Source organism: Erpetoichthys calabaricus, chromosome 2 (genome assembly GCF_900747795.2).
Source record: "Erpetoichthys calabaricus chromosome 2, fErpCal1.3, whole genome shotgun sequence".
Taxonomy (NCBI): Eukaryota; Metazoa; Chordata; class Cladistia; order Polypteriformes; family Polypteridae; genus Erpetoichthys; species Erpetoichthys calabaricus.
The window spans coordinates 255,830,009-255,902,097 of record NC_041395.2 but is presented as its reverse complement, the minus strand read 5'-3'; the positions used below and the strand labels follow the sequence as shown (position 1 = coordinate 255,902,097).

General features: G+C 37.2%; 2 protein-coding genes across 2 annotated transcripts; one reads left to right on the top strand and one right to left on the bottom strand.

Annotated features, from left to right (window-relative positions):
• Positions 1-27,405: 27,405 nt before the first annotated feature.
• cisd1 (CDGSH iron sulfur domain 1) lies at positions 27,406-34,500 on the bottom strand. Its single transcript, XM_028795409.2, has 3 exons — positions 34,341-34,500; positions 32,341-32,543; positions 27,406-28,066 (listed from the first exon to the last, which is right to left on the bottom strand). Exons 1-3 carry the CDS (start codon positions 34,363-34,365, stop codon positions 27,977-27,979), a joined length of 318 nt encoding a protein of 105 aa, XP_028651242.1. The 5' UTR covers positions 34,366-34,500; the 3' UTR covers positions 27,406-27,976.
• Positions 34,501-38,679: 4,179 nt separating this feature from the next.
• Positions 38,680-60,845, top strand: ube2d1b (ubiquitin-conjugating enzyme E2D 1b). The gene is made up of 7 exons (XM_028795408.2): positions 38,680-38,884; positions 40,984-41,047; positions 41,175-41,206; positions 52,948-53,025; positions 53,113-53,218; positions 53,503-53,596; positions 60,011-60,845. The coding sequence occupies exons 1-7, from the start codon at positions 38,861-38,863 to the stop codon at positions 60,054-60,056; spliced, it is 444 nt and encodes a 147-aa protein (XP_028651241.1). The 5' UTR covers positions 38,680-38,860; the 3' UTR covers positions 60,057-60,845.
• The last annotated feature ends 11,244 nt before the right edge of the window (positions 60,846-72,089 follow it).

Genomic DNA, 72,089 nt, shown 5'->3' with positions numbered 1-72,089 from the left:
CTTATCAATAATTCAGAGGGGTCTTGACCCCATTATGGCTGGACATGTGGGAATTACTGCAGAAATTTTATAGAGCATACAAGAAAAGTCAGCCCAATATAAACAAACATATGTTCAAATGGAGAAAGAGAGGTTTCAGAAGTGTGCAGCAAATTATAGGTTATGTATATTTTACCTTCTGCTTTGTTGTGGCTACTTCCTGTTCAAGCTATGGCATTGCATTTTACCAGATTCCATTACAGACTAGCCAGTTTCAAATGATTACACTACTGTATAATGTTAATGATTAAGTGGCATATATTGAACCTTTAAAGTAATTACTTTAAGTCTATGGTTAGATTAAACTGTTTACTCTGAATGTTTTTTGCCTTGTTGAACCAGTACCACAATGGTTAGTAAATGACTTATGGCACAGGTTGCAGGTCAGAAAATTGCATAACATTGTATCTTGCTGGTTCCAGTTAATTCTACATTCCTTCTGTCAAAAACCAATGCTCACAGGTGAGGTGACTCCTTGTCCTGCTTGCCTAGGCCTGTTGCTGAAGTAGACCTTCAGTCCACCTTACCTACAGTAGCTATTGCTGTGGATTTGCTAGGGGCTTCATGTTTGACCATAGTCTTGGTAATTCTTGTTTGTCTTTTTATATTGTGGACCACCAGGAGGCCACCGCTCCCCAAACCCATTATTTCTTTTGTTCCCCACTATAAAACAAAGTACAAAACACCAAATAACATAGTCCTTTTTTCTTTCTCTCTATTTCTCTCTCTTCCTCTGTCGTATCTATTCCTCCTAGCAAGCTTTGTCCTCCACCTCCCGACTCTGACTCCTTGACTGATGATAAGGCAGCTCCTTTTATAATACACCCAAAGGTGCTCGAAGTGTTTCTCACCCTTCTTCTGGCTGCATTTCCGGGTGTTGCAGAAGTGGTTTCTCCAATGACTCAGCTGCACCTACAGCACCCACAGAGCCCAACATGACTGCTCCCAACTATAACTCCCGACATGCCCTGCGGGGATCCGTGGGGCTGCCCTCTAGTGTCTTGGGGAAGACAGTGACTCCAGTGTAGTCTCTCCCTCAGTCCTTCCACCCAGCCAGCGTCCCGGTAATGGCTCTGGCCATCCATCACAGTATGTATTATTTTAACTTAGTGTTTTTATTAGTAAATGTAGTTTTGTTACTTTCATTGTTTTTATTTTTTTTATTAAGTATTTATCTATAGTTAAATTTTTTTGTGAATATTTATTTCTCCTGCAATATCTGTTATGTTCTATGCATATCAGAATCAGAATCAGATTTATTGGCCAAGTATGAACGCATTCAAAGAATTTGACTGGTTTTGGTGACTCTCCAATTGCAAGTTACATAATCGACATACACACAACAGTTAATCACACACCTGAGACAAAAAAAGACAGAGAATGTAAAAATATATTTATATGCATACAAAGTTTAGAGTGCAACACAGTACAAGAAATGCTGAAATAAACACTGGGGAAAAAACAAGTATTAACAATATGTGAAAAGTATTAGTGTTTACAAGACCCTGGGAGGCCAAGGGGGATGAAACTAACAATTTGTGAGGATGATGGCATGTGGGAAAAAAACTGTTCTTATATCTTTTTGTTTAGACATATATTAATCTATAACGCCTGGCCTTTGGGAGAAGTTCAAAAAGGTTGTGGTCTGGGTGTGATGGGTCGGTAATGATTTTTTTAGTCTGTTTCATGACTCTGGAATAATACAGGTCCTGTAAAGTGGGCAGACTGGTACCAATGATATTTTCAGCAGACCTGCTTATTCAATGTTTTTGTCATGTTCAGTTACTGATCCAAACCACACTGTTATGTATGAGCTGAGAACAGACTCAATGACTACTGTGTAAAACTGAATCAGCAGCTCCTGTCGAAGGTTGAACTTCCTCAGCTGTTGCAGGAAGTACATTTGCTGTTGCGCCCTTTTAATGATGGATACTACATTGGTCTCCCATTTCAGGTCTTGGGAGATTATAGATTCCAGAATCATGAAGGTTTCCACAACTTTCACAGCAGTATTAAGTATGGAGAGAGGGGATAGTATTGTGGGACCTCTCCTAAAATCCACTGTCATCTCCTATGAAACCTAAGGAGGCAGGGCCCCCTTATGCTGCAGCTATGGAATAGCCCTATTTAAGAGCTAGGAAATTTCAACATGATCACTGAGACATTAGCTTCCCACATATGTTGTTTGGCTCATTTTGTATTTTACCGTTTAGGTTTGCTACGTTTACTATTTGATTTTCTATTTTCTTCTGCTTGGATCTAGTTTATGTATGATTTAGCCATTGGATTTTAGATTAATGTACCTGGTGTTGCCTTGTTGAGGTAACATTTTTATAATTCCTTTTCTCCTTTTTCCAACTTACTTTTTGGGCTTTTTTGGAATCTTCTTTTTTTCTGAATAAACATTATTATTATAGGAAGAAGTGTTTCATCCTTTTGTCCCAGAGGTTTTAAGGTTTCTGGATTTTTTTGGGATTTATAAGTTTTAGCTCTCTTTGGGGTGTATGGCTCACAAATCTTGCTTCTCGAGTATTGAGGGCCAGTCTTATTTTGAACTTTTGAGGCCAGTATTATGAAAAGCATTCTGTATAATTTTTTACAAGTTTTTGGAACCTATTTTGTTGATCTTAATATACAACTATAGTTTTTTTGTTTGCCAAATAATTTGTTTCTGAAATTGTTTACTTTCTAAAATTTTGTTTTCAGAGAGTTATTCTTATTTTTATCTTCTTTCAATGCCATCATAGTTTTCATGCACGTCACCATTTTACTAGTCCTGTTGTTAGGATACACACCTGGTGGCCTTGGAGGTTGCAACACCTAATGCCATTGATGCACCAAGTTAAAAGATCACCTGTGATGATCTTTCCTCAGCAGTCTGCAGATAATTCATTTATTAATATTATTAGACTCCATTTTGTCTTCAACTTTGATTTTTGATTTTCAATTAGTCTTTAACAACATATAAGATTGATTCTTGGTTACCATCATTTTGCTTGTATTGTTTTATGTTTCTTTTCCCAGTCTCTTCTACTATTCAGTAAAAGAGGAGTTTTCCTCCTTTTACAGCCAGATGTTATTTTTTTAATTTGAGTTTTCTTTTTGAATTTTGTCCGCAACACAACAGGCATCTCTATTCTAGCCTTAAGGTATTAAGAACTAAGATTACACTGGTCTACAAAAAATATTTTTTGTTTGCTTCTGGGAACTTCAGAGCAGCTCTTTATTAAGTTGTTTACACTGATTTCATATATGAAATCAGAATTAAGCTTGCACATCAGGTTTTTGAAATACACATCATTGACGTTTTGACACTTTTGAATATCAATATAATACATCAACACGATATCTGGAGTTTGGACTATGTCCCACCAAAATTGTTTTGATGTGTTTATTCTGAAAACAAACCAGAAGACAATACCAGAGACACGTTAAAGCATATTTATGTCAATTTACCTCAATATAAAAGTGAGGCCAGTGTGCCCAAAAATGTTGGATGCAATCACTTTTGCGCTTGTACTGCACATCCATCTCTCTTTGCAAGAACCAACAGTAGTCACCCATCATGCTCGGAGTGAATTTTTCCCGATATCAGTTTTCCATCACCTTTATATCTTGATGAAATGTTTTCCCATGCTCATTGCTGACATCGCCCAGATTTGGTGGAAAAATGCAAAAAATGCATCTTCAGTAACATTCTGGCTCCCATAAGCTAACATACTTTCAGCATATTCTCCACAAGCTCAGCATAATTCTCTGCTCTGTGACTGTCAAGAAAATTCTGGACAACCTGCACGAATGAGGGTGCTGATTCAGCTGGCTTCAGTTTCCTTTTGAACTCATCATCAAGCATCAGTTCACGGATTACAGGGCCAACAAAAACACCGTCCTTAATTTGGTCTTCACTTTTCTCAAGCCTAAACTTATTTCTTAAATGCTGAAATGCATTGCCTTTACTGTCCAGTCACCCTAGTTGTCCATGACCTGGAACATCATAACTAAAAAATGAGATGTGCTAGACGAAAACGGTTTTCAGATTTGGAGTCAGCAAGTGAAATTTGTTAAGGTACAGATGAAAGAATCCCAGTAGCAAAATGCTTGTTGACCAGTGATATCATTATCCACATTATTATTGTGGGATAAATCATATAAGATGGGTTTGCTGAATCCTAAAGTTACCATGTTTCTCCATGATTATGTCCCAGAGTCCTTCCTTTGTCAGTGAGACTACTTTTTACTAAATGATGTTCTCCCCTTCTAGGTGTCTTGCTGCACCTCTACCTATGAACACTACTTATCAATTTCCTGCACCACACAGTTTAAAAAAGTTGCTGTACAACATGCATTTTCTATTACCAATGGCAAAAAAGGCTTTGTAAAGTCAGTCAGTGACATTTAAAATATTTATATTCCATACAACATTCATTGTTTGATGCGAACTGTGAGATTAATAATACAACAAAGTTTAGTATGTCATACTCCCAGTAAACATTCTAATGCTGACAAATTAAAAAAAAACTTTTGACATAAGTTTTAAAGCTAGAGCACATATATTGTGAAAGATTGTCATCTGTGCAGTCAGCATGCTGTCAAACTCTGTTTCCATTATCATGTTTATAGATGGCAGGAAAAGAAAACAACTCTGGGAATTTAACTGCAATGTAAGAGTCCAGGAGTTATCCTCTACTCTTTTGTCAACTTGACTTTATTCTGTCTAATGAAGTGAACACATTTCTTAATGAATTGAATGCTCTGTCTATAAAACATTCATTTAGGTAATTAAAGCAAACTGTACCCTTTAGTAGATGAATACTGTAGGCGTAACTTGACTGCTTTGAAATATTGGCAACTTCATAACTGAACATGCCTACTGTCTTTGTGGGATTCTTACAGTTTTCCTGCAGGGACTCATGTGCTTCTTTAAAAGTAAACACAAATGGACTCCCATAATGGTCCAAACAAAACATGATATTGGCTCATGGAGCCCATGGTCTAAGAGTTAAGTGAGCCATGTAAAAGAGCAGAAAACACCTGGCTCCTGGAACATGGAATGTGACTTCACAAAAATGGGAGAAGTGAAGCTTGTGCAGGATATTAAGCAGTGGCTGAATATTGTTTGACTCTTGTCTCCTCACAGCAGAGGGGGGAACTGTCTCATACTACAAAACTGAGGGAAGCGGCACAATAACTGAGGAGAATATACCATATCATACTATTTTCTATGCCCACCTAATCCTGAGTAGGGTCAAGGAGGGCTGGAGTCTTTCCCAGCAAGCATATGGCACAAAGCAGGAAAAATCTCCTGGACAGGGTAGCAGTCTAATGCAGGGTCAACACACTCACACATGTGCACACATCACACACACACACGCACTAGGGCCAATTTAGTGTTGCCAACCCACCTAACCTGCATGTCTTTGGACTATGGGTGGAAACCGGAGCATCTGGAGGAAACCCGAGTGGTGGCTCTGAGGCTAAGGATCTGCGCTGGTATCCCGAAGGTTGCCAGTTCGAATCCCCGTCACTGCCAAAGGAGATCCTATTCTGCTGGGCCCTTGAGCAAGGCCCTTAACCTTCAATTGCTCCAGGGGCACTGTACAATGGCTGACCCTGCGCTCTGACCCCATGGGGTATGCGAAAACTAACAAATTCCTAATAGAAGAAATTGTATAAGGCGAAATAAAGAAAAAAAAAAAAAACTCACGCAGACATTGGGAGAACATGAAAACAAGACACAGGGAGGACTTGAGACATGAACTATGAGGTAGCTGTGGTATCACTGCGAAGAGGAAGATATTCATACCAAAATTAATAGGAGGCACTTTAGATGTTTCAGTGACAGAGGTCATTATACTAATGGAAATGTACCATGCTGGTGAAGTGGCAATGCTGAGGGAGAGCTAGCTGGAAATATAGAAGGTGCTGGATACTCTAGGTTGTCTTGTCTAATGTACTTTTTCACTTCTGCAAGAAACATGGGGGCAACAGCTTTAGACAGGCAGATTAGTGTGGAAATCCCTTTTCCAAAAGGGAAACCAGAGAATATGTTCTATTAGAGAGAACTAAAGGCTGTTTCTAGAGAAACAGAAGTCTGTGCTGCACTCCTCTAGAGCAAAGGTACAGGTAGGCCCAGGCTGACAGGGCAATCAGATCATGAAGGATTATATTGCATATGTTAATATTTTGATTCACTGTGGAAATTTTGAACTCCCATAGGCAAATCATTCTGAACACTGTAATTAAAGTGGGACAGTGAGTAGCACTAACCTTTCACATACTGTAACTATTCTGTGTATGAATCCCATTGAGTCATTGTCCATGTGGGGTTTGTAAGTTCTCCCTATGTCTCTGGGGTTTTCCTCCACGTACTCCAGTTTTCCTCAAAAGAAAGGTTAACTGTCAATTCCAAATAGGCCCTGTGTGAGTGTGCATGTGTGCATAACTGGGCCTTGAAATGGACAGGCATCATGTTTACTTCCTACCATGCACCAAGGGCTTCCAGGAAGTTCTCTGGCCTCCCATAACCCTGAACTGTTACTGTTCCAACATATCTGTTGGAATATTGGCAGGCCACAGGTGCAAAAGGGAAAAAGAACCAGAAGATGAATCTTTACTCAAATACTAATGAGATTTGTTACCAGAAAGTCAAACTTCCATGGAAGAAGCCCAATACAAGATCAAAGAATCAAAGTCTAAGAATCTAAGTAGACAGATCTAAACACCAGTTACGAAACAATAAGCATTTGTGAAAGACATTTTAGACAACTGTTTGATTCCAACTTTGTGGTAACAGTTTGGGGAGGGCCCTGTTCTTTTCCAGTATGATTGTGGCCCTGTGCACAAAGCCAGCTCCATAAAGACGCAGTTTGAAGGGTTTGGTCTAGAGTAACTGAAGTGGCCTGTGGAGTCCGCTGACTTCAAACCTATTGAACACCTTTGGAATGAACTGGAACGACAATTATGAGGCAGTTCTTCTCATCCAACATCAGTATGTGACCTCACAAAAGGGCACAAATTCTCACAGACACTCTCCAAAATTTTGTGGAAAGCCTTCCCAAAAGTGTGGAAGCTAATTTAGCCATAAAGGGAGGCCAATTCCTTGGTTTTTAATGGGATCTCCAACAAGCTCATATAGGTGAGATGGTCAGGTATCCCCAAAGTTGTGGCTATGTGGTATATCTGATATATTGTTTTGGGAATATGAGAGGTCAAGGAATATAATGGTTACATTTATTTTTTGGATTTGAAGTGTGAAGTGAAGTGAAATGAATTGATTCCTTCCTCAGGGCCATTTTGTATTTATTATGAGGGCTGACATTTTGTGTTCCATGTTGTCTGGGCAAGGTCTACAGGAAAGGTGAGATGGGTGATATCACAGGATCGTAAGTATAAAGGTCAGCATTAAACACTTCCTAGTTTGTCCATGTTTGTGGATACAATCTAAAAAGTGTAGCACTATTTCTTTTTAATCTTAGTTTGAATTCTTGTTATGAACTTTTTTCTCTTTGTCCACGATCTTCAACTTATGTTTTGGCTCAGTTTACATGTAAATATTTGATTTGGACTTTTCTCAAATATCAACTATAATTTTTGTCTCACGTTCTGGGCACTCGTGGTCATGGTACTCCATTCTTGCTCTCCCAATTTTGACCTTTCCTAGTTTACTTTACCATAACCATTTCCTGATTCCATTTCTCTCTCCAAACTGCTGCTGCCCAGTGCAGTCAGTATGCCCACAAATAATCAAAAATATTAACTATAAGTCCCAGAACAAGATGAAACTACCAAATGAAAGTGAAATTAGCATAGTTTAAAGTCTTGAAAGTAAAATACTGAACCAAGGAAAAAATAACAAAGATAATTATATTATGTAATTAAAGTGAACAAACTGGTTGTTTTTATGTCCTTTCCTAAACTAATGTTGTTCATGCACAGTTGGCCAGCTGTTCTTTGGCATAGATTAACTCATCATCTTGTCCAGGAAACAATCCTGGGCAGGAGGCCAGTCTGTTAAAGGGAACACACATTCTCACAAGGCAATTTAGAATTACCAGTTAACCCAACATTCAGGAAAACGTACACAGAAACAGGAAGAATGTACAGGCTCCACAGAGATAACTGGGGACAGGATTCAAGGCCCGGATGCTGGATCCAGAAAGCTTGAAGCAGCAGTGCTAATCCCAGTGTGTTCACTGTACCCTCTAAATAAATGAATAAAAAACACTACCTTAATGTTGTGATACTGCAACATGAAAAACAGGTAAGCAGGCCCCAAAATACACAAAGGCCAGATGAAAACTCCACTAGGTCTGAATCCAGAGGCAAACCCCACCTGAGGCAGCCTAGCCCTGACCTCAAATGGCAAGCTTTCTGGCCTGCATGGGCTTAAAATGGAACTTAGGCTTTAAAAGCTCAGCAAAACTCAAAATGCTCAAAAATGTCCTTTGGGAGAAAGACAAATCAGAAACCTCTGGCCTTCCTGACAAAAACAAAACAATGTTCATTATATTTCCATAAATGTGTTAAACAAAGAAAACAAACAAAAACAGACAATAATTGAAAAAGACAGTACAGAAATAATCAAAAAGTGTATACCTAAAAAGGCAACTAAGGCAAACAAGTCCAATCTGAAGACAGAATCAAAGAATATAACAAATAATCGAAAACTAGAAATCCAAACAAAACATAAGACAAGACTTGATCTCAAGTTTACAATTCACAGTGACTCTCTGCAGATGTGATTGCTATGAGGAGATGTGCTATGTGGTTGTTGTGTGGTTGTTAGTTGTGGCATCAGAGTCAGTCATTATCCAACTCGCTATATCCTAACACAAGGTCACGGGGGTCTGCTGGAGCCAATCCCAGCCAACAAAGGCGAAACCCTTGGACTTCCTGGTTTGTCCACATTTGTGGATTCAACCTAAAACTCTGTTGTTATTACTGTTTGGTAAAAGGCTCTCTGGGTCCTTATTCTTTTTTGGTTCTGATAACAATTTTAGTCTTCTGCCCTAGCTCTGGTTATGTGATGTTATGCGTCTCTGGTTAGTGTTCTTCTCACTATGTTTCTTGGCCAAAATTATTGTTTCACATACTGGACCTTGGATTCTTTGACTCATGATTATGACCTGCGATGAGCGAACCTCTTTGCATTCAGTTCAGCAAAAATCAAGAAATGTTCAAGAATTTCAGTGATCTCCGTGAAATGCATTAAAAAAGAGAGACTGAACTAGTTTTAAATGGGTTATGATAGTTCAATAGTGTCCCTGAGGGCTAGGGCTGGTGGCTGCCAAATATGCTGGACCAATTATTGTGGCCACAAATGTGACTTGAGCTGTGAGGCAGCAGTGCCAATCACTGGGACTCTGTACCTCCCTGAGATAAAAATTATACTCTGTGTTCACAATACTCAGAGTCCTTTATCTTTCTCTCTCTCTCTGCATCTCCCAAACTCCAATTACTGCATGTAAATAACATCCACAGAGCCTGTGATGCAAGGAGTCAACATTAAATACTTGGAGGCTGTCCCTGTCACTACCCAATCTGTGTTGCACAACAAGGAGCATAACATGCTTCCTCCAACAGTGAAAACACAACATACAAGGAATCTATGCAAAACAACAAAGTATTTACATAATATTCTGATTATGGTTGATACGTATTGTGTTTGTATTTTTTTTTCTAATTTATTGTTTTTCATATTCTTACATATTTTCAGTGATGTGTGTAATTATCAACCATTTCTTTAAATGTCTTGAAATCCTTTGTGTTTGTGGGTGGAGCCTCATACATCTGAGCCACTCCCACATCACAACTCCTGAGCCTTCCATTGGGCTATTTAGCAAGAGCAGAGCAGGTGGGAGAACACTATTTGTGAAAGAAGTCTTGTAAGTATTGCAATTTTTATTGGATTTCCTGTTTTTTTTTATTTATTTTGATTCCATCTCTGCTTTCTTTTTTGGATTGTGCATTTGGACTTGATTGTTTTTTATGCAATTTATTTTTGACAGTTTTACTTCTTTGAGCATTTCTTACATTTTTCTATTTTTTTAATGAACCCTTTATTTTTAAAGATTCTTTGTTTGCCTTGTTCATACACTCCAAGGTTACTTTGGGACTTTTCTAGTTATTTAGTTCAGCTACCCATTTTTGAGGTCTGTTAGGTCTGGAAGCCTGCATTTATAGTTATTTTAGGAAGTCTCACACTCATTTTGCAAAGTTTGTGACTCCTAATCTTAACAATGGTCAGCTAATATACCTGTGAAATAATTTTTATTTTTTTGAAAGAATATAGTTTCCTGTAAAACTGTGTTTTGCAATGACCATTAGCAATATCCAAAGTCAGTCACTAGGAAAAGCAAGAATTGATCTGTGGCGGGAATGTTTTACTCATCTGCAATTGTATGTAGCATGTTCAAGAGTAAGGAGCTCCTGTGAACGTAAGAATATTAGCTCCTAGAGGGAAAAAACAACAAATTTTGCTTACAAAAAAGTACTTACTTAATTACACTGATACATCTGATTAACCCTTTGCACTATAACCGAGGCCCACTGTCTTAAGAAATTATCCTGGCGAAGCCAAGTAATACACCTAATTTCAAATAAAACAAAAACAATCCAAAAACAACATGAAAAATAACTACCAAACAACAAAAATAAAGTTAAACATACATGAATTAAGGACCACACCTATGTTGACATATTATATTTAACATGCCTTGCAGAGCAGCACAGTGATTAGTGCTGCCACATCATAATACCTGGAGAGTGAGTTTGAATAGTCGCCTGGTCACTGAGTGGATTCTATACATTATTACTACGTCTGAGTGGGGATTGCCCTGAGTATGCCATTTGTCTCCCACATCTCAAAATCTTGCAGTTTAGGTTAACTGACGGCTCCGAACTGGCCTCATGTGAGTAGTTTTATGCGAGGGGGCCATGATAGACTGGCGCCCTGTCCAGCATTTGGTTTGTGCCTTGCACTTGATGTTGACAAAATAGGTTCCAGCTTTTTGTGGGTTCAGTAAATAAATGGAGTATATCTTGAAAACATTTGCTTGGAAAATAAATTTAGATGAGCAGGATGCCGGAAACATCTGTTTTTAAGACCAAATGTTAAAGCACTTACTATTAATACACCATCTTTGTGTATCTGTATGTAATTGGACCCATTTGCTCTCTTTGCATTTGTTAGTGCTGTGTGTCTGTGTTTCATTTACCAAGGCTGACAGGTCTGGTAAACCATCCTCTGTAAACAGCATCTATCTTATAGAGCCTGTTTTGCAGAAAGTAGATTAAACCTGCCATTCTCTTGTGCAGCATGCTAGAGCTGAGTCTCCTGCCAACACAGATTACTGAGATTCAGTGATGAAGTTGCCACGGTATACATGTACCTCAGTTTAATTCCTAGGTGGACTGTGTATGTTTACATGTCTTGGCTCTGGGGACCTGCCATTAGGTTGGTTGTCTAGGTGGAGTTATTAATGGGGCCCTGTAATAGACTGCCATCATGTGCAGTGCTAAAATAGGAGCTTTTTTGCATAGTGACCTGCCTCCCAGTCATGGAAACTAAAATGCAATGAGTTTTTATGTGGTGCTAAAGGCCATTTACAGTGTCCTGTTATTTACTTTAAGTAATACACATTATTCTTAAACCATCTTAATCTAATTTAGGGTCATGCTGGGGGGCTATCCTAGGCATAACACAGAAATTAACCCTGAATACAAGGAGAAAGCCAGTCAATTGCAAGGTTACTCTTGTACACACATTTGCACGTCAATCTTTAGAAATGTGGGAGGAAAACTGATACCTGAAGAAAAATTCGCACCAACATGGAGAAACTGTGTAAACTAGTTACAGATAATATGCTGTATATAAGAATTATTTTTAATCCTTTGGTAAAAAATGAATGTCATAGTTTATGTTTTCTAAAAAAGCATTGCAATGCAATAAGTAAATTGAATTCCTCTTGATACACAGAATGAAAATGCAGGGGATATTGTATTAATAAATTGTTAAGATTTTTACATTTTAATGGCCAAATAAACTTCTATCGATCCATCTGTCTAATCTTTGTCATGCTATTCTTTTCCTGACTAGATAGCAGCAGGTACAAGGTGTACGGCAGCCCAGGACAAGCTATGAGCTCATCTCAATGTACACCTGAGCCGTGAACATCCACTTAAATGGAGTTAGTCAAAATACCAGCGAGCCACGGAGCCTATGTTCAAGTTAAATAAAGCAGGAAGGCAGCAATTTCACCAAGGAAGCATTTAGTTCTGACTGCATGATTGAATTAGGTGGGTTTGAGAATGTTATCCTTTCAATCTCGTCGTGAGTCACAGGACAAAAATACAGAATATGTGTCCTAAAACTGAGCAATTGCAAACAAAATACCACCTTTGTTTTTAAGTATTCTTTCAATAGTAATTACCACCTTAAGGCACCTTACAAGTATAGATCCTTAAATGTCTTTTTTTTTAAGGCACACCCAAGGTAAAATGGATGCATTTCTTGAAGTTAGTGTAATTAGAGGGTATAGCCATGCACATGCACAGAGCCCAGTTTGTGTTGCAATTATTATTTTTTCTCCAGTATTTGTTAATTAATTAAATCCAGGTGCTTTGTACTATGCACTTTGCACGAAGCAGCCACCAGTTAAATTCGGTCGGTCAGTCAGTCATTATCCAACCCGCTATGTCCTAACACAGGGTCACGGGGTCAATCCCAGCCAAAACAGGGTGCAAAGCAGGAAACAAATCCCCGGGCAGGGAGCCAGCCCACTGCAGGGCACACACACACACACACACACACCAAGCACATACTAGGGACAATTTAGGATCACCAGTGCACCTAACCTGCATGTCTTTGGACTGTAGGAGGAAACCCACACAGACAAGGGAAGAACATGCAAATTCCATGCAAGGAGGAAACGGGAAGCAAACCCAGGTCTCCTTACTGGGAGGCAGCAGCGCTACCACTGCGCCACTGTGCTACCAGTTAAATTCATGCCAGTGAAAATTGTAAAACTTTTGCAAATGAAATGCTATGTTTTTATATTAGTTTGTGGGTGCGTAAGTTTGACTTGTTACTCCAAACTAACACTGTGTGAATCCATCCAGATTTGACTTGCATCTTGTGCTGCATTCCATTTGAACTGGAAAGTTGGAATTTCTGAGTTCCTAGTCGGAATTTTCAGCTGGAACACTCCACAAGTTTTATTTCCTATTCAGAGGCTCTGGGTTGGTCTGTCAAATCTGATTATGACGTCAAAAACTTCAGATTATGAACTCAATTCAAAAAGGCGATGAACACCATGAACTTTAGTGAAAGCTGTTGTATTATACTGTTTATTAATTAGCACATATGTCTATTTGTGTCTCATTAAATCAATCATACACACTGTACTGTCCAGTCTCTACCTGTAGACATGTTGCTACAGTGTTTAGATGCACAAAATACTAAGTAATGTATTGTTTAGTAGTTGTCTGCATTTTGAAACAAGAAACACAACAAAGGTTTTCCTGGAAACATCCATATTGTTTTTCCGAATGTTTAACTGGAATTCGGTCAACTCGGGTGTGATGTTGTTCACAGTTCTGACATCTGACTTTCGAGGTAAATGGAACGCAGCATTGTGCCCAATGTTGCAGGCTTAAGCTCTGGTCCTCCACAACACTAAATTGAATTAAGCAAGTTTGAGAATGCCATTTTAGCACAGTGGCGCAGTGGTAGCGCTGCTGCCTCACAGTTAGGAGACCTGGGTTTGCTTCCCAGGACCTCCCTGCGTGGAGTTTGCATGTTCTCCCCGTGTCTGCGTGGGTTTCCTCTGGGCGCTCCGGTTTCCTCCCACAGTCCAAAGACATGCAGGTTAGGTGGATTGGCGATTCTAAATTGGCCCTAGTGTGTGCTTGGTGTGTGGGTGTGTTTGTGTGTGTCCTGCGGTGGGTTGGCACCCTGCCCGGGATTGGTTCTTGCCTTGTGCCCTGTGTTGGCTGGGATTGGCTCCAGCAGACCCCCGTGACCCTGTGTTCAGATTCAGTGGGTTGGAAAATGGATGGATGGAGAATTCCATTTTAGATTATGGCTGTCCTTCTATCTTGCCCTGGGTATGTCTGTAATATTTTTTTTTTCAATTGTCAAAAGAAAAGACACAACTTCTGTTTTCCTGACATCCTATGTATCTAACCAATTTACAGTGGAATCAGAAAGTATTCCAACCCATTCACTTTTTTCATATTCTGCTTTGTTCCAGCTTTGTGCTAAAATCTTTTAAATGAATTGTTCCCTAAATAAACACTAAATACGCCAGACATTAAGATTTTAGAAGTTTTTGCAAACTAATTGAAAGTACAAAACAAGTATCACATTGACAAAAGTATTCTACCCTTTTGTTATGACCTTTGAAATCTGGCGGTGCATTCCACTCTGTTGATCATCCTTGACATGTTTTCCCACCTGATTTGGAGTCCACTTGTGGTCAACTCAATGGAGTGAAAATGATCAGGAAAGGCACACACCTGTCTATATAAGGTCCCAGAATTGTGTATCAAAACAAAAAGCAAGTTGCCCTTAGAGGTTAGAGACAGCATTGTGATGAGGCACTTATCTGAGGAAGTCTACAAAAATCCTTCTGCATTAAGTGTTCTGAAGAGCAGAGTTGCCTCTATAATTCTTAAGTGGTAAAAGTTTAAACAACCATGAATCTTCCCAGAGCTGGCAATCCAGCCAAACAGTGCAACTGTGGAAAGCAGACCATAGTAAGAGAGGTAACCGAGAACTCGGTGGTCACTCTGGCTGAGTTTCAGAGAATCTCTGTGGAAATGGGAGAAGTTCCAGAAGGACAACCATCACTGCAATACTCCACCAATCTGGACTATATGACATAGTGACAGAAGCATCTGCTCAGTAAAAGAGAACATGCAAAAAGGCATCTAAAGGTCTCTCAGACTGTGAAAAACAAGATACTCTGGTCTGATGAAATTAATATTATATCTGGAGAGAAACAGGCACCACTCTTCATCGGTACAAAGCCATTTCAATAGTGAAACATTGTGGTGGTAGCATCATGCTATGGGGTTGGTTTTCAGCAGCAGGGACTGGGAGATTAGACAAGGTTGAGGAAAAGCTGAATGGAGCAAAGTACACAGATACACTTAATGTAAACCTCCCCCAGAGAGCTCTGGACCTCAGACTGGTCAGAAGGTCCCCATTCCAAAAGGGCAGGGACTCTAAACAGAAAGCAAAGAGAACACAGAAGTGGCCTAGGTACGACTCTGGGAATGTCCTTCAGTTGTGCAACTGCAGCCTGGACTTGAACCCAATCTCTCGAGAGACCTGCAAATAGCTTTCTTCCTCCAACTTGACAGTTCAATAGGATCTGTAGAGAATGGCAGAAAACACCCAAATCCAAGTTTGCTAAGCTTGTTGTGTCAAACCCAAGAGGACGTAATTGCTGAAAAAGATGCTTCAACAAATGTTCTGAATACTTGTGTCAATGTGATTTCAGTTTTTTATTTAAAAAAAAAATTTAAAAAAAAATTCAGAAATCCCCTTTTCACATTGTCTATCTTGGGTATTTAGTGTTAATTGTTGAGGGGAAAATTTAAATGATTTTAGCACTAGGCTTCAAAATAGCAAAATGTAAAAAGTGTCAAGAGGTCTGAATGCTTTCTGAATCCACTGTAAGCCCACCATCACCCTAACATGGTTTAGGTGGCATTAAAAATAGATGGATTTCTATCTTATTCAAACATTTTGTTCTTTTGTGCCTACATCTCTTAAGTGAGTCAAATTTAGAATTGTTTGCTTAAATCTCCAGCCTCAGGTCACTGTAGGACCCTTCATGAAGCTCTCATTGAGGGTATAAAAGGAGAAAACTTAACAGCCTTTGTTTTAGTCAGTCAGTTTTAGAAGTACACAATGTACAAGAGAGCACTTCACGGTTATAGAACAAAATTTGGATTCAAATGTAGTCAATATGTCAAACGCATAGGTGGTGCAGAGATGTGCCAACAACTATGAAAACTAAGTGTATATATACTGTATATGACTACTCAAAAAAATTAAAGGAAAAAATCATGCTGGATATCTATAATGATATGGTCTGAGTAATGTGTTAAGAACGAAAGGATGCCACATCGTTTGATGGAAACCTACAGAGGGCTGAATTCAAAGACACCTTGAAAATGAAAGTGAAAAAATGATGCGGCAGGCTAGTCCATTTTGCTGAAATTTCATTGCAGCAACTCAAAATCGTGCTCAGTAGTTTGTATGGCTCCCACATGCTTGTATGCATTCCTGACAACTTCGGGGCATGCTCCTAATGAGATGACAGATTATGTCCTGGGGGATCTCCTCCCAGATTTGGACCACAGCATCACTGAGCTTCTGGACAGTCTGAGGTGCAACCTGGCGGTATCAGATGGACCGAAAACATAATGTCACACCCAGAGGTATTCTATTGGATTTAGGTCAGGTGAGAGTGGGGGCCAGTCAATGGTATCAATTCCTTCATCCTCCAGGAACTGCCTGCATACTCTCACCACATGAGGCTGGGCATTGTCATGCACCAGGCGGAACCCAGGACTCACTGCACCAGCATAGTGTCTGACAATGGGTCCAAGGATTTCATCCTGATACCTAATGGCAGTCAAGGTGCTGTTTTCTAGCCTGTAGAGGTCTGTGCGTCCCTCCATGGATATGGCTCCACAGACCATCACTGACCCATCACCAAACTGGTCATGCTGAATGATGTTACAGGCAGCATAACATTCTCCCCGGCTTCTCCAGACCCTTTCACGTCTCTCACATGTGCTCTGCATATTCTATAGAGGCAGAAAGTTCTATAATCTATGTTGTGTTTAGTCAGTTGTGACAACTGAGTATTTTATTAATTTTTACAGAAGTGTGCGTTGGAGGAATGGCATACATTAGCACTGGATGGATTTTAAAAAGTCATTAATCACCTTTTAGTCTTTTAGATAGTGTATTACAAATATGTATCTTCCTGGGCAGTTAAAAGCACAGTTTTTAAAGGGGGCTTTTTGTAAAGTGGGTGCTCAAATGAAATCAAGAACTAGAAAAGATGTCACTCGGTTTCCACTACTGACAGCCAGCTCTTGAAAATGTGTGGACAATGTTGAGTATACCAGATGGAAATATCCTTTTGAAATAGCTCATCTTTTAACATATGTACCCTCACAGCTTAACTAAAGTATCAATTTAAATTCAATTTATCCTTTATAATGCGCACTGCCACTTATAGTCCCAGCATATTTAAGCACATGAAATTAAACAAGCATTATGTTAAAGAAATATTTAACAGACTTGTACTCGATCTTGCTGGGATAGGCTCCAGGTCCCTATGAACATGAGTTTGGATTTATTGGATATGAGGAAATGTCACACTGTATGTAGTATGTTGCGTGACTTCAGTCTATTGAGTGGAATGCATATTTTGTCATGAATTACTAAATAAAAAATAGCAGTGTGTTACTCCTTCACAGCTTTGATAGATAAAATATACCCTGCCTGAATAGCAAACTTTGGAATTCCTACAATAAACTGACCTGGCGGTTTTCTGCCTTTGCTTAAGAAAGTTGTAGTTCTCTGTGAGACATTTACATGTACTCAAGTACAGTTACAGTGTGGAACTGGTTCCTGCCTTGCACCCGATACTGGCGAGTTAGGCTCTAGCCTCCTAAAACTCTGAACTGGAGGGTCTGAAAGGGTTATGGTTACCTAAAGCTCTGATGGTTTCCACTATCCCCTGTGTCACTAAAGATTATCAGCTGTGTTAATGTTATTCTGTATTAGTTCCCATCATCTTGTTCATCCTTTTACATTTAAGAAACATGTTATTAATATACAAGACATTTTTCACACACAACAAACAACATTAGAGTCCTCTCTGAACCATAACGTACTAAGTGGCAGATTCCATTTGATTTATTAGTGTAACTTGACCTACTTGTACGTCATCAGAAATGCAATGCGTATAAAAAGTATTCACCCACTTGAACGTTTCCACATTTGATTGTTATACAACAATGAATCAGAGGATTTAACTTGGCTTTTTGACACTGATCAATAGAAAAAAAGACTCTTTAATCTCAAAGTGAGGGTGGATCTCTGCAAAGCGGTCTTCTAAATTAATCACAAACGTAAAACACAAAATAACTGATCCCATAAATATTCATCCCCTTTAATGTGACACACCCAAATTGGCACAGGTATAGCCAATTGGTTTTGGAAGTCATATATTCGTTAAATGGATTCACTAGTCAGTAATCAAGAGGTTTAATTGACTGTAGTATAAATTCACCTTATCTGAACCTGTCCATCTTATGGGGAGTCAGTATTGTGGTCTCACCTACACAATGAAAACAAATAAAAACACTTAAAAGTTTGTGAAAAGATCCAGCCTGGGGTTGGATACAAGAAAATATCCATGTCACTAAATATCCATTGGTGTCCAGTTTAAATGAATCATGAAGAAATGGAAAGAGCATGGCATTGCTGTAATACTGCCAAGAGCTAGGTGTCCACAAAAAATGAGTGATCATGCAAGTAAAACACTAGTGAAGGAGGCCACAGAGAGAACCACAATAGCTATGAAGAGGTTACAAGCGACAATGAGTAAGATTGGAGAGATTGTGCAGCTACAACTGCTGCTTTGGTGCTTCACCAGTAATGAATGCCAAAGAGAAGGCCACTGTTTACAAAAGAACAAAAAAAATGACACATGACATCTTGGCTAGACTTTGCTAGAAGGCAAATGTGAGATGAAGACTCTGAAAACTGCTGGAACAATGTTCTATGGTCTGATAAGATCAAAATTGAGGTTTTGGCCATTAAGGCTATGTGCCATGTTTGGTGTAAGCCAAACACTGCACCTTATCAAATACAAACCATCCCACTAGGAAATATAGTGGTGGTAACATCAACCTGTGGCTTTGCATCTCTGCAGCAGGCCCTGGAAGGCTTATGAGGGTAGAAGGTAAAATTAATGCAGAGAAATTCTGGGAAGTCTCGTAGCAAAGTCTGATGCTGTCCGTAAGAAACCTATGCCTTGGGAGATTTGTTTTCCAGCAAGATAATGACTCTAAGCATAAACCCAAAGCTACACAAGAATGGCTTAAAAACAACAATGTTAGTGTCCTGGGGTCTCATGTTTAACGCCGTGCATAGAATTCAAACTATAACATGGCGTACAGACAAAAGCGGAAATGTGCTTAAGCACAAAAAAATCCAGATGCATAAATCTGTGCGAACACCAACTTCCATGTTCTTCTGCTCCATAAATCCCGGTCAGCGTGAAAAGTAACACACGTGCATGCGCCTGCAGTCCCGCCCCAACTCCTCCCAGAATTAAGCCACTTTGAATATGCAAATCAATATAAACAGCCCTTAAGCTCAGCATTCTGTGAAAAGACAATGGCAAAAGCACGGGGGAAAATAGAAGAATTTCAGCAAACACCAAGTGGAGGCAAGGAAAAACTTACTATTTGTTGGTTTAAACAGTGCCATAATCAACAAAAGGAAGTTGATCAAGTGACATAGAGTGTCGGAGAAACTTGAAAGTCGCACAGTGCCCAAAATAAAAAAGAAGCAGTCAGATATCAAAGTCGCTGTGAAAAGGCGAATCGTAGCCTACCGTCTGAGTGTCATATGAAAGCTTATTAGGGAACAGAGAAAAAAAAATATGCACACAGTGGGGAAAAAAAGCATGTCAGCTTTAATCTCAAAATAAACTACGTGATTAAAGTGGAAATTTCGTGATTAAAGTAGAACATCATAAACTTCATCTTAAAACTGTTTACTAGTTTCTCAAATCCCATCGTAACTAAAGTAGCATGTTAAATGCTTTGTTTTGTATTTGATCTTCCATGTGCTCTATGTGCACTATCTGCTTCTTAAACGGGCTTTCTCTTCCTCCGACAGGACACAGAATCCATTACATTCGTAATATTACAGCTCTCTGAATAATTAAAATACTGAGATGTATATGTGATATCATTTTCATGATGATAGGAGTTAAAGCATGTTATTAAACATGGGAACACGGTGGTTCAGTGATAGTGACGAGCAGGCACCTCGTCCACAGATTGTTCCTGCCTCCCGCAAGATGCTTGATGCGTCATATGTGACCTTCGATGAAATAATTTATTGCAGCAGTACTGTCTCTTTCAAATGTACTAACCCCCAATTCCTGTCCTTCCTTTTCTTTCTCCAAGTAACCAATCACCACACAATCAGCTCTGTAATAGATGCTAAGCTATCTGTAAACTTAGAATGCCGATCCTTCAAAACTTTTAAGGAACATTGAAATATCTTTGTAGTACATGTTTAATTATTCTATCCATCTGTCTTTCCATAGTGTTGTGCTAGCCCCAGCAAGAATAGAGCAGCTCCTTGCTAGTGCTGCGACACCGTGTCCTCACATGTTTAATTAACAACAATATAGATTTAAATGACGTTAACATTTTATCTGTATAATGTAATAAACATTTTGCTGCATTTCATCTTAAAAATGATATCGTTATCATATGTAAATACACGCTTTATAAAGTGGCTCAGGTTGTGCAATATTATAACGCAAGTTTACAGTAAGGTAATTGTACTTGTAAGTACAAACAGTTCTATAAGGAGCATTTGATGGGCTGAGTACGTTTATAGTTCTTGGGATGAAACGGTTTCTGAACCGCAAGGTTCGTACAGGAAAAGGCTCTGAAGCGTTTGTCGGATGAGAGCAGTTCAAATAGCGAATGGCTGAGGCAGCGTGTGCTTGATTCTGTATACTGATAATTCTCTTTCCGATCAGCTGCTCCGAGTGGTACAGTGAGAGTAATATGGAAAAAGATCATCCGCTGTGGCAACCCCTAACGGGCGCAGCTGAAAGTAGAAGAAGGTGCAGTGATAGTAACAACGCTAAAGCAGTTATGGTATTTGGAATAGTTTGGCCATTCCATGGACCATTATATTGTTACAGATTAATTAAAATCAGAAACAAACAAACAATATGCAGTTAATTTCAGTGTATTTATAAAGCCGCGTCAGGGATGTGGATCTGAAAAAGAAAGGGAAACCACACTGGAACAGTAGCACTACTTTAACGCTGGGTGCCGCCAGTTTGCAAAACCGAGCGGAGAACTTGCGTACGCCTGGGTTTGAGCTACTGTGAAAATGTGCATGGCTTTACGCCAAGTTTAGGTTTTATACATCGCGATTTGAGTGTGGAAATGGGCTTACACAACATTTTTGTGCATATGCACCATTTATACATGAGGCCCCTGCTGTGACTGTTGGAGGGTCCAGATCTAAATCCAGGAAAAGAAAAGGATTGCAGGGGCCAGATGTGCAAAGCTGATAGAGACAATGTTCATGCAAGAGCTGAGATGGTCCACTGTGATTTTAATATTGTATAATAATAAAATGTAAAACTAGCAAAAAGTTGAATACTTTTATATAGACATTGTATATTTCCAAAAGTTGTATTGAAAGTGGCTGCTCTCACCATAAAACACTATATATAATATACACTGGACTTGACAAACAACTGTGGTATTTCACATTTATATACTGCACTTTTTAAAAAGCGAATGAATACTCATGACATATGTAGGCATTGTTTACTTTACCTTTCTTTATCTCCAATGTATGAAACACGGCATTCAATATTCAAACAAACATGCCTTACTGTGCACAGACTATGAATGATTAAACTCCATTTGCTTTTAAGCTCAATTAGATTTGTTTAGCTGTCTGCTACAAAGCCAAATGAATTAACAGTTGTGTTAAGCAAATTTGAACAAAGACTTGAAACCCCATTCTTTGTTTATTTATGGGGCATGAATTAAGATAAATAATACAATATTATTTGGGCTAAAGAGGATGAGGGTGAAAACAGAAGGTATTAAAATGTTAAGAACCAAGACATGCACTACAGGTAAGCATTATTGCTTGCCTAATATACAAAATATATACCAAATATACAAAAGAAAAATAAAACAAGACTTTAGGTGTACACTCAAGAGAAGCACTCAGATGTCTGCTGAAATAGAATGAGGCCAGACTCCAGTCACAGGTTTTAGCAGTTTGCACCCTGAGGTCATCTCTTTACCTAAAATCTCTGAATATCTTTGTTAAATGAAGCAATAATTCAGAGTGGACTTTCAAACCAAAAGGCTTTATATACAGGGCTTATATTTCTATATATCTTTGATGCAGATTTTTCATTTTATTTTGCTTTATAGACAAGTTTCTGGGTTTATTATAATTTTCACTAAAAGCATTATTTCTTAAAGACAGCACTGTCTGTAGGACTATATTTAACATTTTTACACAATGCCAATATCTTAATGCCTCTGATACAAGTTTACCTCTCAATGCCTTTTAAGAAATTATATTGTTTTTGCAACCCTACTTGGGTTTAAAATAAAAATAAGAAAGCTACAAAGACCTAGGGCTTTAGACTTTACAATTCTAAGCATAACATCATCAATTTATTTTACACATATTTTTGTCACAACCATGATATTTAGATCCACACCATACCAATCATGGTATAGTATTTAAAAAAAAAAAAAAAAAAATCACCATTTGCAAAGCAGACATTGTTTTTGTAATATACCTCAAATCCCACTTCAGTCTCCTTGATACCTATGCAGAACTCTGCAAAGGAGCAAAGTAACAATTTTATTTTGACTTACAGTAAAGGGAAACTCCCCCTTACATTCCTTCAAGCAACACAGAGAATAGAATGCTACTCTTGCAAGTCTACTCCTACACTATTATCATTAGGCATGGGTTTACATAGTTTCAAATGTTACACTTCAGTAATTTCTCCAGGTACTCACTAAAATATAATGATGATTGAACCAAGCATGTAAGAGTTGCAATTAAGCTCCATCTTCCCTGGGCCACAGGTTTTGGCTCTGCTACTGATTTACATCTTAGTTGATATTTCTAATTTTTATTTTTGTATCTAATATTTTTATTGTGACAACTCAATTCTTATTATTTTTTTATATTTTATTAATATCAAAAAACATTCCATACATGCAAGTTAAGTTTAACAAAACTGGTTTGAAACAAATCTACCCGCACCCATGAGAAAAAGAGCTAGGTCAGCAGAGTAGCACTTTAATAATAGTAAAATATGTAAATAAACAATTAAAAATAGAATAGAAAAAGAGGGGAGAGAATCAACTTCCTCAATTTAAATGCTTATTCTAAAATGTTATTTATCACATCCTGCCAGGTTTTGAAAAAGTTTTGTACAGATCCTCTAAGTGAGAATTAGATTTTTTCCAATTTTAGATAATATACAACATCAGTTACCCATTGACTTAAAAGAGGTGAGTTAGAATTCTTCCAGTTGAGCAAGATAAAAAAAGTGTAGTAAAGGCAATTACAGTCTGTTTGTCCTTCTCCACTTTAAGCCCATCTGGCAGTACACCAAACACAGCTGTTAGTGGATTAGGAGGGTTTGTGATGCCCAGGCTGTCTGAGAGGCATTTAAAAAATTTTCTCCAAAATTATGTTAATTTGTTCTTAATTTTGTCAGATAAAAATCACCTTTCTCAACCATTAAAATTGACACCTAATTTTATTTAATTATAATAAAACTACTTTCACCTTTCTGTTCAAAATGGTTTAGGAATGAGATATTGAGTACTGCTAATAATACATTTTATTTTTATTTTATTTATATAGCACCTTTCCCATGCTCAAGGCATTTACTACTTGAAATTGAAGAATTAATGTTGGCTTCTTACATTCTGAATACTGTTTTAATCTATATAATACACTATCAAACATAAGAAGATAAATTGATGGGTTACAGATATGAAAGCTTTATGCATTTTTCCTGTATGAAATTCCCTTATTTACACTGTTAGGAAATGCAATGTATTTTATGTTAGTTCACAACAAATTAACTGTGTAAGGTAAAATTGAATAATACAGGTTAAGGTTACAACATTGTTCTGTTTAAGAACCTTTACTATTTATTTAATCTTAAAAAACAGCATAAAATCTTTTCAAATTCAAGGAAAACATAGTTAGGATAAAAAAATGAAATTTAGGATTTGCAGCCTAACTTAATATAAAATATCACATAATATTCAGAAATCAGAATGCTGCATCACTATGACAAATTATAATCAAGGACATGATTTTATTGAATAACAAAATAAAATAATCACTACATTTGCCTAACGTTTAAGCAGCTTTTTCTATATAAATACAACACCGGAATGCTGGGTTATCAACAAACATATGGGCTCATTCAGTGCCCTCTCCTGGCTTGTCAGTGAATTTTACTTGTAGTACTAATACCTATTTTATCATATTTCAACATGATCTTTGGAAAATAAATTTCTAATAATGTATACTGTGATTTTTTTTATACAACAGGTTGCTGTAGTATAACACATTACTAATTTGGAAAATGTCATAAAAATAATAAAATGAATCAACAAACTAATATTACAAGGGTCCTTACAAACATTTTACAACATACCATAATGTGAAGATTTACAAATTATATATTATGCATACTCTGCCTTGACTTTAATCAATATGACTTTAAAATGTGTATCTAGCAGAGACATTACTCCTCTATACAATTATTTGCAAGACACTCTGCACCAGTCACATTAAAATGTGATTTCTTACATTTGTCAACAATGTGAAGGATGACACTTCAAAGGTAATGCATAAAATACTTATACATGACAATCTGAACACTAATAACTTTTCATGAACAAGTTCAAATGGATCTGCAGAAGAAAAAAAAAAGAACTGTAGTACATACTTCAACACATATACTTCAGAACTTAATTATTTAGAATACATATTTGTGGATCTTTTTCTTTGGGAATGTAAATATAGTTCAATATACAACAAATATGAAAAAAAACAATAATATACGATTATTATTCTTAATAGAAGATCACTATACAATTAAGTTCAGATCATCTTTTTGAAACAGTCAAGTGCAAGACTTTAAATGATGTGGTTGTAATTAGAAACATTATCAAGTGAAATTAATCAAGCTGGTGCAGAACCAAGTAAATTAATAATAATTAGTTTAAAAATCCAAGTATGCACATGTATAGTTTCAGCATCACTGTTAAAACAAAAATAAAGTTAACCTTTATCATGCTTAATCCTGGTCACAGATGAAGAGAACAACAACATATCCTGGCAGCAAAGGATGCAAGACATAAACCAAACCTCAAAAGGATGCCGTCCTTCACTGGGCACATTCTTGCTAACAATTATATGACAGACACACTAGGCTAATAATTCAATACCCTCATATTAGGCATATGGTAAGATTACTAGAGTAAAATTACACACAAACACTAGGAAAACATACAGTACAAACTCTGTTACAGGGAGTAACAGGGTCAGGATGTGTACTTACAACTCTGGAGGTGCGACACAGCAATGCTAACCACTCTTGTCAACTGTATAACAAAAGCCAATTTCCTTACTGGAAAATTAGTTACACGCTACAGAACTATACACAACATCAAAACAGAGACTATTCTCAAAACCAAACTAGTAAAACAAAATTATTCCAGCAGAAGACAACAAAAACCTACAGCATTATTATCCACCTTGAACCTCTACATTCAGATTAAATAGTTTTATCAAAAATAATTATTATGTTAATAAATTTAACATTTTCACGATAATTATGCAATGATGTCCATTATGCTCTAATTCCTGGAAATTGGTGCAGGCAAATATGAGCATAGTGCAAAAGATAATGTATTCAATTGCACTTATGTTGTACTAGCATTTTTAACATTTTGATTAATCCTGTAATCTTTTTAGCTGATTTTAATAAATACCAATTGCATTTTGATATTGTTATGTAGAATTCTTAGGGATGTTGTAGGTTTCTTTTAAATCAAATATAATTACGAATATTACATTAATTTTACTTATAATATTATTATGCATATTTCCATCTATCTGGTTAATCTCAAATGCTTCAAAGGTTCAATGTCTGCATTTCATCACTGCAGTCTTGCTCTTTTTACCTGAATTTTTTATATAAGGGCTACTTCTGAATATTTGTGTTGGATGCATTAATATAACACTGAATATGCTTCATTTTAAAAATGTAGAAAAGATGTACACCATTGGAATAGTAAAGTAAAAAAAAAAAATCAATTTTAGTTAAATTTTGCTACTTTATGAAAATAAATATATGGATATACATGACCAATGGATGAATAAATGAAGCTAAATAAAATACTGCCCTGTACTTCACTAAATGGTGCATCAAGTTCTGTTACACTCAACACCCTATCTTATACTTTCTGAATAAAAAGTATATTAACAAAAATATATACTCATGAATAGAAACCTGAGATTTCTGAATATAATTCTAATTATGTAAGAAAGTAAAATTGTATTTATTTAAATAACTGCATGGTTTATTTATCAAAAGATAGCTCCAGACTTCATAATGCCAAATTCAATTGCTATACCCCTCACATTTATCCATTAATTGATTTAAATAAAATAACTGTAAATGATGTGTATATATCAAATATATATTTGATTTCAGTAGTTAAAATAATAAAAATGGAATGAAAAATGAAAAGTATTTAATATAAAAACATTATTTGAAGAATTAAAATTTTAACTTCTGGCAGAAAGCCATTGTTTGTTCTTCCACTTCTAGTAATACTGTACTTTTTTAATACCATACTGAATTAAAAAAATAATGCAAATATGCACATAAAATAGTTTAGAGATAAGCTCACCGTACTTCTCTACTTATTCACCTGTGCCTCTCACTTCTTAAAAGTCATGTTACCAATACCTAATGGTTGTACTTAATCCTCATCTGAAACATTTTTTCATCTCCAGCCATTTCTGTCACTTGTATTTTCACCTGCCCTTATTAGGTAGTTAACAAGGGCACACTGTTAAGTTACTGTGCAGATGCTGACAGCTAAAAAAAAAAGCTTACAGTATAATAGCTAGGAAAGAAAATTTGATTTGGAACTGCATTCCTAATAACAATTTTACAAGAATAAATGTAAGATGGACTGACATGATTATTATGTAATTGCACTCTAAATCAGATGTGTTCTTGTATTCTTCTCTTAAATATAGATTTATCTTTTAAGGTTATGATCAGTGATTTCACTTTGGTGTGCAGGTAGTGTAATAATGTACTACAAGATATTTCAAAGCAATACAGTGCATAAAACTTAAAATACACAATTAGTTTCACATTTTCTATATTCTTAAAAAAAGATCTGGTTGAAACTTTGTTGTTATTAATAAGAATTTTAAAACTCACCCATTAGATACACAAACATGACAGGACAGTATTTACTATTTTCAGTAACAGTTAATGGTTCAGGATGTAGCAAGAAATATTGTTTTTCATTTTCTAGTAAAAGCACATTTACAGCATTTATTTGCTTTCAATAATATATTTATTTTCTAAATATGTTTGGTCACTGTTATAATCACAGTTTAATTGGACAAGTACTGAAACATGTTAAATACTAGATGCGTGTAGTTTTCAGCATCATGACAAGTTTATTTAAGCTGAATGTTACTTTATTATGTACTGGAGTGTTTATACTAGTACATTAATAAAATTACAAAAAAAAATTAAAAATGCATAAAAAGTCAGTGCAAATTGTCCAACAGCAGCATGGATATTAAGAATACTAAGGCAAATTACATTCCAAATAAACTAATTCTTGTGTATTACTTTAATACAGAACAAATTACAACAGTCATCAAATCACTTGTCAGTTCCTTTGTTTTTCAAAAAAGTAGTATTAGTCATTTCATCTACAGTATTTTGCAATACATATACATAAAGTGCATTTAATTTAAAATATACAACTTTCAAATACTTTTGATTGCATGTTAGTGAAAAGCAGTTACTTAAACGTCTTTTCTTGTGATTAGCAGTGGACCAACATTATCTTCATTCTCTTCATTGTGCTTTGTATGGGAGCCATCACAAAAAGGAAACTGCATTAAAAAAAGAGGTGAGGTTAAAAAAAAATACTTAACCCTATGACTATCAAATTATAAATAATTCTTATTCATAAAGATATTTAGTTTGTATTAGATACATAAATTAACATAATACTTCTGTAAAAAAAATAAATAAAGTGAATTAACATAACTAGTAAAGCAACCAAATATTTTTGTTAACAGATCAGTCTAAACCTTGTCGCAACTTCATCTTCTTGCACTCACTTTTTTCTTTAAATATACAGTTAGGTCCATAAATATTTGGAAAGAGACAACTTTTTTCTAATTTTGGTTCTGTACATTACCACAATTAATTTTAAATGAAACAACTCAGATGCAGTTGAAGTGCAGACTTTCAGCTTTAATTCAGTGGGGTGAACAAAACGATTGCATAAAAATGTGAGGCAACTAAAGCATTTTTTTAACACAATCCTTTCATTTCAGGGGCTCAAAAGTAATTGGACAAATTAAATAACTGGAAATAAAATGTTAATTTCTAATACTTGGTTGAAAACCCTTTGCTGGCAATGATAGCCTGAAGTCTTGAACTCATGGACATCACCAGATGCTGGGTTTCCTCCATTTTTTAATGCTTTGCCAGGCCTTTACTGCAGCGGCTTTCAGTTGCAGATTGTTTGTGGGCCTTTCTGTCCGAAGTTTAGTCAATAAGAAGTTAAATGCATGCTCAATTGAGTTAAAATCAGGTGACTGACTTGGCCATTGAAGAATTTTCCACTTTTTGCTTTAATAAACTCCTGGGTTGCTTTGGCTGTATGTTTTGGGTCATTGTCCATCTGTATCATGAAACGCCACCCAATCAATTTGACTGCATTGAGCTGGATTTGAGCAGACAGTATGTCTCTGAACACCTCAGAATTCATTCGGCTGCTTCTGTCCTGGGTCAATCAATAAACACTAGTGTCCCAGTGCCACTGGCAGCCATGCGCGCCCAAGCAATCACACTGCCTCCAACGTGTTTTACAGATGATGTGGTATGCTTTGGATAATGAGCTGTTCCACACCTTCTCCATACTTTTTTTTTGCTTTAGTTGCCTCACATTTTTATGCAATCATTTTGTTCACCCCACTGAATTAAAGCAGAAAGTCTGCACTTCAACTGCATCCGAGTTGTTTCATTTAAAATTCATTGTGGTAATGTACAGAACCAAAATTAGAAAAAAGTTGCCTCTGTCCAAATATTTATGGACCTAACTGTAGACAATACCACTAAACTCCAGAGGCCCTAGAAACCAACCTCTTTTTTCTCCTAAAATGCAGGAAGAGTAACTGGAAAACCAATGTATCCATTAAATTGCAGGAAAGCTCACAAGAATATTTTTGGACCACTACTGTCACACTTCAGAGGGAGAATATACAAATCCACACAACAAGATGGACTGGAGCTCTCATAGTCTCAACCTCAAGATAGGAAATCTTGCCTGAAAATTACCTCCAAGCATAATGGAGGGGAAAAGAATGATTGGTCCAGAAGGTAAAGACGGATCACAAACTCATGTGTGCTATTATAAAATACTAAAACCAAAAGCAGAATGCCTGGGGTCAAATAAATAATAAAGTGCTCCATCTCTTAGTTCCCTGAGCAACCTCTATGGGTCACATTACACAAAATTAAACAACAGTAGTTAAGCCATTTTAAAATCTGCATACATACCGGATAAAAGACTTTAAACATCTGGTGGTTCAAGGTTTCTGCGCCATAGCTAAGTTTTCTAGTTTTTTTTGTTTGTTTTTTTTAGTATTCCAAACAAGCAGTTTTGTGACTGTGCAATTTATAGTCTATGTGATTTATAGTACTACTGAGGAGTAAAATACAAGACTATTGTGTCTAATTTTCAACACTGGTTAATTTTTTTGCTATAACTTTCAGCATTATTGCAGTATTCTTAGTTACTTACTTCGGCCAAAACCAACATCTCGTTTTGTCTGCTTCTAATATTGTAGCAGCACCTTTGGCAAAAAATCTAAAGCCATTAAAGTTTTTCTGCACTGCAATGTAAATTCAAACAATTTTCACCATTTTTTTTGTTTTAAATCGATGCATATTGGTGAATATTAATTTTTAAATTATCTCACTTTTTAATTTAATGTACTTACTGGCTTTGACTAGACCACTCTAGAATGTCAATTCCTTCGTTTAAAATCATTGTCCTCCTGGATTTATTGAAATTGGTTGAACATTGCCCATGTGGAAAATGCACTTTAGACATTTCTGGTCTCTTACAGGGTGCATGGAGTCTTCTTATAAGAATCACCTGCTTTTAATTACAGTACATTTTTTTTTGTTTGTTTGTTTTTCTTTTCTTTCTTTCTTCATAAATCTTCAAAGTAGCAAATCTTCGCACAGATTATTGTTCCCATAGCATGTCACTTATACCACAATGCTTCTTAGAAAGTAAGTATGTTGTTTTTTCAGAATGGTTTACAGTATTGCATGTGCCACAAACAGATTGATTCTAGTCTATTCAGACAACTGAATATTCTTCCATTTATCTCAGACCAGCAAGCCCGCAATTCTTGAAAGAATCGCAAATCCAAGAATGGCAATCACTTTCTGTTCCCTCCGATACTTGGAGGGATGAAATATCATGGAGGGTGGGTGCATCCTGGGAAAGTTCATTTAATTAAATAAACATATTTGTACTAAAGCGGTTTCGTTTTTGGAGCCATGACTCATCTGGTTCTGGTGTTTCAGAAGCGCGTTGTAGGCGCCTTCGTTTATTGTTTTTATCCATGCAGTCTCTTTTTTGTTTTTCTATGGCTGTGTCGTCAGCAAGAAGTCGTTTGCTGATGGCGGCAGATTCGCGTGCTGAAGTGACCATGACGGCGGATCCGGGCATGGAGGGCTACATTACTGAACAAACGTGGTATATGCGGTGGTGTGGGCGGTCGCATTCGGGCAGCTGTACAACCTGGCATGCACGCTTTACCTCAGGTTTAGTTCACAGGTCGTAGCCATGGTAAAGTTTTCATGTAATTAAATAAACATATTTGTACTAAAGCAGTTTCTTTGTGTGGGCGCCTTCGTTCATTGTTTTTATCCATTCGGGCTCGTTTACAGGTCGTAGCCATACGGGCTCGTGTTTGTATTACTAATCGTTGAGCTCCTTCCATTTGGAGCCGTGACTCCTTTGCCTCTGCTGCGTCAGAAGCGCGTTGTGGGCGTGTTCGTTCATTGTGTTTATCCATACGGGCTCGTCTTGTATTTCCGTTAGTTGAGCCCTTTCATTGTGGAGCCGTGACGTCTTTGCTTCTGGTGTGTCTGAAGCACGTCGTAGGAGCCTCTGTGTATTGTTTTTATCAATGCGGTCTCGTCTTTGTTGTTCTGTGGCTGTGTCGTTAGGTAGAAGTCATTTACTGTTAGGAAGCATACTCCAACTTACACACACTGACTGCTGGCACAGTGGATTAGAGCAGGTGTAGTTTACAGGTTGTGGTGTTTGGGCGCCACGCACTGACTCTGGGAACTACGGGCGCGGTTTTGTATTACAAATCGTTGAGCTCTTTCCATTTGGAGCCGTGACTCCTTTGCCTCTGCTGACACCGACTGCTGGTACAGTGGATTAGAGCAAGTTTAGTTTACAGGTTGTGTTGTTTGGGCGCCACCTACTGACTCTGGGAAGCCGCTGGGTTTGACTCTAGGGCGCTGCGGCGCAGTGCGCATGCGCTTCGGTGCGTCCGCCGTGCATAAATTAAACTGTCGTTTAGTAATATAGATGTTCCACACACACTCTGTCAGACTCTAGTCAGGAAGCTAGCTTTTTTTCCATAGGGATGACTTTCATTTTGCCACTCTGACATGAAATGTTGAATGTGCACATATTTTTCTAAGTGGTCCACTTAACTGACGGTTCTATTGTCTAGTTTAGGGAATTTCCAAAATTGTGTACGTTTTCCCGATAACCTTCCTCTGACTGAACACTTCAATAAACGTTTAAATGCTATATAAATAAATGTTCTTCATTTCATTTTTTCGATAAATGACTAATTTACATTGATGCTCAACTGCGAAACTAGAACAAAGGTTAATACTTTTTCATCTAATTATCAATATATCTATTACATATTGCCTGCAAAAATATTAAAAGCAATACAATTATAAAATAACATATATAGCCCTACAGTGCCCCCTTATAGAACTCAGTGGGTTTGAAAACGAAAAGATAAAAAGATTGACAGAACCATAAAATACACATCACATCAAAATAAATGTTTTCATCGCAAATAAAAGTTACAAATGAACATTTTACCTTTTTCGATCTCCAGCATCGACAGTATACAGTCTTCTCTCCCAAGTCTTCAATGTCAAAAGCATGAACAATCTTTGGGATCTCCTTCTGGATGTCAAGGTTGACACATGACTTGCATCTTTTTTTGGAAAGACGGTGTTTATAGACCAAGTAGCCAACGGCAGCAGCTCCTGCAGCCAGTGAGACCGTGGCTATCCATTCAGCTATGGTGAAAAGGAACACTTTAAAATTAGCTAAATATATCAGCCTAATAAAATGCTGAAATCCTAAAAATGGCATCATGTCAGACCACCAGCATTAATGAAAAATATACATTTGTTCAAAGTTGTGATATGTCAAAAATAAGTGATCTACCAGCCTCTAAAAGAATATGCATATGCAAGTCAAAAGAATGTCAAGGGTGTACATTGGTGTAGTACAGTTTGGTTCTACCTTACTTCTACCAGAATGTTTTAATGCTGATCTGATCTCTGATCCCAGTCAGTGAGGTTTGTAATGTTGTGGGTGGAAAACTCACTCACTCAGACATGTAACATCAAAGATGCGCATTTTAAACTTTACTAAAATATTAAACATTGCTGTCAAATGTACAGTACATAAGACACTGAAATTCTTATTTGCAGGTCACCCTCGAATCAGTTAAAGAAGTGGTGATTATTGTGACACCATAGACAAAAGCAACATCAAGCAATAAAAGAATAAAAGAAAAGAATGACTAATTATGGCTTGTAGGTGAAGTCTGTCCCTGGATTTAGTGGTGTGGGTGCTGCTGACCTTGCATCTTTACCTCAACACGTAGGTTACTTTAAATTAACCAGGTGTGATTGTAAATGACCTGTTAAGTTTCCTTTAAGAGGCCAAGCGTGTTGAAAATGCAAACTATCCACAAATAGGACAACAGACCACACTTGCAAGTTGCCTGACTGCTTTCCAAAGAAAACTGAATACATAATGGACATTTTTACACGCTTACATTATCCATAAAAAATTACACACCGGTTAATACAACTCGTGAGTACCTACCTATTATTTTAATTAATTAAACCATGTCCACATAAATCCGCATTTCACGGTTTAAATGACTTTTCGAATTCCTAATAATCACGTTCAAGGACGAAGAAAGCCGGAGCCTAACTTAACATTACTGTCAGAAATTGAAGAAACAACCTTGTACAGGGCGCAAGTCCACCGCGGGACCACATTTGAATAGATAATTAGTCTTAACCCGTCTTTGGGATATTTGAAAGACAATGCAATGAAAAGAATTTGCATTACAGCGTCAATGACCGAATCGGGGTCTAAAACCAAAACAACAGAACAGTGACACTGAAATGCAAACCTCTGGTTCCTCCTGCCGCCACTTGTATTTGTTCTCACGTAACACTTGATTTGGTTTTCTTGGGTGCCTAGACACTCTATTGCAGCAATCTGCGCCACACTACCGAGAAACAAAGGCTTGATACAGCCATCATAAAACGTTTGTTTCAAAAGAAAGGCAATCAGCGTGCAAGTGCCAACGCATAGTTAGTGAATATTAGTAAAACCAGATATTCGTTTCTCCAAATAGAATAGGTGCAAATAAGCAGGATACGATCCTTAATTCCGAAAGGTTTCCATCTCACATAAACGGCCCCTTGACCGGGGCATCAAACGTTGACCTTGAACTAAGAAAACACTATTGACAACTCCAAAACGTTATTAATCCAATTCAGGGTCGCGAGAGAAAACAATGATGAGTTATGTACTCTATAAACGCGAAATGAATTGACGTACGTAGAATAAGAGTCAGATTGCCCACCGAAAATGTGGAAAAACTGAAAGACTATCGAATGAATTCACCAGTTTCGGGCTATACGCCTCTTCCATTTTCTAAACTTAAGTAAACTATTAGCAAAGTAAAGGACAGAAATATTTTAATTAATTACTTGACCTCAAACCCATAAAGTCACAGCCTTAGATGGCATCGCTGGTACTGATCACAGATACAAGTGAAGACCCACCTTTTGATAAAGATCTAGCTACCATGTCTCCACTGCGTACACTATCTTACTTTCGCAAATACTGATTAAACTAAACTACGATATAAAACTCCGGGCCACATGACAGAAGTTGTCATTCAGGTGATGTCACAGATGACGCGCGAGAAGTTGCGAGGTTATGGAACGCCGTTTGGGTCATACTTGTTTCGAAGCATACGGGTTGAAATTTGTCTTATGTACATCAACCACTTAAAACGCACGAGAAGCTCACGTGCTTAGCTGCACATACCCAACTCAGTTGTCGTAGCGGTTATGCACAAGTATCACCACACCCCCCACCCCTATTATTTTAGATTTAGGTTCTTAGTAATGGCACAGGTCCATTTGCGACCACAAATTAGGTATATTGCGTTTACTTCCCACAATGCTAAGTAAATTAACATAAAGCAAAACCCCGTTTGAAAGAAAAAAAAGTCAGATGGGACAGGAAAAAAAATGTTAAATACGGCAGAAGAAAACGTTAGATTTAATTACTTTCTGCTTCTGTGTTTTTAAATGTCACTGGACTATTTGTAGCTTAATAAATCTGACAGCCTTTCCTGCCTGCAGTAGTTTGCAACGATCATGAGGATGTCTGCTGCGAGGAGCGGTTGGCGATCAATGTGAGGTTATTTTGATATCGTTTTAAAACCTTTGGTTTTTGCTTTTTGGAAAAACGCACATTAAATTAGTTTGAACTATCTGAAGACATCTGCATCCACCCAGGCAATATAACCTTCTCCTCCATTGCAAGGATACGGAAAGTAGCTATTTATACAAGAGCGCAAAGCAAGAGCCCTCCGTGGAAGGGACGTTTTGTTAAATTGTGTGTAGTTTAAATGACGTCACAAGTAACATATGCATTAACATTAATCGGAGTAGCAGACGAGTATCGCCCCGTGCAGTACTAGATCCTACCTTGTCCCGATGTTGCTGGGGTCGACTCCAGCACTGCACGATATTGACTTGAATTAATTGAGTTCGGTGAATGGATGGGTTTAGCAGACTGCCTTGTTATAGCAGATTAATTTGTTTGACAAATAAAGTCGTATCAGCTGGTACTACAAAACGTTCATTTAAAGAACAATTTTAATTAGTATCAGATAACAGAAATCTACTGTAAAATATAATACTGGTTAATGATTAAATTAATACATGCTTGTAATTAAAACACTTACATTTCTGGTTAAATTGTTGGTGTTAACAAACTTGACTAACCTTCTGTATGCTACACCTATGCATTGTCTGTGTGGAATTTACATGTTTTCCCTGTTGGAGACCCCACTGAGTATTTTGGCTTTCATCCTCATAGCACTTGCTTTTCAGGTTGACTGTTGACTCTAAATTGGCCACATGTCAGTAGGCTCTGGGATAGCCATGTGTCCTGTCTAGTGTTGGTTCATGTCTTGTGCCTGGTGTTCTGCAATCCTGATGTGGATTAACAAAGTGTGCAAATGTGTTACTTCACTAAAAGGTATTTCAGTAATAAGCAATATAAAATACTGTGAGATTATTATTACAAATGAGTATGGATTGGAGCACTTTCTAATTTGTAATTGTTACATCATTACAATAGTAGGAGAAATCATATTAGCAAAGGTCCATATTATCTATACTGAAATGTCTTTGAATGCCTCAAAACCTGAATTTGGGAAAACAGATGCTGTTTGGTTTTCTTGGAATGGTTTAATTAATTCCATAATTAAGTATGGGTGGCATGGTGGTGCAGTGGTAGTGCTGCTGCCTTGTAGTAAGGAGACCTGGGTTCGCTTCCTGGGTCCTCTCTGCGTGGAGTTTGCATGTTCGCCGTGTGGGTTTCATCTGGTGCTCCGGTTTCCATCCACAGTCCAAAGAAATGCAGGTTAGGTGCATTGGCGATCCTAAATTGTCCCGTGTGTGTGTGCCCTGTGTTGGCTGGGATTGGCTCCAGCAGACCCCCGTGACCCTGTAGTTAGGATATAGTGGGTTGGATAATGGATTGATGGATAATTAAGTATACTGTTGTAATTGGTTACATGGAGGTATTAACTCCTTAGATTTTTATTCATTTAAAAAAGACCATTTTTTACTGAAGCCTCTACTTCAGGGTTACCAAGGACAAGAGCCTATCCCAGCAACATCAGGTACATAGCACGTGCTAAAACCACATGGGGTGACCTCTGCCTGATATTCAAAAATTAATTTGAAACTTAGTAAGTTTATGCACAAAATGATTAATAACAAATTTCAACTAAACTTTAGTTGTGTTATTTATTATTCTAGATTACTTCAGACAAAAAATATTTATTTAGTTTTCCAAATTCAATAATTATAGTACACCAGTAACGGTGCATTGCACGTACACTTGACTTGAGCATTCATAGTTTGCATACTCCTTCTCTGCACATTTAGCATTCGTTTGTTCAGAGGTTGATGCTCTTTCTGCTTCCTGAGCAGCTCTTCTTTTCTCCACCCTAGCAGCCTGGTTCTTTTCTTCTTTCATTGGCATCTTTTTGCATTAAAACTGATTAAGTCAGTGTTTGTGTTGCAATTATTTAGTACGTTTTCCTTAATATTTCACTTAAGCTGGCACTTAAGTCTTCAATCTGCCTCAAGAATATTTTAAGATATGAAGAAGTACGGGAAGTGACAGCAAAGGTGGTAGGAATGAGAACGGTGCCTGTATGCATGCACCGCATGGCCGCCCTGCTGACCGCTGCCGAGAGTTGATTCTACAAAAAAATGAAATAAAAATAAAAAGAGGAATAACCCTGGAGGTCAATCATCACCCCGAAAGCAGCTAGTAGACGTCATGTAATATATGTGTACCACATTTCAGGCCAATAGGTCAAACGGTTTGCAAGCTACATGTGATTTAAAATCTTGGACAGACAAACGGACAGCCACGGTAACGTATTATATATAAAGATGATCATGGGAGGGAAGCAGAGTCCAATCCAAAATTATCAGCCCAAGGCAGAGAGGGAGTGACCAACACACTGCAGGGCTTCCTCAATTATACTGGGCCACTTGCAATTAGCAAATGGACACTTCTACAGGATGTGGAAGGTTAACAGCACAACCAGAGAAGAGCAAGTCCAACTCTTTCTCTCTCTCTCTCTCTCTCTCTCTCTCTCTGTGGCTTAAAAATTAACTAATTGACAGGAGGATCCAGATTAATTCAATCTGTGAAGAAAAGCAATATGAGTGAAAATAGACTCAGGATGGTAAAGTAAATAAATTCTATTCTTGTTGCTGTCAATTCAATTTTATTTTATTGTCCCACAAGAGAAATTTGGTTTATAAGTTAGTTTTATAGGGAGACCACAACATAACATTAAAACAACATCATAAATAACACAGCCATCAAACATAAGCTTAGTACAAAGAAGTATAATGCATATCTTAGTACAATATTTATGGTGAAATATTAGATCAAAAAAATGACACTTAAAAATTAAACCATCATTTAGACTTGGCTAATGCTTGAAGCAAATGTCAGCCCACAATATAAGCTTGTGTATGTACATTGAAGTTATTTAGAAGATTAATAGCAGTTGGGATGAAAGAGTATTTCCACCTGTTGCTTTTTATCCTTGGGACCTTGGATTGAAACTTGATGGCAACGATTGGAATTGAGAATCTAGTGGGTGAGTCCTGTCTGACAAAATACACCCTGCTTTCTGTAGTACTTGCTTATTAATCAGGTCAGTGAGATTTGACTCTTGAAATTGTGTTATTTTAGTGTTCCACTGTACACTTTTTTTACTTATTTTGTTTTGGTTACTAACATTAATATTTTTGAACCAGACTAGCAGAAAAAAGACAGACTAAACGTAAGATTTATAAAAGAGTGACATAATGGTAGGACTCACACTAACAAGACTCCTCTTCCTTAGAAAGTAGAGGAGCTGCTGCCCCTTTTTGCAGATGGCTTCTGTATTTTCATTAAAAGTCAGTTTTGTGTCTATGATTACTTCCAGATATTTGAATATCTTAATATTTGAATAAAAACATCTGCTAAACAAATACATGTAATTTTTAAATTAAAAACAATTTATGATATATGGCATGAGATGTGATGTACATATGTTTAAGTACAATTGTGTCTATAAAAAAGTCGATTTTTTTTTACTGGTTCGTATGCACCACAAGGCCAAAAAATTCGAATTCTATGCTGATGAGGATCCCTGGCCACCCTGTTTCACTCACGCACGCACATACAGCTTATGCCTCGTCATGTCAGTTTTGCCCTTTATTTGTTGCACCACTGTCTCGTGACGGTTTCACTTTAAGAATAGACGCCACAAAAGAAAATAAAAGACTACAGATCCCAGAATGCAACAGTCATCATGCTTTCCTGAACAGAAAGCGGAAACAAAAGAAAGAAAAAAAACCTACACACCCTGGGTGAGTGAGTGAGCGGCTGTATGAAATAGAAAAGGTCTGGTTGCGTTACGTGGACCGTCGGAAATAGCAACGAGGAGTCACCGAAAGGTACGCCAGGGTATCGGGCATTAACTATGGCGTTGAAAAGAATACAGAAGGTAAGTTTCCGGAATGTTTTCTTTTCAAGACTATAGAGGTACAATACAATAGAGTGGTACTGCGGTATAATGGTGGAGTAGAAACGGTACAAAACCAGAGGCCTGTGAAGTAAAAGCAGATTCGTTTGAGCGCAGCCCTTTTCGGTGTAACCAGATTTGACGCTGGCGTTTTTCCCCCTCAGTTAACGTTTTTTTTTTCTTTTTTGTTTCGAGCCCAGCAGTGAGGTGAAAGTTTGAGCTCGCCACACGTTAAAGCACTGCGGAGTCAAGTGGATATCATAAACGGTGCTTTAACGTGCTGCCTCCCGCAATAATCTGTTTTATTTCCGTTTTTAAAGTACTATTCCAACTGACATACAGAGAGTGAAACTAAAAGCCGAATGCGTTCAAATGTCTTTAATACCTTAAAGCACTGTTTCTTGGTACGTCATTTTTTCAATTCGTTTTGTTCGTAACGCATTTATAGAAATATTTCGTGGGGCTCCCTGTTAGAGATACGTAAGTTGAACAAGAACATAGACTTCAAATAGAGGTTTAAGTATATTTAAGTGTCTGTCATTTAACTATTCATTTTGCTTTCCCAATATAGTAAATTTAAGTTTTTATAGCGATTCGAAGGCCTGTCCTGAGAACGGCATTCTGTTGGCTGGGCCTGCAATCATCAAAACTCTTTCTACTTAAAGCAGTTTGGGAAATCATTAAATCCAAAAAATGATTGTCAGTTAAGTCTGTAGACGTAATGAATCCCGTTTGGACAGAAACCTTTAGTGCAGCGGCATGACCCAATTGTGATGTGCGTCAGTTCTGGTTAAGGAGCGAGTAAATAATAATTACGGTGAGATTTCAGAAATTTTCATTTTTCTGTTTTTGTGTCAGCTATATGATAATCTTTTTGACCTTTCTTGAGCATGACGTAGGCGAATTTGAATATTATGCCCTTATCAGCTGATGGTTGGATGCACTTGAATCAGGAAGTTGGTAACGTCAATTTGATCACCGTGTTGTTGAGTTAATTTTAAAATGTACATTAACACATTCTGAGCTCCATGTGTAAAACCTGACGACTTGGTTATAAAATGTATCATTTTCTCAAACCGAGTTATGTTGCGTTAGTGTCAGCTGCATGATAAGGCTTTGTATGTTTTTGCCTAAAGTACTGTGCCTGGTGTGTGAACAGTTGATAACGTACAGACTCTTTACTATTCACCCTTCCATTTTCAGTAGTACCTGGAAAATTCTGATGTGCAGGAAGCATAATGCCTCCTCTGACATTATTGGGTGAAAGGTGTCAACCAGCTCTGGTGGTGTGACATCCCATTGTAGCATACTGTTATACACATACTCCCTGTCAACAGTTTGCACTTAACATAGCAGGTATGGCTTTTGGATGTGGGTAGAAAACATCACAGACATGTATAAAACAGTCAAACTATCTACAGACACGGAGGCAAGGTCGGGCAATGAATTGAGGAGGCTGGTAAATACTGTACCGACAGTGGAGCAAAAAAGAACATTCTCTGCTGTGTACAAAGTTTGCTCGAGGCATGTTACACACTGCCAGCACTGTACATAAAATCACAATGGGTACGAAGTGCCTTAGGTAGTTAACAAAAATATATCGGCAAATCATTATTCAAATATTTAGTATTTTTTCCCAGGTCACATTGTCCTGAAATATTGCATGTGATGAATTGCCCAGAAGGTTTTGAAAGAAGATACAGAGAATAGTGTGACCTGGTCAGCCCTGTTCAGTTTGTCATTGCTGCAACACATAATTGTACTTTTCATATGTAATTTAGCTGAATAAACTTTGTTTTACTTTTAAAGCAATATTTTAGTCCACCGTAGCAAAAGGAACACACATTTTTAAATCTTGAGTAATAAACTTGCAACTGATTTTTAATAGACAGTTTTCTTTATGTAGTGATTTCACCTCCTGGCATGTGAACAAGTATTGGTATATATAAAATACCAATTTTTGTTGATTGCTTGAAGTAGGCTGTAAATTGTTTTGTTTTGGTAGCTTCTAAATACATTGCTTATCAAGTACATTTTACTTATATAAATTTTTTAAATAGTGTAATATTTTTATTTGCTAGGAATTGAATGATTTGCAACGTGATCCACCAGCACAGTGTTCAGCAGGACCAGTAGGAGATGACTGTAAGTTGAAAACTCATGTATTGAATAATTTCTGCCACAAGTGGAAGAAGCTGGCATTAATTAAGAACAGATTCTGGAAGTTTTCATTATAAAACAACTTTTTTTTTTTTTTTTTTGTCCTTTTCAGTATTTCACTGGCAAGCAACAATTATGGGACCGGTAAGTATCTGTCAACACACCTTACCCAACTGGATCATGATTTTTAAAGTTCTGGAAGCTGGTTGTTAAAGTAGTGGTTTCTTACAATAAGACTTGTGGAACTGTGAGGGAGGCTACAGGTTTACATTTTAATTTAAACAGCACATGGACAGATGTAAGGAGGCATCTTAAGTGTTGTTTGTAATAAATTGCCATGTGTAGTTGGATCTTTGTGTACAGAGATGGATGCATTTTTCTGAGCTTGTTTTTTTCAGTTGTTGCTTACAAAAAAGCCTATAGACTGAAATAACACACAAAGAATCAGAATATCTTTATTTTCATTGTAACAAATACAACAAAATTAGGTGCAGTATCTGCGGTGTCAAAATATAAATATAATTACAAAAGGATAAGAAATAAGGTAGAACACAAACATTCAACATAAGACCTTAATTGCACATGAAACACTATTACACAAGATGTTACTGCTGCATTGGAGGTGATTAGGTGGCATTCAGTGCCCTAATAGCAACAGGGTGGAAACTGTTATTCAGTCTATTAGTCTTTGTTTTGATGCTCCTATATCTTTTGCCTGATGGCAACAGTTGGAACATGTCATGAGCGGGGCGTGAGGAGTCTTTTAAGATGTGTTCAGCTCTCGCTGCCTCAGGAAAGCAGAAAACTTCTTAAAAGACTCCTCAAAGAAGCTGTTCTTCTTAACTTTGATTTACATTGGTGTCTGTCCCACTGTTTTATTGTTTTAGATACAGCTAATGTATATTTGCAGCAAAAATAAAGCAATACATGGCACTGTTGTTGACAGTACAGTAAGAGAGCAGTGTAATCCAGTAAATGAAACTGTTCAATTAAAAGTGACCTAATTATGAAATTGGTGAAAAGTAAAACCTCTGGTTTGTTTTACCCTAAAGAGTTTTTGAGATCCACTACTATAGAGCAGTAGTTTTTGTTGTGGGTATACGAAGTAACAGTGAGAGTTGTCATTGCAATGAACTGATTGTGGCCTGTTACATTCATAAGCATGTAGTTTGTGTGACAGAGGCAGATATGTTCTGTTTGAAATCTATGTGTAACCTTTCAGGGGGGAGGTGGGAGATTTGAATGTATTGTTTGTTTTTTTATTTTTTTCTTCCCATTTTATAATTTACTATCTCAGAAATGAGCGACTCATTCTTACCATATTAAGAACCAGGCACTTCGTATTTCTTTATTCAGTAACTTTTTAAAAAAACTTCTTGGACAATCCAGAAATTCCTAAACGTAGGATTTCTTGAGTGAGCATTCAAAGCATTATGAAGTTTAAAAAAATTAAAATTATTCTTTTAATTAAGAAATTGGAAATCTAGTAGTCCTAGACTAGTTTTCAGAATGTTTCTTTAGAAACAAACTTTTTATATTACAAGATCAAGTAAGAATTAGTCAAAAAATGAATGTTAAAATAAGGCTTTTGTTTAATCCACATTGATTTCAAAGTTCATTATGAATATGTAGCTAGTTATTTGTGATATTTTGCTTCTTATGTAATAGGGGTGTGTAGTGCCTTAAAGAATTGATGATTTCATTTTCTATGATGTCCTTTTCACCCACCTTGTCGTAATTCAAGGTGGATGACATGATCCAAGAGAAAAAAGTGAAATTAGAACATTTCTCATACTTGTAATGCATATATGAAACCCATGTATAATTGCATGTTAAACCCTCCTCCACCTCTCTATTCCACATTGTGCCTTTCTGGTCCTTGGGGAGCAAAAGATGTGAATTCAGTGCCCATCTATATTTTATATAAGTTGAGACACTGAAATCTATTTGTGTGTCACAAAAGGAGTTCTCGTGTGTGTGAACACTCATTAATAGCAGCTTAAAAATTCTAAGTCAAAAAATATAATGGCAAAAATTTTAAAACAAATCACAAACCAAATAAGTTGTAGTGTTGGGGGGGGGGGGGGGGCGGCGGCTTGTGAAAGGTAAATCAAATGTGTAGAGCAGCTCGATTTGAGAAGTTTTTAGAGTGGGGTGTTGGTGGTCCAAAAATAATATTTAGGATTAAACTAAACCTGGTAATATTTTTAGGAGTTGTCAAGTCAGTGTCCTCTAAAAGAAACGTGTTGGTTAAGGTTGCTTTCCTGACCCTGAAAGTGCTCTTTAAAATTGCAATTTTAAAATTGATATAGGAAAAATCAGAAATATGGCAGTTATTTTCCATTATACTGTATTTATTAAGAAAAACAGCTTTTATTTGCTACAATGATTGCTTAACTATTTTAATATAAAATAGCAAATCGGGGACCTCTGGATCAAAATTGAGATCAGGAGAAATATGATACCTTCATCTTTTGTTAGTACAGTACACCTTCTAACCAAAAAGCAGAACGGTGAGGTAGCAAAATCTGTTAATTTTATTAATGGCAATTCACACAAACAATTAAAAAATATAGAAATACTGATTGTGGAAGTGATGTGCAAAACACTAAAGTATTGCAGCATAGCATATCTGGAGTAACACTGTGCCGAAATTAGTGCAAGGTTTTTTATATATTTGTTTTAGAATTAATTGTCACTGTTGGTTTTTGAATAAAAGCTTTTTTTTCCTTATACATTACCATTGTTCGTTCTTGCAGCCCTAATGATGACCTAACTATGTTGAACAGGTTAGCAGCACCTCTACTGATGACCTAAGTATGTTGAAATCTTTTCAGCAAATGGACTGACTTTATATTTAGGGTTTGTCGTTGCTTTGCAAGTAATGCTGCCAGAATAGTCTCCATATGAGTTCTGGAGTGACCTGCCCAGTCTAACCCAATCCTAGCACTTGTGTGCATGAAGGTAGAGCAGAGTTCCATCACTACCTAATTTGGTTTACTTAATGTTCTATTTATGCAGTTTCCTCATTCACTTGTAGACTTGTCAGAAATTAATGGATGTTTAGCCTTATCCCTGGAATCTTAAAAAAAAAAAAAAAAGTTTTAATATAGTAGGAATTACTAAATAAAAAAAATAAAATATATATATTGGAAGAATTTAGATTACATATAGCTTGTATTTGTACAAATAATCATTGACTAAACTGCAAAAAAATGACTCGTGTACTGGAACCACTTGGACTTGCGGCTCTCAAAGAAATGCCTTTCACGAAACTCCCCACGTAACTCAACTGAAATTGCTATGATGTCCCTCGCTTTGAGTCAGTGTCGCCACAGCTCTTTTCCTGACAGACGGCGTGTGTTGTTGTGTAGTGTGTGTTTTTTTTTTTATTATTTATTTATTTTATTTTAATAACATGCAAAATACTTGCACAGCTGTTCTGTGAATAACAGGGAGGAGGAAGCCTGCATTTACAGTTCTTTGGTCATGTATGAGTGTCTGCTGTGCTGGGGGTGAATGACTTGTGTTTATGGTCCTCTTGTCATGTGGTTAACTTCTCATTTTGGTATGTTAATTTCTTTTGCAACTGGAGTGTATGACTTCTTGTTATTTGTTGACCTGTACATAGTGAACGACAATTAGTTCTACGTGTACCCGCAGTAGTTGCTAACATGATTGGAATCTGCAATCTGCACCTGCAGCATTTGTGTTCCTATAAGGCATAGCACATGGCAAGCAGAGGTGCAGGAATGAGAAGTATCCATTGCCCAATTACATGGGGGAGGAAGCTGACACCTCAAATTCTTGGTTGTTGCATGTGTCACTTCATGAGGTCTTGCTCAAGACCAAGATTGAGGGTCAAGGCGTAGTGCTTCACCAGTTTTTGCATGACTTCTGGACAACCCTTGCCATTTTATATAAGATTGCAGTAGATCTTCCTTTTTCAAATGCTGCTTTTGTCAGTGTTCACCCATGTTTTTTCTCAACTATTATGCTAATGCTATGTGATTGGGGTTGTGTTGATAAAAGGACACCGTAAAAATGCTCAAACCTAGCACCTTTGAGCCTGTTTGAAAGCGAGTTAAAGTTCTGATAGCTTCCACAGGCTCTCCAGGTTATTGCTGAGTTTGACACTTATTGCTAACTACTGGACTTAAGTGTTCACATTTTGAGATAGACATCATCTTGAATGATTGTTTTGCACTTAGATATTAAGGTATTTTTTCACAAAAAAACAAGCAGGGCTTATTGTTCAAAAGGTGAATACACAGGCAAACACCTTAGATGGATTGTGAGGAAGTGGTGTTAAAGCAGTATTTGGATTTTTATAATGGGTGTTGATTGCATTGTAAGAGAAAATTGCAGTGGTACGAATCTGTCTGTCATTTAGTATTATCTATATCCTAAATACCTTATCACCACACATGGATTAGACATTAAGAATACAGTGGTACCTCGAAACACGACCAGTCTTCTGGAAAGGATCACGTTTGAGTTTCGAATCAAATTTCCTCATAAGAAATAATGTAAACAGCATTGATCTGTTCCAGACCCCCAAATGATTGCTTATTTATGCCTATATACGTACATAACTAATAATGAAAACATTTACGTAAACAAATCTAGCCTACTGTACCAACCTACCTACCTATGATGATAATCATTTAAATAAAACCATTGAAATCAATACAGTAGTACACACATTAAAATCAAACACACAAAACAAATAAAATGACAGTTTGTATACTGTAACTGCACTTTACCTGTGATGATGTAAGCATGTGCTTATCAACTTGGCCAACCCATAAGAGTCGACAAATGTGAACCAGTTTCATGTTTCGTTATTTCTTCTTTTTTAGCTCAATTACGAGCTTCCTGTTTGCTTTACTACTCTAACTTTCTTATGGGGCCATGGTAATTACTTTACTTTCAACAGGGAACAAACTCCCCAAAAAAAGCAAGAAAATTGCACGTTCACAGTTTCAGCACACCTTTAAAACAGGAGATCTGCGGTGATACTGAGGCTGAGTCATAGGCATATAGACATATATGTAGGCCTGTTTGGCTTTGTCTTGGCTCCTCATGACTGCATCTTGATCCATACAAGTTTTAGCAGGATGTCCATGTGTTGAGTTTTTGTTAGAGGTTGGGAGCAAAAAAAAAAAAAATCTAATGACCCATTTGTATTTTGAATTGTTAGTCTTGGGGGCATTTGTATTCAAAGTTTCTACTGTACATTTTTCAATACCGTATATACTCACGTATAAGTCGGGTCTTGAAACCTGAAAAATCGATCATAAAATCACACCGAGTTATACACACGTTCAAAAATGCAACACTTACATTTTTTTTTTTTTTCATCTTCTTGCCGCCTCCAATCTCTCCTCAGCTTTTCAGACACATCAAATTTTGTTGCAGCAGTGCAGTTACCAATTTCTTTTGCTACTTCAATAACATTTAATTTAAAACCAGCTTCTATTTTCTTCTGATCGAACGGTCCATCTTAGATAAGGGGTGGTCTTACGATAAAGGTGTATGAGGGTGTGAGATACAAAAAACACAAATCCGTGCAAATGTTTCGGAATAGTTTGGGTATTATTGTGTGGTCACGTAGGCACAATACATATTTATATTAAAAAAAAAAAAAGGCAGCGTGCTCCGTGGTTACTCTCTCAGGTGGGCGATAGCATATCATAATCCCCTGGACCAATAGCGTGAGTTATCCGCATTCAACTTATATGACCGACATTATAAAATACCAGAAATTATATCATATAGTCCCGATTTATCCGCTGGAGAACTTATCCTTGAGTATAAACGGTAGTTTTTGTTCTCTCATGTTATATGCAAAGTTGTTGTAGTATTCAAAAAGTAGTGTGGTGAGTTTTTCTTTGCAGTATAGTATAAGCCCACATCATCAGGGGAAAAAAGACCTTTTATATTTTAACAGTTTGCACAACATATAATAAAATCTAAAATAATTCAAAACAAAAATTTACTTTTGAACTTGATTTTTTTTAAATCATGAAAAACTGCTACAGTGACACACCTTAATTTAACAAAAAGCAATATCCTTTAGAGAAACTAGCTACTGAAATTTAAAGAAGGAAAAAAAAAAAAACTAAGTACAGAAGTATTTCATTTCACAGCTGAATTGGACAAACTAACATTATGGTCAAGCTGAAAAGGGCATATCAACTCTGAGCTCTGTAGTGAAAGCTATGTCTCCTCATTGACTAAATTGTACATTTTGGGAACTATTTTGCTGAAGTATTTTCAACCAAGTATTTCATACTGAGGGTTCAATGCATCGATCTTATCGTTGATTGAGGCCTTTCCCTACTGCATGAGATGGGAGTATACTTTTGATCAAAAAACGGGTTATGTCATCAGTGCCATCATTTGATCTGATCCTTTGAATTTTCTCTCAACTGTCTGGTTGACTTGCAAAGCAGAAAGTTTCCCTTCACATGAAGACTTCACACTGATGTAGCATATTGCACAGGATGTGTAGTCCTCTGATGTGCTACCACACTCCCCCACCCCCTCCAATGGCAGCACTAGCATCAGCAGCCTCATTGTACTTATTGCACTTCTGTTTTGCCATCTCAAAACAATTATTTATATAGCACATTTTTGTAGAGAGGTGTATCTTTAAGTGAATGTGCTGCAAAAACATTTGAGACCTGTGAATATTTGCCAATGTGCTATAGGTACTGTTTCAAGAAAATGGAGTAAAATTTAAATTTTATTTCAGTGTGTAGAACTAATATATATTAGGGGTGAGCATTGTTGCACTTGTCCAGTGTCTATGTGGGCAGATGGGGGTCCCATTACTTTTTTATTATTGTTCTGCAGTTAGGTATTTTACCATTTATCAAAAAAATGTGTATTGTTTAAGCCTTTATTAATGTAAGAACTGCTGACAGGTTCAGCACTTTGTTTCATAATCACAAAAGGAAAATATTTTAAAGTATGAAATGGCACTGCAGTTCAGGAATGTTTGACAGAAAAAACTTAAAAAATTAACTATTAGTAGCTGTTGCATTTCTTTTTGGAGTTTCTTGTAAAAAAGCTCACTTCTTTTTGTTACAAATTTCAGTTTCAATTTACATAGTGATAAAGTTTAATAGTGATTGGAATATCTTTTGTAAAGGGGGACTCTCATCTAAATTTTCCAATAAAGTTCCAGTTTTACTTTTAGCAATGTCTCGCTGTACTACCACATACTGGCATTTTTTTCCTCTCTAAGTTAGTAAAGGTGCTTTGTTTTGACCAGGACTCGTTCTGATCCAGAACGGATACATTTTCAGTTATGCATGTTCATCCATGACTCAATGTATTCTGCTAGCAGTCTTTGTGATATAACTGAACTAGAACATGTGCAGCACAAACTAGTGTAGAGAATAAGGAAAACATCAACTTTTTTGCAATTTTTTTTAAAGTCTTAATGTCACTATCATATGAAAAACACAAGTATTTTTATTAGAGTGATGTATGCTGCATTCAGGAGTGCAACACTTGATTTGCAGAACAACGGAATGAGAAGTACAGTGATCCCTCGCTATATCGCGCTTTGCCTTTCGCGGCTTCACTCTATCGCGGATTTTATATGTAAGCATATTTAAATATATATCGTGGATATTTTGCTGGTTCGCGGATTTCTGAGGACAATGGGTCTTTTAATTTCTGGTACATGCTTCCTCAGTTGGTTTGCCCAGTTGATTTCATACAAGGGACGCTATTGGCAGATGGCTGAGAAGCTACCCAACTTACTTTCTCTCTCTCTCTCTCTCTCGCGCTGACTTTCTCTGATCCTGACGTAAGGGGTGTGAGCAGGGGGGCTGTTCGCACACCTAGACGATACGGAAGCTCGTCTAAAAATGCTGAAAGATTATCTTCACGTTGCTACCTTCTGTGTGCAGCTGCTTCGTGAAATGACATGCTGCACGGTGCTTCGCATACTTAAAAGCTCAAAGGGCACGTATTGATTTTTGACTTTGTTTCTCTCTCTCTCTCTCTCTCTCTCCCTCTCCCTGCTCCTGACGGAGGGGGTGTGAGCTGCCACCTTCAACAGCTTTGTACCGGCGGTGCTTCGCATACTTAAAAGCCAAACAGCCCTATTGATTTGTTTGCTCCTCTCTCTCCTGACACGCACTCCTTTGAAGAGGAAGATATGTTTGCATTCTTTTAATTGTGAGACAGAACTGTCATCTCTGTCTTGTCATGGAGCACAGTTTAAACTTTTGAAAAAGAGACAAATGTTTGTTTGCAGTGTTTGAATAACGTTGTACAACCTCCTGTGTTTCTGCGCAAATCTGTGACCCAAGCATGACAATATAAAAATAACCATATAAACATATGGTTTCTACTTCGCGGATTTTCTTATTTCGCGGGTGGCTCTGGAACGCAACCCCCGCGATGGAGGAGGGATTACTGTAGTAAGTACATGGTTGGAATGTTTTTAAAAAGTAAAAAAAAAAAAAATAGCAAGCAGTGAACTATTTAGAATTTATAGGACAAGGTGTGAGTAGTATTAGGCCAATTGAATTGGTATTGGGAAGTGAGTGGTGGACCCATACAACATGTTGCTACACAAAACAAATAACTAAACTCTCAAAACATGATTGATAATTTTTTACACACAGAAACAAGTTGTTTCCTTCACACCAAACTGTTCTAGGTAAAAGAGGACAGGACCAGAAATAATGTGTACAAGGTCGGCGATCAACTCCCTCATTTTTCTTGTTCATGCTTAAAGAAAAATACTTTGGTGAGCAGCATTAGTTAACTGTTGTGCCCTGGAATTACAAAGGCTTATCAACCACAAATAATATTGTTGATTTAAAACTTAAAACAACCTGGGAAGTTTCTTAATTTTCCTGATGTGTGAATGAGCATATGCATGCAACTCAATTACTTTAACAGATGTGTTGAATCTGCAGGAATGTGGTCAGGACCAATAGAGTTAGACACCCATAGGTTTTATCTTTATAATGTGGAATGTAACATGTATTGTGTTTAGTTGCACTCTTTTGGTTTTGATTTGCTTTTGTATGTTAACTATTGGCCTCTTGTAATGTATAGCAGTCACAAATATGTAAATTGCCACCATGCAAGATACAAACTGATTTTTAAAACTGCTTTAAGGTGATGGCGTTTTTCACTAATAGAACATTGAAAAAATAGATGCAGTATGCCTTAAGCACTGGAAATAGTGGAAAACAGCTGAATTGTAGGGCTTTTTGCTTAGTGGGGGTTTAGACGGTGATATGGAATGTTTTGGTAAAGCCTGTTCTTTGCTGTTCTCCTGTACTGTCCCTATAGCAAGTAACTCCCACTCTTGGAAGTTTTTCACATTTCATTTTTATACATCATTGTGTCTCTGGATTTCATTTACCTTTTTGACACTGATAGGAAACAGAAAATACTTTTTAATGTCAAAAGTAGGATAAGGTCTCCACAAAGTAGTGTAAACTAATAAAAAAATATAAAACAAAAAACAAATGATTGCACAAGTGTTCACCCTATTTACTATAACATACCTAAACATCAGTCTGGTAGCCAATTGCTTTTGCAAGTTGCATAATTAGTCAAATGGTGAGCACCTGCTTGTCTCCACAACAGGTCCTGGTAACCTTGTGAGAGGAGAGGGTAAAAATGAATGCAGCAAAATGCAGTGAGGTCCTCATACTCTAAAATCTTCTTGGAAAACGCAGGTTTCTGTTTTGAGTGAGACAGTGGTCCCAATTATAAATCCAAAGCAACACAGGAATGGCTTTAAAATAACAATGTTAATGTCCTAGCAGTGCAGAGTTAGTCAAGATCTTAATCCAATTGAGAATTTGTGGCTGGACTTGATAAAGACTGTTCACTAACACTCCCCATCCAATCTGAAATTGGACAATTTTGCAAAAACTGAGGAAAAATTAGTGTCCAGATGTCCAAAGCTAATAGAGATATGTGCATGCAGGCCTAAAGCTGGAATTGCTGCCATGGGTACATCTGTGTGCCTACCTGAAGGGGGTGCATACTTGCACAATCAATTAATTTGTGTTTATAATTTAGATCACTTTTTAGAGATCTGTTTTCACCTTGTTTTTTTTCTGTTGATCAGTGTCAAAAAAGCCAGATTAAATACATTGTGATTTCAATATTCTAGAATAATTAAAATCTGAAAACTTCTAAGGGTTTATTAATGTTTGCAAATTATACTAAGCAGCACACACCAAAACATCATTTCTTAAACGTTTTTTGCCCAATACAGGGTCGCATAAAGCCAGAGACTGAGGGGCAAGACAGGAACCAAATGTCATTGGGCCACTAGTCCTATGTGGGGTTTACTTATTGAACTATAGTGATCCAGCGCCTATTGCGGAAGTTACGTTCCAGACCCATCAGTGATAGATGAAAATCTGCGATATAGAAAGACCATATAAATATTTTTTTTTTGTAGTTTAAGCCTTAAAATACCCCACCAACACGCTTTAAACACATGTAAGCTTATTGAAATACACTTTGTAAACACATATGATATGTGGATATCAGGCTAAGGATATGAGTGACATTTCTCTATTATAAAAAAAATCTTGGCAGGGAGACCAGGCGTGATCTTCTCGGAAGACAATTTGACGTTCTGCGAGAGACATTTTAACGTCACGCAAGACAAGGCAGTGAGAGAGAAGGACAGCTGCTGTACAGACTTTTAAAAGAGCGACAAGCAGAACAAGCATCTTGGCAGAAGCAGCACAAAGCCAGTAGCTGATCCATCTGCTTCTCCTTGGTGTGCGTTCAGCAACCACCCCCTCACAACATGAGTGACAGAGATGCAAAGTGGCAGGAGCATAGCACGTCTCCGGGGGGTTTGAGCGAAGTGATCGAGACCAGATCATCTTGGAGAGATACTTTGACGACATGCGAGACTAGACATTACAACCTTAGGAAGCAAAATCTGTGAGACGGTGCTTTTTCCCCCCACCCCTCCCCCCGTCAGAACGCTAGTGGCAGAGATGCGAAGAGGCAAAAGGACAGCTGCTGTACAGACTTTTAAATGATTGACGCAAAGCGTGACAAGCAGAACACAGCAAGACAGCAGCTGAACCCATCGCATCTCTTTAGCGTGTGTTCAGACCCCCCCCTTCACAACGCGAGTAGCGTTGTAAGTCCCGTGAGAAAGAGATTTAACCACGCCTGGGGCAGGAAATAAAGAACAAATCTTGTTTTACAAAAGTTTTAAAGTAAAAATGTAGTACAAGGGTGTTGTACCGTGTTAGCCATTGTGAATGTAGAGAAAAGCCAAGCAAAATGACACCTTTTATTGGCTAACTAAAAAGATTACAATATGCAAGCTTTCGAGGCAATTAACAGTTGCCTCGAAAGTAAAAATGAAAATAATGCATATCTTACAATTCCCATGAAAATAATCTCTTTAAATTATCTGGTAAACCAAACCCAGGGGTGGACGAGCTAAGCAAGCAGGGGGTGGAGCCCCCTAGTAGTAGTGATAATAATAAATCTGCAATGTAGTGGGGGGGGGGTCCACGATAGCTGAACCGCGATATAGTGGGAGATCACTGTACTCAAGTTCTCTAAGGTGTGGGAGGAAATTGAAACAACTGATATTGGGAGATTGTGAATGTGCTCAGTTAAGAAACTGTTGTCCCCTGTAGCCCTGAATTAGTTTAAATTAATTTGAGAATGTGTATGTTTATTATAGGAAAATTCTCATTTAGTTAACTAATCGGTAAAGAGCAGATTTCTGTAAAAGTGAAACATTAGTATAGCAACACTCAGTTTAATAAAGTTTGAGCTTTTTACTGTGTTATGGTAAATGCCTGATTATGGCAATTCAACTCGTGACCAAAATATTTTTTATTTTTCAGAGTGATAGTGCCTATCAAGGAGGAGTGTTTTTTTTGACAATACATTTTCCAACGGATTATCCTTTTAAACCTCCAAAGGTCAGAATGACAGCTAAAGTCAAAATGCGCAAAATGTTAATTAGTGGTGCCATTTAAGTCTCACTGGGCTTTTCTCATCATTAACAGGTAGCTTTCACAACAAAAATATACCACCCTAACATAAACAGTAATGGAAGTATTTGTTTGGATATTTTGAGATCACAGTGGTCACCGGCATTAACAGTATCAAAAGGTAAGGGAATCTGCTCATTTCATTTTTTGCTTTTTATTGTGTTATGTATTACAAGCTTTCTTCTGACTTTAGTTTTTGTTTTGTTTAGCATTCTTAGTGAATTCGGTAAAAAAAAAAAAAAAAAAATCAGTACAGCAAAATTTGTAAAATGTTACAATCTCAAAAGAGAGGGTGTGGTACAGTTTAATGCATGTATTTTTTTAAACTGGCTTCAATAAATTCCTGCCTGTTAAAATGACAGCCATAACGTTTTCTCTTTCACCTTTTTTTTTTTTTTTCTTCAGTTTTATTGTCCATATGTTCGTTGCTTTGTGACCCCAACCCAGATGACCCCTTAGTACCAGATATAGCACACATTTACAAATCAGATAAAGAAAAGTAAGTATAATTTGAACAAACAACAATTATTGGAAGATGCCATAATGATGCAGAAGTTAGCATGTGTGCCTTTCCTCAGGAGATTTGGTCTGAAGTCCGGACCCATTCACTGTGTGTAGAGTTTGCATGTTCTAACCCATGTCTGAATTAATTTTTATCTGTACTTTTCTGTTTTTCTCCCAACATTTTAAAGATGTGCATGTTGGGTTATTTGGCTACTCTCTAAATCTGCCAAAGCATAGACAAGGCTGTGTGCATGTGTGTCGCCTGTGATAGACAGGTACCCCATCAAGCATAGGCTTTGATTCCCTGTAAACCTGAATTGGAAAAGCCAGTACAGTACATTGATTATTACCTGGACTATTATAAAATTAAAGAGCAAAAAGAAACTGACACATTATTTGACAATTACTTGTGTTTCTTTTATGTATCTCTTAAGGCCAGGACTATCATATTTCATAACCGTACTTTTACATAAGCTCTGAAATATGACCGGAACTACCAGATTTCATAACCATACTTTCACACAAGCTGTGAAATGCAATTTAGAGTTGAAAGTGGCAGAAACCAGAAAGCTGAGTGTACTCCACTAATTGGATGAACATATCTGTGCATGTTGGGTGTTTTTTTTTTTGGTTTTTTTTGTTCATTAATAGGGGAAAAAAAAGTTTAGGTCCTGGTGAGGATTTTATTTATTTGAAGGAGAGCAGCTATATTTTTTTAATTATTGATTCATTTACATATTCATCACTTAATGCAAAATGCCATTATTTTCAGTGTTTTGTCCTCTTCAAAATTCACTTAGTATAAAATTAAATTCTGAGAATTTTTTTTTTCTTTTCTTGATCTTTGAGATTGGTAAAATGCGATTCTGCATTTTGGTATTTCACTTCAATATATCTTTATAGTACAAAATCATGCAAAAAGTTGTTTGTAAGGGGAATGACACCTAAAGGTGGTAGGATGATCTAAATTATGATTTTGCTAAATCATTGTAATCTAGTATTAGTCACCTCATTCATTAAATACACTGTCAAATATGAATTTTTGTTAAACTTTTAATTTGAAGGAATCTCCATGTATTCTGTCTACAGGACATTTATCAGTCTCCCGCTATGTATAACCAAAAATGAAAACCCACCATGTCAAACAGTGTCCTCTTTGGCAGTGTTTGCCAGCATTTTTGTTTTGACGGGTACAGGTGTTCACGAAAGGTACATTGACCTCTAACTCTTTTATATCACTGCACAAGCTTAATGGTGGAAATGCCAAAATTTTTATTTACACTTGCACTCCGCAATACTTACCTGTGTGTCATGTACTCGTTCTCATCGCAGACCGCAAGATCCAAGGCTGGCTAGTTCAGGTTCAATAACCGCAATGGCTGCCGCTGGTCTCCTCTGCGTCAATACCCTCCTGAGGGCCAGAAGGTGCCTCACTTACTGTTGGGACACAGGAATTGCTAACTAACACTGAAAGGGGACACTTAACATTTTATTGAATTTATTAAAATCAAATAACATTCCATACAAGCAAGTCAAATTTTACAAAACCAAGTTCAAATGAAATGAACCCCCCCCCCCCCCCCCCCATGAGAAGAGAGCTAAGCCAACAGAGTAAAACTTTAATAGTAGGAAAAATAAGTAGATAAAAATAATTAAGGGAAGAGAATCCTCTTCCTTAATTTAAATGATTATTCTAAAATGTTATTGATTAGATCCTGCCAGGTTTAAAAAAGGTTTTGCACAGATCCTCTACTTGAGAATTTGATTATTTCCAGTTTCAAATATATAATATCAGTTACCAACTGATTTTAAAAGAGGTGGGTTATGATTCTTCCAGTTGAGCAAGATAAGTCTATGTGCCAATAGTGAAGTAAATACAATTACAGTTTGTCCTTCTCCACTTTAAGCTTATCTGGAAGTACACCAAACACAGCTATTAATGGATTAGGAGAGATTGTGACACCAAGGCTGTCTGAAAAGCATTTAAAGATTTTGGTCCAAAATTATGTTAATTTGGTGCACACCCAAAACATATGGCTCAATGAGGCTGGAACTTGATTGCAATGTTCGCAGGTTGGATATTGCCTTGGAAACATTGTGGACAATTTTAAACGAGACAGATCTGCTCGATAGATGATTTTACGTTGAATAATTGTTTGCTTTGTGCATATGGAGCTAGAGTGAATTCTGTGCATTACTGCTTTCCTATTCATTTCTGAAATGTTGAGTGAGGGATCATTTTCCCACTGTACTCTGGGATCTTTGAAAAGGAGGGACTTTAAAATGTTTTTGTGTATTACAAACGTGCTATCTGAGTCCTCAAGACTGATCAATATTTTTTTCCGGGGTAGAAGTAGGTGGGAGGTGAAGAAAATTGGGCAGGTTTTGTATAGCAAAGTCTCTAATTTGGAGGTAGTAAAAGAAATGTGTTGTCAGAAAGTTACATTTAGAGTGTAATTGTTCGTAGGATGCAAAGATGTGGTCTATGTACAGATCTCTTAAATGATTTAATCCCAAATGTTTTTCAGACATTAAAAACTGCATACGTTTGAGAGGGTGGAAAAAGGTGGTTATTGTGCACAGGTGTCACAAGTAAAAGCTTCTCTATCTTGAAGTCCTTCCTATATTGGTTCCATGTTCTGAGTGAATGAAGCACATTTGGATTATTAATATATTAGCGATTACTTGTATTTACTGGGGTACAAAGTAAGGAATATAGAGAAGTACTGCAGGATTTTATTTCTATTGCAGACCAAGCTACTGATTGTTCATCTATTTGTGTCAATGTCCGCATATTAATAGGTTATCTATTTGCTCCCCAGTAGTAAAATTGAAAGTTAGGTAGAGCCCAGCCACCTTCTGCCTTAGGTCTTTGTTAGGGTCACCCTTTGTATATGTGGATGTTTTGAATTTCAAATAAACGAGGTTCTGAATTCACCTTCTTAAAAAATGATTTCTTAATGTATATTGGAGTGTTTTGAAATAGAAAAAGCTTAGGAAGGATTCATTCATCTTGACAGTGTTAATTCTTCCAGCTAAAGTGAGATGAAGGGTAGATTGTAAGTCTGGCTTAAGTTTTTCCATGCATTTTCAGACTACCTTGGCAAAGGCCAAGAGGTTCATCAAGAACGGCATTCCTGCTGGAATGCATGGGTATGGTGTTCCGCTTCTAAAATAGTCACCTTGGAAGGGGCTGCAAGAATGAGGACACACAAATCAAAATGCATTAGCAGTATATGGCCAAGACTGGCTTCCTCAGTTGCAGTACCTTATTAGTGGTCAGAGAGGAACACAAACATCCTTTGGATCAGTCATTGTTACCCTTGTAAGGGCTGCACAGTTACTCTGACAGAGGCGAAGAGGTTCTCCTGCAGGTTATCCTGATTACTACCTTTGAAAAAGGTAAAACAAATAACATTGCTCAAACAAGCACACTGGGGCAGATGATATCAATTAACAAGGCAAGTTTCAGTTAGGTAATATTAAACTTTAATGATTACTTACATTTTGTTTGCAGAGAAACCAAGCATTTAATATTAAACATCAGAAGTTGGAGAAAACGTATAACTGGAATGATTTAAGATCAATGTTAGCAAAAGCAAACTTTGCTTAAGTATAACCAACCAGTAGAGAGAAATGTCTATGTAATTTAAACAGTCCTTTTTTCTTAATCCAACTAAGGCTTTATATATATATATATATATATATATATATATATATATATATATATATATATATATATACACACAGTGGGTACGGAAAGTATTCAGACCCCCTTCAATTTTTCACTCTGTTATATTGCAGCCATTTGCTAAAATCATTTAAATTAATTTTTTTCCTCATTAATGTACACACAGCACCCCATATTGACAGACAAAAAAAATAATTTTTGAAATTGTTGCAGATTTATTAAAAAAGAAAAACAGAAATATCACATGGTCCTAAGTATTCAGACCCTTTGCTCAGTATTTAGTAGAAGCACCCTTTTGAGCTAATACAGCCATGAGTCTTCTTGGGAAAGATGCAACAAGTTTTTCACACCTGGATTTGGGGATCCTCTGCCATTCCTTCTTGCAGATCCTCTCCAGTTCTGTCAGGTTGGATGGTAAACGTTGGTGGACAGCCATTTTTAGGTCTCTCCAGAGATGCTCAATTGGGTTTAAGTCAGGGCTCTGGCTGGGCCATTCAAGAACAGTCAGAGTTGTTGTGAAGCCACTCCTTTGTTATTTTAGCTGTGTGCTTAGGGTCATTGTGTTGTTGGAAGGTAAACCTTCGGCCCAGTCTGAGGTCCTTAGCACTGTGGAGAAGGTTTTTGTCCAGGATATCCCTGTACTTGGCCGCATTCATCTTTCCCTCGATTGCAACCAGTCGTCCTGTCCCTGCAGCTGAAAAACATCCCCACAGCATGATGCTGCCACCGCCATGCTTCACTGTGGGGACTGTATTGGACAAGTGATGAGCAGTGCCTGGTTGTCTCCACACATACCGCTTAGAATTAAGGCCAAAAAGTTCTATCTTGGTCTCATCAGACCAGAGAATCTTATTTCTCACCATCTCAGAGTCCTTCAGGTGTCTTTTAGCAAACTCCATGTGGGCTGTCATGTGTCTTGCACTCCTGACTGCATCTCTGGAGCTCAGCCAAAGTGATCTTTGGGTGGTTCTTTACCTCTCTCACCAAGGCTCTTCTTCCCCGGTAGCTCAGCTTGGCCGGACGGCCAGCTCTAGGAAGGGTTCTGGTCGTCCCAAACATCTTCCATTTAAGGTTCCCAAGAGCACAGTGGCCACCATAATCCTTAAGTGCAGCAGAATTTTTTTTGTAACCTTGGCCAGATCTGTGCCTTGCCACAATTCTGTCTCTGAGCTCTTCAGGCAGTTCCTTTGACCTCATGATTCTCATTTGCTCTGACATGCATTGTGAGCTGTAAGGTCTTATATAGACAGGTGTGTGGCTTTCCTAATCAAGTCCAATCAGTATAATCAAACACAGCTGGACTCAAATGAAGGTGATCTCAAGGATGATCAGAAGAAATGGAAAGCACCTGAGTTAAATATGAGTGTCACAGCAAAGGGTCTGAATACTTAAGACCATGTGATATTTCAGTTTTTCTTTTTTAAATCTGCAACAATTTCAAAAAAAATTTTTTGTCTGTCAATATGGGGTGCTGTATGTACATTAATGAGGAAAAAAAATTAATTTAAATGATTTTAGCAAATGGCTGCAATATAACGAAGAGTGAAAAATTGAAGGGGGTCTGAATACTTTCCGTACCCACTGTATAAAAAGTGTGCGCTATAATAGTGCATCCTTGGTCTGCATCTTCATTTGGGCGCATTTTAGGTGGTACTCCACTTTAGTCCTTGGATGGTATGATGGTTCAGTGCGACTTCAGAATTACCTACACCATCATATTAACCCCCAACCAACAACCCCCACTTTTCATACCCGCACTTCCAATTAATTTCTCATTAAAAGTTGCGTGTCATCCCTCCATTTAACAACCATGTTGTCAGTCTCTCTCAAAAGCTGTATAGTGTTTGTATCCTGCTGATAGACGTGGTTTCTTTTATACCAAGGCTTGATGGCTATTTTTAGTAAGTTATATCCGTCAAAATTGAATGACTAAGAATTTAGAATGGCAGAACAGCAAGGAGAAGGGCAAAGTTATTTTAAGCTAATTACCAGATAGTTCAGAAGATGAGCAGATCTAACAGGCTTGCATTCTAGAGTGGTCTCAAACATAGCCCACAATGTTTTCTGAAACTTCTAAACCTTTGTAAGCCCACCTTTTCTGTCTCATGGAGGAAGTCTGCTTTTGCAGCTGCACGGCCGTCCTCTTGGCTGTCTCTGGTCATTGAGCTAATCACATGCTTGTGCTGGCATTTTTGCTTTGCCCAGCCTTCTGCTAAACTCCTGTTTAGATACACACAATTAAATGTAATCCTAGTTTTCCCTTATAACCTCTACAATAGTTAATAGTCTGGTTACACAGTTTATTCACATAAAAGCTTCATCTTAGCCATACTATTCTAAAATAAAACACACAACTTAAATACTTAAGTCTTATTTAATAAACTGAAAAATTTGAAATCTTTATCCTCTTTACAAGTTCTTTCTGTCTTTGGAGCACCCAATTGCATTGTGTACTGGCAAATTTTGTATTGTAGTTTTAGTTGCTTTTTTATTCTGGACTCAGAGTTGATGCTTGGCCAATGTGTTGTGCAGCTGGCTTTTTGCATTTACAGGGAAAGCTGATGCTTGCTTGTTTGATTAGTTGTTTCATACTGTGTTCACCATTTTCTACATTTTTTTTTTTTTTTTTTTTAAATATGTTTCAGGTTGCAAGAATGTTGTTTTTTTTATTTTGTATGATAATGCATTATTTAACATGTATATAATTATTCCTTCCAGATATAACAGACTAGCAAGAGAATGGACCCAAAAGTATGCAATGTAAAGGAAACCCAACAGAACTTTTTTTTTTAAAAGTCACAAAGCACTGTAAATTCTAGAATCTAAAATGTTGAATTAGGTTATATTATTGAACAATCCGAACTGTTAACCTGTTTCAAAAAAGGCAACTATACTTCTCGAGTTGATGTTTAGTGTTTTGCAAGGGAAAAATCTGAGTATTCCATAAGAAGGCTTAACAGCTTGTTTGAATTGCAGTTGTTTTTTTTTTTTTCTCTTCATTAAGCACTTTTGTGTTTTTTTTGATCTGTAAAGTTAATTACAAGTAACTGTAATGCAACTTTATTGCTGTTATCATCCATAGACTAAATCTTATTTACTTCCATTCATTGTTTTCTTATTTTGTTCTTGTAGGTAGTTTCTAATTTTTTCTTTTTAGAGATTTTTATTGTATAGTATGAAAGCTATACTGAATCTATTTTTATTATTTTGCATTAAAAGTTATAAAAATAAATTACCTATGTTGTATATTTTGTTTTGTGTCTAAACATTCTTCGGAATGACTAAGCATTATGTCTCAAATTTATATTTGAGAATATTTAAAAACAGTAAAGGCGACGGGGAAATTGTATGGTTTATTGAAATAACTTGGGTCTCTGGTCCAATTTAATGTTTTAATTAGGACTGATTAGTAAACATGTAAAAGTGCATATCGTAGTTGTTTTTTTTCTTGTGTAAGATGAAAATTCTACAGTACTAAAATGCAGTATTTGGTTTTCTTTAACCTATAATCTTACTTTTTATTTATTTAATAAAACAATTTTCTTGCATTTTTCTTGCTGTGATAAATTTAAAAATGGTAAAATATATACTATTTCAATAAGTACAGTATTGTGATGTTCTGAGGTGGTGGTGTATGCAAATTGATTTTGGGTACTCTTCTGAAATAAGGAACTGATAAATATATTTTAAATTTAGAGCATTGTGTATAAGTAGATATGTGCACATATTTAATCATTTTGATGGATACAATACAGTGCCTTCAACATTTTTTTCACATTGTGGTCTTTTATATTTATTTTCAAATAGGTTAAATTTGGAAATTTTATGGAAATTTTCTTGATTGCAAAAGTTTGCACATCCTGTTAAAATTAAATGGGTACTGTAATAATGTTAAACACTTTGCACAAAATGAAGAACAAATCATAAAATTAAAAAGTATTTACCCTCCTTGTAATTGCAAATCCAATTTTGTTCTAATGCAATAAATCCCAAAATTAGTTGTACAAGTTGTTCATCTGTTTCAATGTATAACTTGCCATAAACTAATCTGAGAACATCAATACTTCCAACTCCAAAATAAATTGTACATCTAATTGTAGAGAAGCTCAAGTCCAAAAACAGTTATTGAATGCAGGTCAGAGCTCTTTTGTTGAGTTTTAAATTGCTTAGTCAAGAAGGGCATTTGATCATCTTTTCATTTACATTATATTATCCTGTTTCCTGGCTTTTATATAACCAGTCATTACTCTCCACCTTGTCTCTAATAGTTGCCAATAGTTAGTCCCCCACCAATACGAGATTTTAATGTACATGACCAAATTTTGATAGTAAGCTGTCAGTGTGACAAAAGCAAATAGATTGGCAAGGGTGTACTGTTTACTGTAACTCCTTGCAGGAATGTATGCATATGAAAGCATGTGGTGGAATGAAAAAAAGGGGTTTCCTTTAGAGTGAAAGTCTTGCAGTCAAGTGTAAACCTGAGCTGGTTTTAGAGAGAATGCATTTATACAGTGCATCCGGAAAGTATTCACAGCGCATCACTTTTTCCACATTTTGTTATGTTACAGCCTTATTCCAGAATGGATTAAATTCATTTTTTTCCTCAAAATTCTACACACAACACCCCATAATGACAACATGAAAAAAGTTTACTTGAGGTTTTTGTAAATTTATTAAAAATAAAAAAATTGAGAAATCGCATGTACATAAGTATTCACAGCCTTTGCTCAATACTTTGCACCTTTGGCAGCAATTACAGCCTCAAGTCTTTTTGAATATGATGCCACAAGCTTGGCACACCTATCCTTGGCCAGTTTCGCCCATTCCTCTTTGCAGCACCTCTCAAGCTCCATCAGGTTGGATGGGAAGTGTCTGTGCACAGCCATTTTAAGATCTCTCCAGAGATGTTCAATCGGGTTCAAGTCTGGGCTCCGGCTGGGCCACTCAAGGACATTCACAGAGTTGTCCTGAAGCCACTCCTTTGATATCTTGGCTGTGTGCTTAGGGTCGTTGTCTTGCTGAAAGATGAACCGTCGCCCCAGTCTGAGGTCAAGAGCGCTCTGGAGCAGGTTTTCATCCAGGATGTCTCTGTACATTGCTGCAGTCATCTTTCCCTTTATCCTGACTAGTCTCCCAGTCCCTGCCGCTGAAAAACATCCCCACAGCATGATGCTGCCACCACCATGCTTCACTGTAGGGATGGTATTGGCCTGGTGATGAGAGGTGTCTGGTTTCCTCCAAACGTGACGCCTGGCATTCACACCAAAGAGTTCAATCTTTGTCTCATCAGACCAGAGAATTTTCTTTCTCATGGTCTGAGAGTCCTTCAGGTGCCTTTTGGCAAACTCCAGGTGGGCTGCCATGTGCCTTTTACTAAGGAGTGGCTTCCGTCTGGCCACTCTACCATACAGGCCTGATTGGTGGATTGCTGCAGAGATGGTTGTCCTTCTGGAAGGTTCTCCTCTCTCCACAGAGGAACTCTGGAGCTCTGACAGAGTGACCTTCAGGTTCTTGGTCACCTCCCTGACTAAGGCCCTAACCCAACCACCCGAACCGATCGCTCAGTTTAGGTTTCTTTATTTAGTCATGTTTACACAAGAAAACATGAAATTTGCCTTCTCAGTTGCATCTAATAACAGACAGAATGAAATAAAATAGACAAATAGAAATAAGAAAGGTTAAGGTAAGGCAGTTAGATGATACATATTTACACCAAAAAAAAAAGGTTACAGGATATATATCAAAACTTTAAACATTATCTCCGATATTTCTTATTGAAAAGTCATATGGCACTAGGAAGAAAGGAGTTTCTGGAGCGATTTTGTGTGGGTTTTCAAAGCAACTATCCTTCCTGATTTACTGAAGTTTAGTTCTACATGTAATGGATGTCTGTCATCAGTCGAGATGATTTCCAGTTTCTTTAGCATTGCCCTCTGACACACACTAGTCAAATCATCTACATCAGCCCCAATAACTTTAGCTGCATACTTCATAATCTGCTGGAGCTTTTTTGAGTTTTGGTTTGTCAGACTATTTAACCAGGCAATCAAAACTGAAAGTGATCACAGACTGGATCATACTGCGATAGGACGACAACATGAGGTCCTTGTCTACTTTAAATAGTTTGAGTTTATGGAGGAGAAATAAGCGCTGGTTGCATTTAGAAAATAATTTTTTTGAATTTGTATGCCAATTAAGATTATTATCTAGGTAAGTTCCTAAGTATTTATATTCATTCACTATTTCTACCTCCTCTCCTAGAACTACAATAGGTGAACATACAGATTTCTGTCTCTTAAAATCAAATATCATTTCTTTGGTCTTTTTTACATTCAGAGTGAGAGTTTTTATTGCACCAGTTTACCATACAGTCCACTTGATTTAGATAGGACACATATCTGGTGAGGATGAAAGTCACTATGATCATGGTGTCATCCGCGTACTTGATAATGGAGCAGTGGTCATTGTTCTGTCTCAGGTCACTTGTGTAGTGAGTAAACAGTAATGGTGATAAGACACACCCTTGCTGACTTCCTATGTTTGAATGAATGACTATTGAAAAAGTGTCCTGAACTTTAACTGTCTGTGAACGATTTAAAAGAAAGTTCTGAATCCATAGTGTGATAAATGGGTTTACATTCATACTGTTCAATTTCCCAATCAGTATATGAGGCTGTATAGTATTGAACGCTGAAGAAAAATCCAAAAATAGTGCTCTGACATATGAACCAGGCTGATCAAGAAAGGTGTAGATTTGATGTAAGAAAACAAGCAGAGCATCTTCCACACTTATGTTTGCACAATAAGCAAATTGATTGTTGTCTTGAAAAGACTTTGTCTCTGTCATTAAAATGTTTTTCACCAAATGTTCAAATGTTTAGAGGGCTGGCCAGCTCTAGGAAGAGTCCTGGTGGTTTTGAACTTCTTCCACTTATGGATGATGGCCACTATGCTCATTGGGACCTTCAAAGCAGCAGAAATTTTTCTGTAACCTTCCCCAGATTTGTGCCTCGAGACAATCCTGTCTTGGAGGTCTACAGACAATTCCTTTGACTTCATGCTTGGTTTGTGCTCTGACATGAACTGTCAACTGTGGGACCTTTATATAGACAGGTGTATGCTTTTCCAAATCATGTCCAATCAACTGAATTTACCACAGGTGGACTCCAGTTAAGCTTCAGAAACATCTCAAGGATGATCAGGGGAAACAGGATGCACCTGAGCTCAATTTTGAGCTTCATGGCAAAGGCTGTGAATACTTATGTACATGTGCTTTCTCAATTTTTTTATTTTTAATAAATTTGCAAAAAATCTAAGTAAACTTTTATCACATTGTCATTATGGGGTGTTGTGTGTAGAATTCTGAGGAAAAAAATGAATTTAATCCATTTTGGAATAAGGCTGTAACATAACAAAATGTGGAAAAAGTGATGCGCTGTGAATACTTTCCGGATGCACTGTAGGTGTGCTGTGTGTACATATTTAAATTTTATTCATATCTGTGCACACCAAGGAGAAATATAGTAGAGTAGCCTTACAGTAATCTCAGATGTTTAGTAAGGAGTCCTGCTCTGTGTTGTCTTTGCAGGAAGGATATTTCATCTTGCACAAATGAAAATTTGGAAATCATTTATCTGAGAGACTTGTAACACCAGTGTTGCTATGTTAGAGTATTTTGGTAACTGGGATATATTACAGTGGAATATCTGGCTTGCAGTTAATAAATATTTTGGGTTGCATTGTTCAGAAGTATCCATCTACAGTGTGGATCTCTAATAGTGTTCATGGTTGAAATTAAATGTTAGCTGTTCTAATAAAACAGAAACATAGGGTTTGCGTTTAGGAGTGCAATGGATAATGTTTATACGCTTTAGTGTTTTTGTTATGCATCTTCTGAATTGGTAATCACCGTACTGCTGAACCAACATCAAGCAGTTTAATAGCAGTTTTGAATAAGAACATACTTGTTTTGTATGACACCATACAGCAAAAATGTAGTTTTATATTTTTTTAATGTAAGAGTAATACCAAAGTTTTATCCAAGCTGTAATTTTTGATCCAGTCCTGAAATTAGCTGTCCTATATTCTGCCACCAGAAATTTTTCTATCCGGGATGATGTGTCACATCCTGTTTGGCCTTGTAAAATAAAGGAAGGCAGATGGTTTCCAAGTGCTTTTGACACAAGATTGTTATCTCTATATAATGAAGAAATTGGTCTATAAGTTTTGAAGCTTGATTTTTCTTTCCAAGTATATAGTGCATTCAAAAAGTATTCAGATCCATTTTTCACATTTTTGTTATGTTGTAGCCTTCTATAAGGTCCCACAGTTGACATTGTACCAATGTGAAAACCATCTGTGACATGAAAGGAACTGCCTACAGAACTTAGACATAGGATTGTGTCAAGACATAGATCTATGGAAGGATACATTTAAAAAAAAAGAAGAAAAAACTGCAGCACTGAAGATTTCCCACTCCTTAAATAGAAATTTGGAACAACCATGACTCTTTCTGGACCTGGCCCTACTGACAAACTGAGCAATTTGGGGTGAACTGCTCTGATAAGAGGTGTAACCAAGAACCTGGTGATCATTCTGACTGGGCACCAGAGAACCTCTCTGGAGATAGGAGAATGATTACTACGAATCTGGGCTTTATGGCACCTTGGCAATACAGAAGCCACTCCTCTGTAAAAGACATGCAAAAACCCTGCTCGATTCTATAGTCTGATGAAACCAAGATTGAGCTGTCGTGGCCCCCTGTTCTAAATGTCATGTGTAGAGATGCTTTGTATCTGTGCAATCCCATTCCATCTGTGAAGTATGGTGGTTTCAGCATCATGCTGTTGGGTTGTTGTTCACTGGCAGGGACTGGGAGACTAGGCAGTTTTGAGAGAATGCTGAACCGCGCAAAGCACACACAAATCCTTAATGAAAACCTACTCCAGAGCAGGGGTTGCCAAGTCTGGTCCTGGAGGACTACCAGGCTGCAGGTTTTCATTCTAACCCTTTTTTTTTTTTTTAATGAGTGCTCTGTTTGTGCTGCTAATTAACTTCTTGTGAATTAATTTTAATTGAATTACTTTTTTTAAGATTTGTTCCCTTGAATGTCTTCATTGTTTCTCAGAATTACTTAATTTCTTTCCTTAAATGGCACCCAAACAGAAATGAAATGTGAAGTGACGGAGCCAGCAGAAGACCAATTAAGTCAGGGCCCCAAACTCCAACCAATTTCACTCCCAACCAGCTGCTTAATGAGGTTCCAATTCTTGTTGTTAATTAAACATGTTTTAATTTCATGGCTTTGTTGCTGCTCTCGTGATGCATTAGTAGATATTTCTGCAGTTGTTGATTTTGTCTTTCTAAGAGCACTATTGAAAGGTTTTAGTGACCTGAGCAGATTCAACATTCCTGAGACCTTCATCTTTCTTTATTTTCAGTTATTGTATGATGGACACAGTTTGTTGGTCATGTTTTGGCTCATTTTGTATCTTAGTGTTTGGCTGCTAATTAAGGAAAAAGAAATCAGGGGTATGGGTGTTCATGAACAAGTCAAGTAATATTAGTTTAAAAATTTAGTTAACAGCAAAAACAAGTCACTACTTAAGAAAAGGGTTAGAATGAAAACCTGCAGCCATGGTGCTCCTCCAGGACCGGAGTTGGTGATTCCTGCTCCAGAGCACTCTGGACGTCATCCTGGGCAGAAGGTTCACCTTCCAACAGGACAATGACGTAAGCATAAAGCAAAGACAACACAGGAGGTGTTTAGGTATGATAACTCTGAATGGACATGACTGGTCTAGTAAGCGCCCAGTCTTGAAACCAGTTTAACATCACTGGAGAGACCTGAGAATAGCTGTTCACCATTGATCTCCATACAGTCTGACGGAGCTTGCTTGACAAGATCTGTAAAGTGAAATGGCAGAAACTCCTGAAGCAAAGCATGCTGCATCATAACCAAGAAAAGACTCCAGGTTGTAATGGCTGCCAAAGGTACCTTAATAAAGTACAGAATAAAGATCTGAATTCTTGTGTGTCCCCATTTGATAAATCAGTGCTTTTCCTTTTTTGGTTTGGATCAATTTGTAAAAAATCCTAAATTCCTGTTATTTAATTCTGGGCTATTGATTGCTGCTTTAGGGTTGAAGGGGTCGGAGTACTTTCAGACTGCTTGTATTTATTGATAAAATCATTAGTGCCTGCCATAAAAAATATATTTACTGTAAGTATCTTGGAATCGTTAGAAACATTTAGAATTTGATGATCTGAATACAGCTTTATTTATTTATTATATATATAAAATAGAATATTCCTGATGTTTTTGATATTCTAGAATCTTTTCTTTTTGTTAAGTAGTTTGAACAGACGAACAATGTCCCCATAATATTAGGACATTAAAACAGCCAGAGTCACACTGGAAACATTGATCCAGGGTAGCATTGGAGGTTTGGCATGGCGCACTGGAGTCTATCCTAGCAATTACTGGATGGAAGGCTGGAACAACTCCTCACAGGGTGCCAGTCCATCGCAGGGTGTACTCGCACACACTAGGGCCAGTTTTGCATTGCCACTTCACATAAACTGCATCCCTGTCTTACACTGCAGCATGGAATGAGCCAAAATATATTTTCATTTACTGCTAAAGACGAAAAGGAGCCAAAAACAGATAAATGACTAAAATGAAATGACATCCACAGTATAGCAATACTTACAGCTAAAGTTAAAAAAAAATTTTAATTTAGTCCTGTATTTCAAGCTTAAGCAGGATCAATGTGGATATAGTTGTTGCAGTGGTGAAAAAAACATCTTATTGCATCAAGGGAAAGAAAGGTAAAAGTGTGATCTTGAATGAAGCTGAGCCAGTGCTGCACATAATAATCGACTGTTAAATTTATATTTAAAGGAAGCATAGAACTACCATATGCTATTAACTTTAATTCTCCTTGTAACAGGTTAAAATGGATTTGCCAAGTTTGAAAAATGTTTTAAAAGTAGTTTAACTGTGGCAAACTCTGAATTGCAGTCTTGAGTGGGCTTAGAAAATTGTATGGTGTGGCTCATTTATTTTTAGAAAATAAAAACCATAGAAATGGAAATACTAATATACAGTGCCCTCCATAATGTTTTAGAAAAAGAAACCCTTTTCCTTGATTTACCCCTATGCTTCATAGTTTAAAATTACAAATTAAACAATTCAGACATGATTAAAGTGGACATTGCAGACTTAATGTAAGGGTATTTACATACATTTCAGTCACAAAATGTAAAAATGACAACATTTTTTCTCCAGTATATGCTCCCCTCTATTTAGCAACGGCTGGCTATTGAAGCTGTCGTGTTTAGTAACAACATTTATTTATATAGCACATTTTCATACAAAAAATGTAGCTCAAGGTGCTTTACATAATGAAGAAAAGAAAAATAAAAGAATTAAAATAAGACAACATTAATTAACATAGAATAAGAGTAAGGTCCGATAGCAGGGAGGACAGAAAAAACAAAAACTCCAGACAGCTGGAGAAAAAAAAAAATCTGCAGGGGTTCCAGGCCACGAGACTGCCCAGTCCCCTCTGGGCATTCTACCTAACAAAAATGAAGTAGTCCTCTTTGTATTTAGGGTTCTCACGGAAGGACTTGATGATGATGGTCATACAGACTTTTGGCTTGTAATCCAGCAATGTTGGAACATCATGGTGCTTTGATTAGGTGGTGGTGGCACAGGCCATCACCACAAAGAAACCAGAAAAAGAAACAGAAGAGAGAGTAGGGGTTAGTACGGATTTTAGAGCCACCATGAATAGTTATTATAATGAATTGAATATACAGAGTATCAGGATTAAATTAAAGAAGTTATCAGAAGGCCATGTTAAAATAATGTGTTTTGAGCAGTTTTTTAAAGTGCTCCACTGTATTAGCCTGGCGAATTCCTATTGGCAGGCTATTCCAGATCTTAGGTGCATAACAGCAGAAGGCCGCCTCACCACTTCTTTTAAGTTTTGCCCTTGGAATTCTAAGGAGACTCTCATTTGAGGATCTAAGGTTACGATTTGGAATATAAGGTGTCAGACATTCCGATATATAAGATGGAGCGAGATTATTTAAGGCTTTATAAACCATAAGCAGGATTTTAAAGTCAATCCTGAATGACACAGGTAACCAGTGTAGTTACATCAAAACTGGAGAAATGTGCTCGGATTTTCTTTTCCTAGTTAGGATTCTAGCAGCTGCATTCTGCACTAGTTGCAAACGATTTGTGTCTTTTTTGGGTAGTCCTGAGAGGAGTGTGTTACAGTAATCTAGCCGACTGAAAACAAAAGCGTGAACTAATTTGTCAGCATCTTTCAATGATATAAGAGGTCTAACTTTTGCTATGTTTCTTAAGTGAAAAAATGCTGTCCTAGTGGTCTGATGAATATGTGATTTAAAATTCAGATTACAGTCAACAGTTACCCCTAAGATTACTGTAATCTGGCCATCCTGTTTTTGTGGCTAACTAGTAGTTTGCATCTTGCAGTGTGGCCCCAGTAATTCTGTTCATGAAGTCTTCTGCAGATAGTCGTCTCTGACACATACACAAACGCCTCCTGAAGACTGTTTCTGATCTGGACATGCATTTGGGGCTTTTTCTTTACCATAGTGAGGATTCTTCTGTCATCAGTAGTGGAGGTCTTCCTTGGCCTACCAGTCCCTTTGCGATTACTGAGCTCACCAATATGATCTTTCTTTTTAATTATATTCCAGGCAGTTAATTTAGGTAATCCAAAGGTTTTACTGATGGCTTGAATGTTTTTATTCATGTTTTCTAGTTTCATAATGATTTCTTTGACTTTCATTGGCACAGCTCTTGTCCCCATGTTGAGCAATGGCAACTATACACTCCAAAGGTAGTTAGTAGGTGGAAGCAAGTCTAGGTGTCTTATAGCTACACTAATGAAGCAATGAAACACACGTGAGTAACCACAATCATTTGTCCTAAACAGTATAGTGCCCTGAAATGGGGGGGCCATGTACAAAAAAGTTTTGTTATTTCTACATGGTGTTACCCAAATGTATGCAAACACCCTTAAATGAAAGTCTGTGACAGTCCAAAGAGATCTTTGCTATTTATTGACGATTGTGGAAAATACTGTACTGTGAAGAAACCTTACATGTCGTGTATGAAACACTTGACTCTAGACAGAGCTAAAATATATAGAAAATGCAAACCCAAAGTGTCTTCTCCTCCTGAGTTAGTTATCATAAGATACCAAAGAGCTCCACTTGATAAGCTTCCCATGGCTCTTTGCTGAGTGGTGGCCGTGCATAACAAGTGAATGCTCAGGAAGAAATCGCCACAGTATTCTCAAATGCAATTTTTTGAGACATTCAACAGTGTAAATACTGTATAGATGAGTAATAAGGGCAATGGACTTGAAACCATAGGGATGTCGGTTCAGTTTCCACCTCTGAGTAACTATGTGACTGACCCTAAGCAAGCCACTTGACGTGCATGAGATATAATTGGAAAATAATAATAAATAAATGTAAATAAAACAAATATATCCTGCTTTTGTATATTACCTAGGATGAAGGTATCAGTCAAGCACAGAATAATAATTTCAAGCATCCATTCATTTCCAAACGTGCTAAATGTAATTCATAGTCATGGGGCTGGAACTTTTCCCAGTAGTAGTGGGCAAGTCTGGCCTGCTTAAGATTGGTCTCCATCTTCTTGTGACCCTGAACTTTATAAAATGGGTGGGTGAATATAAAGGATTTAGGGAGCGCTCTTTTCAGTGGGAGGTTATTTTAGTTTCATCCTCAAAGCTGTTAATCTGGACCAAGACTGCGGGGAGCTGTAACCGGTCCCAGCTAGCATAGGGCACAAGGCAGGAACAAATCCTGGGCGGGGTGCCAGTCTATCACAGGCCAACTACCCACATGGGCCAATTTAGTGTCAAATTCACCTAACCTGCATGTCTTTGGACAGGTGGAGGAAACCAACTCATTGTTTGAGTATTTAGAAAATGATTCTCTTCTTCCCAGAGCCATATTAACAGCATCATAGGCCCCCAGGAAAAATAGTGTACTGGGGCCCCTGTTTTGATAGCAAAACAGAAATATACATAGGCATCAGAAATACCGTGGGCCCAGGCCACTGCTCATTGTGCCCAGACATTAAGACAGCCCTGCTTCTTTCTCTGCTGTGTAATTCATTTGTCTTAGCTCTTGGTATCTGAGCTTTGGATTTTCAAGGGATGCATGCGTGAATTTAGTTTGATTGACCTTGCTCCACAGTTACCATAAGCTATTCTTTTGACAGTAGTAGTACCACATTGAAGCTTTCCACTTCAAAGCTTTATTAAAATTATTTCATTATGGCTTTTTTGCGACAACTACCATCTAAAATAAGAATTATGGACTAAGGGAAGGTTCCTGCTTGGCGCCTGATGCTTGCTGTAATAGGTTCCATTTCCCCATGACTCTGCCTTGTACAAGTAGATACAGAAAATGGAAAGATGAATGAGTAATATTGACGAACACTTATTATATGTGTTGATATGAAGTGTTGTACACTGATGTGACAATACACCTACCTAGTATGTTGTTGCTCCTCCATGTGCCACCAGAAATGCTCTGACCCACCAAGGCATGGATTCTACAAGACCTCTGAAGGTGTCCTGTGGTATCTAGCACCAGGATAGTAGCATCAGATCCTCAAACCCCTGTAAGTTGTGAGGTGGAGCTGCAGCGGATTGGACTTGTTGTTCCAGCACAGCTCACAGATACTTGATTGGATTGAGATTGTCAGGAATTT

Bases quoted from the DNA above. Each gene is read 5' to 3' on its own strand.
- ube2d1b (XM_028795408.2), top strand. From the start codon at position 38,861: ATGGCGTTGAAAAGAATACAGAAG. The intron at 41,207-52,947 runs GTAAGTATCTGT...TTTATTTTTCAG, and splicing joins AAGCAACAATTATGGGACCG to AGTGATAGTGCCTATCAAGG. The intron at 53,219-53,502 runs GTAAGGGAATCT...TTTTTTCTTCAG, and splicing joins GGCATTAACAGTATCAAAAG to TTTTATTGTCCATATGTTCG.
- cisd1 (XM_028795409.2), bottom strand. From the start codon at position 34,365: ATGGTAGCTAGATCTTTATCAAAAG. The intron at 32,544-34,340 runs GTGGGTCTTCAC...TTTTCACCATAG, and splicing joins AGCTAGATCTTTATCAAAAG to CTGAATGGATAGCCACGGTC. The intron at 28,067-32,340 runs GTAAAATGTTCA...TTTTTAATGCAG, and splicing joins GATGCTGGAGATCGAAAAAG to TTTCCTTTTTGTGATGGCTC.